The sequence below is a fragment of the Heteronotia binoei genome, chromosome 16 (genome assembly GCF_032191835.1).
Source record: "Heteronotia binoei isolate CCM8104 ecotype False Entrance Well chromosome 16, APGP_CSIRO_Hbin_v1, whole genome shotgun sequence".
NCBI lineage: Eukaryota > Metazoa > Chordata > Lepidosauria > Squamata > Gekkonidae > Heteronotia > Heteronotia binoei.
The window spans coordinates 31,224,277-31,296,365 of NC_083238.1; the positions used below are offsets into that span (position 1 = coordinate 31,224,277).

Here is a 72,089-nt window from a genome sequence, read left to right on the forward strand (position 1 = left end):
AGATGAGACAGCAGTGGGCAATTTGGGAGCCTTCTCTCCAAAATGAGGTAAGCAGTTGTGGTGAACCACAGAAGATTATTGTGTGTGTCACCAACCCTTAATGAACTATCACCTGGGAGTAGAGAATCAGCCATAGTGACAGAGTCATTTGTTATTCCAAAAGCCAACCAGTGATTTTCAGGGATCTTCCTTTCAGGACAGATAAATTGACCTGCTGGATCAATCGAATCTTCATGGTCAAGGAGGAAATCTCTATCCAGATCATTGTTATTATCAAATCCAATATTCTGGGATTTCTGTTATATTTGCTTCCTTGGTAGACCCTGGATCCTCTACCATAATTCTAGCAGATTTTTCATGCACAGCGTGATCACTCCCTTTAGGGGGCATCACAGAAACCAATGGGTCATCAATGAGACCAATGGAACACAAATGAGATCCAAGCTTATATAGTTGATATGGTCTCCTTAAGATCAACAAACTCCAAGGAAACATTCTTTTGTTCCATCATATGGAGGGGGGTGGAAATACCTTCTCTCTCTTTCTACTGTTAATTTATCCAAAGGTCTCTTAGCAGAACAAGAGGCCTGGTTTCTGTCAGCCATGTGAAAAGCAGAGCAAGCCAAGCCAGGTATTACATCAGTGACCTCAGAAGTGGTGGAAGTCCTGTTAACACCAATTGAGCCAGAGTTCTTAACTGAAGAGTATTTTCCCCAAGCAGTTTGCAGATGGGTTGCAATTAAGGGGTAGGGGACTAAATCGCTAAAAACTCTGACAGGACAAATTTGAAAAATAGCAAGAAAGCCTCTCATCCTGAAAAGCGTAAGAGGATAATGCTTGAATGTTAACCAGATTCTTATACAAGCAGGTGAACTTGGGAGTCAATCTGCATCAGTTAGATCAATATAGTGAGCATGTGTTCATAAAAGCTTCCTCAGAGAATACTTGATTGCTTTTTGTGACTTCCACTTGCCATCATTTATTCTAATAGAGGCAATTTGTAGCATAACTTGATTTGTAAAAACCCATTCACAATTTCTGTTATCAGCAGACCTTGGAAGTTAAGTTGTTATGGAGCTCTTCTTCCAGCTAGCCTTGCTTTTCTTATCAGGTATGCAGCTCTTTGTTGACTCAGCATCATCAAGCCCTCGATCTAGCTTAAATATTTCTCAACAAAAGCATCAAAGGAATTCTTAAACTGGTCTTTTTATTTGGTGATATTAGACAGTTGTTCAAAGATTGAAATAACTTTCTGAGCAGTCAAGAGACACTTATTTCCAATGAACTCCATGGGATTATCTTGCAATTGTTGTAAATTAGAGTGATAATCTGAAGGAGTGTTTCCAACATCATTATCAAGCAAGCCCTCCTGGCAGTTATCCGAGTCCAAGTCAAACACTGGTGCTGATGAGGAATCACCATTAGGAGACTCCCCCAAACCAAGAATCTATTTGAAGTAGGAATAGCTGGAACAACATGATTATCACTTACAATCTTCAGCAAGTTGAGTAGATCATCAATTCTGAATTGTTTAGAAGACTTTGCACCTAGATAAAGCAGGAGTCAAGTCGCACCTTTAAGACCAACCAATTTTTATTTAGAACGTAAGCTTTCGTGTGCTCTTAAGCATACTTCATCAGACGAGGAATCCAGCACAGTGAGCAAAGCCATACATAGCTGAGCAGAGCCATACATAGCTGGTATGGAGTGGCCTAGAATGCAATGTGGTACAGATTTAAGAACCAATGACAGTGAAGTAAAATTATCTGGTAGGCAGTGGTTTAGAATGAAAAATGGTACAATGACAGAATAGTAAAATTAACAAATTGAGCAAACCTTTGATCTGAATAACATGAGCATGTGAAAGTAACAAAACAGCAGTATGCAATAAAATTAACAAATTGAGCAAACCTTTGATGTGAGTAGCATGAGCATGCGAAAGCAACAGAACAGTAGTATGTCCAAATGTGAGATTGTCTGTCAATGGCAATGGGAGATGGGTTCAATATATGTAATGGAATAAGCAACCAAAGTCCCTGTTTGAGTGTGTCAATATAGCTAAAAGAGAAATACATTAGATAGTGATGTATTGGATATATTGGACAAGAACACCACTATCCAATGTATTTCTCTTTTAGCTGTATTGACACACTCAAACAGGGACTTTGGTTGCTTATCCCATTACATATATTGAACCCATTTCCCATTGACATTGACAGACAATCTCACATTTTGACATACTACTGTTTTGTTGCTTTCACATGCTCATGCTACTCAGATCAAAGGTTTGCTCAATTTGTTAATTTTACTATTCTTCATTGCACCATTTTATATTCTAAACCACTGCCTACCAGATAATTTTATTCACTGTCATTGGTTCTTAAATCTGTACCATGTTGCATTCTGGGCCACTGCCTACCAGCTATGTATGGCTCTGCTCAGCTATGTATGGCTTTGCTCACTGTGCTGGATTCCTCGTCTGATGAAGTGTGCTTAAGAGCACACGAAAGCTTACGTTCTATATAAAAATTGGTTGGTCTTAAAGGTGCAATTTGACTCCTGCTTTGTTCGACTGCTTCAGACCAACACAGCTGCCCACTTGGATCTATTTGCACCTGAATGTCCAAGCTTGACCTGCAGTGTTTTTAGGTGCATGTCAGAGTTAGGTTCTTTAAGGGAACAAAACTGCTGAGTAATGATTATGTAACTAAGCTATACAGGGGTGATGAATGTCACGAGAGTAACAGGTGCAGCTTGTTTAGCAATCAGTGATGGGGATTGGATAGCTGCACTATAATAGTAGAAGCCTTACTCTCAGCTAGTGTGGCTGATGATAAGGAGGAGAAGGACGGTGCGTGAGAGAAGGAGAAACATCTTGACTGTTATACTGTTATTCTGGAGGACTGGATAAGACTGGCTATTTATGTAATGTATGGACTGGATTCTTGACTTCTCTAACTGGAAACTGATTTGGTACTGTATCTTGGAAGGACTGCTTTATGTGTATGAACCATTGGACTGCCTGTGACTGCCTCTAACGTATTTACCCAAATATAACTGTTGACTGGCTGTTTGGAGTTTGTCTTTCTATCACAGCTTCTGGAGTTGCACTCTTCAGTTTACTCATACAGGTGAACTTCCCACGCACACACTGTCAGTGCACAGCTGGTAAACAAGAAGCACTTTAAAAGAAAGTCTTCAAGGACTCAAGCACTCATTAAAAGAGCCACTATTCTCCAGATAACTGACCTTAAACTGCAAACAAATGAAATTAAATAAAACAAAAATGGCAATGGCAATGACAGCCGCTGCTAGGCAGACACCATCTTCCCATCTAAATGTTCTAGAAAAATGGCTGTGAGAAACCAGCATTTTGAGAACATTTGTTCTTGCTCAGCACCACAAGCTCTGCTGGCTAATGCTGATCAGTCTGATGAGTCCAGGATACAAAAGGCCATGTCACTGGATTGATGGTGGGTGCAGTATGGGAAAGAGAGAAATCAGCAGAGTGAGCCACCCTCCCTGACTTCTTAATGCAAGACGGGTCTTGGTAAATGTACATTCCTATAGGAAACAATAGTGACGATATCATGGAAATATATCAAGTTGGAAATAGGCACACATGAATAATTAAACAGTCAAATATATCTGACAAGAACAACCACTGAAAAATCAAGACTTTCTGCTTACTAATTTTGCTTACTAAGAGATCATCTAATTGCCAATTAAGCAGATGTGGTGGACCACAGAAGATAAGTGCGTGTCACCAACAATTAACAAACTATCACCTGGAAGTAGAGAATCAGCCATTGTAACAGAGGTCTTTTGTGCCATTGTGACAGTCCTTTGTTATTCCAAAAACCAACCAGTGATTTTCCTTTCAGGACAGATCAATTTACCTGCCAGATCAATCAGATCTTTATGGTCAAGGAGGAAATCAATATCAAGATATTTATTTATTATTTTAGATTTCTATCCTGCCCTTAAAATGGGCTCCATGCGGGTCACATCATCAGACCCATTATAATCAGACCCATGTCTTCCTCGGTTCTCGATGCAATATCAATACAAAAATGACGGGGGGGGGGGGGAAGGGAAATCCTGCTATGATACACAGTCCTCTCTTTCCAAGTGTCTTGTCCAGAAGCCATAAATGAGATGTAGGTCACATCCTGAGATTCATTTGTGCCTGGAAGGAATAGATCACATCTGCACAGCCAGGTTTCTCTTGTACTGATTCTTCATTGTTTATAATTACATCAGCTGCTCCTGCCTAGCACCGTCTATTTTGTGCTGCTGCCCGTGGTTTGTCCATTGCCTTGGACTGGTTTTCATGTGCATTCATACTAAAGTCCTTCAAGAACTTATAGACTGTGTTGATCACCATCTGGTTTAGTCTAGGTTTTATATTGTAATTATATTTTAACTGTTAATTGTATTGCATATTTTTGATGTAACCTCATCATCATGGCTTTTTTGAACAGAAACATACAGTTCCAGCTGGCTTGTCATCAGGGGTGTGGCCTAATATGCAAATGAGTTCCTGCTGGGCTTTTTCTACAAAAAAAAGCCATGATGATTATGGTGATGACGACGTAGTAAATGGGCATGAACTGAATTCCCCTCCTCCCACCACTTCCTGTAGTGTAAGTTAGACTAACATCTGGAAGACCCAGGTTCAAATTCCCACCCCTGCCATGGAAGTTCATAGAGTGACCTTGGGACAGTCCCTCTATCTCAGGCTAAGCTACCTCACAGGCTTGTGGCTGTCTGGATAAGATGGAGGAGGGATGCTGCTGCTGCTTTGGGTTCTGCTTTGGGCAGAATAGAGACATATAAATACCTAAATAAAAAAAAAATAAGGATGTTCAATGAGCGTTCTCTGGGTATGTGAACATCTGATGCTGCACATGAGCATCTGACATCCAGTGGATTGTGAAGCAGCGTCAACATTTCATGACTTTTGAGTCTGAAACTTTGCTTTCTCTGGTTTTTCTTTTCTTAAACCCCCACCCCTGCATTTTATCAGCTATTTTCAGATACTGATGAAGGTGTAAGCCAAAATGCCCTCAAAACTGAGGTTGGGGAATTGTCAGGTGGGCACCTGGCTTAATCAGGATCTTTTTACCTATGTATACAGGATCCACATCCAGAAATTAATGCTTAAAATATTAGGGACTCTAATTAAGTAAAACAATTAAAATTTATTCCAGAAAAATATAGGCTTACATACAAGACAAGTAATTCACAAAACACACATACAGTCCTAAGAAAAATAGAGAGAAATATAGAGACAACACATGGGTAGACAAACAGGGTGATAATTACCGATCGTAGTCTTCAAGGAAGGCTCCAATGGCTATGAAAGAGGACAGGGGAAATGGGACCCTCAACTGTGGCCAGAATCGGGGATGGATCTAGACAGCGGAACTGGGGTACTGCTAGATGCACACATGTGAGGAGCTGTATTACAGGTTATATAGACTACCTTGAGCCCTTAGGGGATGGGAGGTACAGGGGTGGATGACAGGTGGTCAGCTGGTACATGACTTCAGAAAAGGGGAGGCTCTGCAGTGACCATAAGGGCTGGACTAGTGCAGTAGCCAATAGCCGGTTAGTTGGCAACCCCTGATTGGACGCTCATAGCTAGCCAATGAGCGGACTTGGCCTTAGTTACCTGATTGGCTGTCCAGGTAACAATGGGCCAAGGGGGAAGCTCCAGGATGACTGTTGGGGAAAAGAATGGGGGAAATTACTGGGTGGAGGTGTGCTTACGACTATTAAACCTATCTAAAAAGGTGACAATAGATGGCCAAATTGCTACCAAAGGTAACACCCAGTTTACACAAAGGAACTTGGCTCTGGCTGAAGATGGTCTTCCTCTTCTTCAGTCTTCTCTTGGCACCAGTCTTTGTGTTGAGTTCCATTAGACAAAGGCTTAGGCGGTCTGGCAGGATCCACACCTAAGATAAGCTTGATGGCTCTTATGCAGAAGCTGAAGCAGCTGTTGGATACGCGAGTCTCTTGTTTTGCTGTAATGGAGTCAGGAAAACAAGATGGATTCTGGTGGTGTTAGCCTTTGGTTCATGGAAACAGGCTGGAAACTGTTTGCCTGTACAGTTCATGGTGGCGTGGCTTCTTCCACTGCAGTGGCCAAGACTGGGCATGCAAGGAGCAGCTGGAAGCTCATCTGTAGTTCTGGCTAACACCCATCCAGAGATGTAGAATGCTGCTGCAAAGCTGAGAATTATGGTATCCACATAAGCCTTAGAAACCATGGGCAAAGTCCACTTTTTAGAGCAGATGTGTGCGAGTCAAAACTCCAGGCACCCTGGCAACCATTCTGGTGATCACGATGTCCATGTGTATGAAGAGTAGGGGGCTTTTTCTTACAATTGGGGAAGTGACATGTGTACCTCAGAGTACAGCATATTCTCTCTTTTTGTCACTTACTCGCTGGCAATAGAAAATAAGATTCTAAGTGTGTGCCTCTGACTCATTCTTCGACTTGTCTCAATCTGAAGAGGAAGCCATCAATGAAAAGGCAAGCTTTAAAAATGGAAACTATAGTGTACACTTTCTGAAAACTGTGTATGTGGCAAATAACCTACAGATGCGGCTGCCTCAACCACCTTCCTAAAACTGGTTAAAAACAGCACAACCAAACATCAAATGAGAGCAAGTCACAAGAAGCACATTAACACCAGTGCTCAGGGACTCATTGGTTTTCAGGAATTGTTACTGGTGATGATCTACAAAGCCCTGATGCTTTGTGCCTTATGTATTATTCTATTATGGGCTTTCAGACTGATCAAGGACAACTTCTAAAGCTTATTCTCTAGATGTCAATTCAGGTATGCAGAGAAGCAATCTCAGTGATTGCTCCTCATCTCAAGCATTTGCTCTGGAGACTGGCCAAAGCCCAAATCTAGATGACTTCCAGAAGAAGTTCAAGATCTTGGGGGGGGGGGGGGGGAGGGGTTCCCTCAAACTGCCTTTTTGAAGACCAGGAAAAAAGGAAGGAGGGAACAAATAATTTTAACTGGGGTTGCAATTAACATACTGGTTTGGATCCAGCAGTAATTTCTGCTGATATAAGAGATTTCCAGCAGCAGAATCAGACTTTCTTATCTCCTCTGCTTCATAGAAGCTCTCTGAAACGCTAAGAGGCAGAGACCCTAAGGATGAATATGTGTGCCTGTGAACACGAGGAAGGGCAGGGCTTTTCCCCCTGGGGGAACATGGCGGAATGGAGTTCCGGACATAGTTGCGCTAGGGGGAGCAATGGAGGATGAGGACACCTCCTTCTGAGGCCCATAGAATTGGACCTCATGGTCCAATCTCTTTGAAAATTGGGAAGGTTTTTGAGGAAAGGCACCAGCAGCAATGCTGAAAATTTGGTGCAACTATCTCAAAAAACAGCACCCCCCTGAGCCCCCCAGATTGATTCTCCATTATAGTCTATGGGACCATTGACTATAATGGTCCCAATAGGCTACAATTGAGCCGGGGGGGGGGGGGACGCTAATTTTTTTCCTCACACCCCTGTTATGCTTTTCTGTTATGATTTGTAAGCTGCCTTGTAGGGGAAAGTGGGATGGAGCTATATATATATATACCGTATATATATATATATATATATATATATTTGTTTGTTTGTTTGAATAAATAAGTAGTTTGGGCAGGTGGATATTTAAGCAACTTCTTAGTTTCTTAGGTTAGGCAGGATTCTGACAGTGATTGTTCCTCTTCTGTTATAATTTACCTGTAATGCTGGTTATCATATTTCCCTTAAAAGCAACAACAAAGTAGACTGCATGAGTCTGCCCACTCGAAGTGCTGGTATGTTTTTTAAGGCTCAGCATAGGGCAGATCTGCCAATACAGTGGACTAGGGTGGGTAGGAGACCTGTTCTCTAGAGGCCAGGTCTACCAATATAGTGGGAAAAGGTGGATAGACCTGTTTGTTGGAGGCCAGGTCTGCCAATATAGTGGAAAGCTGTGGGTAGACTTGTTTTCCAGATGCCAGGTCCACCAATATAGTGGAAAGAGGTGAGTGAAATTTGACATGATTCTGTTTTCTCTTATATTTAAATTATTCTTAAAACATAGTTTAAATATAATTTTAAATAATTTATTCTGAGATTCTTACAAGGTTATGGAAGTAATCTAAAAGACAAATTTACACAATAGTCAAATGTAGACTTACTTACTACTTTAATGCTATTAGTTTTTTCACTCGTTGGGTAGAATCTCTGCTCACAACACTTTGGCGTTTACAGGGAACACTGGTTCTCGAACCTCTTTGTGGAAACAAAATTCTCAAAAAATGTTTAAAATTACATGAGGAGCACCTGTGTGTGTCTCCTTCATCTCCCGCTTGAGAGTTCCAGCACCCTTTTTTTCCAGAAAAAAAGCCCTAGGGAAGAGTGTGCAGTGGGAAGTGGGAATCAGCAGAAATTGCTCTGTGCCCAGTTGGCAGAAATCTCCCATTGCATCCAATCCATTGCTATCCACCCAAAGGCAGTCTACAATAAATGTGTTTAAAGGAATGCATGAACAACTGCCTTTTTTTTTGTAGTGTCAACATACTTACTCAACAAAGATTTGCAAACTAAGCAGCTCATTTAATACTAAATAAATCATAACACTGAGCGCAGTCATATTTCAGCAAGATAAAAGAAATATGAAATTGGAGTGGATGATATTACCTGTCACTGTCTTCCCCCAGCATTCCCCAACCCTCTGCTCCTCATGCATAGTCTGTTTCAGATTGTAAACTTGTAGGCAAGGTTTTATTTTTTGTTATCACACCTAATCATTTTTAGTGCTTCATAATTAACATCTTTATTATTAAATGCACTCAGTGGTTAGCCAATTATACAGCCTTGCTGTTGCTTGTAGGATTATGTCCCCCTTGATGAGAAGAGCCAATATTTTGAGAGAGAGAGAGAGATTGCAAGGTGACATATTTGCAGTGCAATCCTATGTTGAGTTACTCCAGTTTAAGTTCACTGAGTGGATTGCCCTACTCACTGCTGCTTTGATTTATAACAGGAGAGTGAAGAATGAGATTGTATTTGGCAAACACACAGATTCAGTCAGGAATCCTGTCTTTCAGCCTTTAACAGTCAGCTCCGATGCATGTTTACTCAATCCCATTTACATTCCACTGGGATTCAATCTATGAGGAACTTGGTGGCAGTGATTTCTAAGTAAACATGCATAGAACTGGGCTGGATGTTTCTGAAGAGAGAAAACAGCAAGCTTTCAGAACAGAACAAGATTATGCTTTATAATCCAGCCTTTTATCACAGAACCAATATCCAAGATACAAACACAATGTGAAAATTGTCTACCTACTCTGATATTTGTGTAATGTATCTTCCATTGCATCCATATTTACACATGTTTGTGTGTGATTTGATTTCTTTTCCTCAGGACTTTTTTTGTAGCAGGAACTCCTTTGTATATTAGGCCACACACTCCTGATGTAGCCAATCCTCCAAGAGCTTACAGGGCTCCTAGTACAGGGCCTACTGTAAATTCCAGGAGGATTGGCTACATCAGGGGTGTGTGGCCTAAAATGCAAAGGAGTTCCTGCTACAAAAAAAAAGCCCTGCAAAGATGGTGTTGGCCCCAGATTGCATGGAAATTGCACCTGTTGTGATTTAATTGAGTCATCCTGCTTGGAGGCCTTCAGTTAGCCAGTGATGAACACACACATGCATACACAAGTCTTCAGTATTTCTGTGCAAAAGCATCATTGAAAACAACAAAATTTGAGTCCAATAGCATCTTTAAGCCCGACAAAGTTTTATTCGAGATATAAGATTTTGTGTGCATGCACACTTCTTCAGATACAGTGAAACAAAACTTCAAAACAAAAGCTTTCACCCAAAATTAAACTTTGTTGGTCTTAAAGGTACCACTGGATTCAAAACTTTGTTCTGCTGTTTCAGATCAACACAACTACCCAGCTGAATCTATCATCTTTGAAAACAGGCAGCAATGCCTAGGAAGGAAACAGCTCTCAGCAAAGTGCTTTTGTGCCTTATGGGGATGGAACGGAGCCAAAACTTATTCACATGGGAAGGGGAAAAGAAGATTTAGCGTCAGGTTTGCATAAACTATTTATCTAGATTTACATGTAACTTTACATGTAGAGTTATTGAAAACAAGCAGAGAGAGCTTGAGAACTGGAAGGAGAAGCTTTTCAGCTGTAGTGCAAAAATATTTATTTCTTGAAAAGTTTCAGATCACCTTTTATCCTATGGCTCCTTTGGTTGTAATTTTTTTTTTAAATATCTAAAATTTATAAGGAGTAGCAGAAAGTTTAAAACCCTTAAAAGCCAGCTCGGCAAGAACATGAATTGCAAAATCAACATAAACCAACACAAAATGTTATATTTTAAAGTAAAGTGATATAAAAAATGTGTCTGTGATCTTCCTAAATAGTGTTTCCAGTCCCCACCTCCATCCTCTGGCTGGGGGTGGGGGTAGGGCTGCCAGATCCAGCTTGGGAACCTCCTGGAGATTTGGGGATTGAGCCTGGGGAGGACAGGTACCTCAGTGGGGGTACAATGCCATAGAGTCCACCCTCCAAAGCATTCATTTTCTGCAAGGGAACTGAGTTCTGTAGTCCAGAGATGGGCTGTAATTCCAGGGGATCCCCAGGTCCTGCCTGGAGGTTGGTAGTGGCAACCTGTAGAATTTTTGTCCTTTGCTGACAAGACACAGTTCATAAATTCTTTGAACCTTGATGACTGAGGGAAACCTGGAATGAGTGCACACACTGTTAATTAAGATTGTCGGCATCCTGAAGATCTCCCAGAATTACAACTCATCCCCAGACTGCAAATACCAGTTCCCACGGAGAAATGGCTGCTCTGGAGGATAGACATTATGGCATTATACATAGCTGAGGTCCCTTCCCTCCCAAAATTTGCTCTCCCCAAAATCCATCCCGTTTTTCAGGAAAATTCCAACCCAAAGGTGGCAACTCTACTAACATAAGTAGATCCAACAGCAACACATCCTATGAAAGTTCTGCCAATTCCCTAAAAGGCAAGAATATTTTTGTGTTAAAACTGCCCAGTGTGGGCAGATGGGGAGAGCTGTACTTTTTGACTGAGAACTTTTAAAGAACTATTTTTCCTCATAAAGAGAATTACTTCTGGTCACAGGAAGAGCAAAGAACGAACAGCTTTAAAAGGTAGTTTGGGAGCAGGCTTCCCAGCCTCTCCATGGAGATGGGGTTCTCCCCGATTTCAGGGGCCCTAACCCGCCACCAGCTCCACTGGAGGGGGGGACCCTGCCCCTGAAGAGCACCGGCATGTCGCAACATGCCCAGCGTGATTATATCACCTAGAAGTGATGCTATCATGCCAGGCACTGCCAGGCTGGGGGAGATGCTGGATCACTTAGGAAAAAACTCTATGATGACCATAGAGGATTCCCCCACCCGGAGTCAGGTAGGACCTGGCAACCCTATTTAGGAGGAGGAAAGGGAGGTATGGTATTCCTTCCTCTCCTTACTGAGAATGAAATAATTCCTGTCCACTTTTATGCAGACTCCACACTAGATTAAATTCTGCACAACAGTCTGCTGCCATTTGGTGTTGAGACAGTCTCTATTTGCATGAATTGTCTCAGACCGGAGAGGAAACCTAATTAGTTCAGGGGCTTAAGGATCTTGTGTGCCCAAATTAAGAACAGTTTGAAAAAAAAAAGCCAACTATTTGGTTTCTGATACTGCAAAGTTAGGGGCCACCAGACAATACATTTTAAAAAAAGTAATTTTCATAACACAGTACAACCAGCCACTGTAGGAAGTGGTTATCAAAGAAAGCAAGGGTGTTTTCAAGAAGGGTTAGACACATTTGCAGGCCAGAAACCAATGAGTCAGCAAAGACTGACAGGCTAAAAACCCTTCCCTCAGCAATTTATTGGTTTAATTTGACATGTATTAAATTTCGTTACCTAGTTGTTAGCTGCCTTGAGTAAGGTTGCCAACTCCGCACAGGGAAATTCCTGGAAATTTGGGAGGAGCAGGGGTAGGCCTCAGATGGATTAAGAAGACATAGGGTGCGCCCCCTGAACTTGCCATTTTATCCTGCAGAACTGGCCTCTGAAGTCATGAGATCAGCTGTAATTTGAAGAGAGCTTCAGACCCCACCTGGAGCATAGCAAACTCAGTTGCAGGTCCAGACCTGGCAGGCAAAAGACAGGCTTATCAATATTTTAAATAACTAAATGGACATTTATAGAATGCATTAGAATTCCAGTTTGCACCAGCATGGTAAATTTACCTAAAGCTTTACAAGAGCCCTGTGGTGCAGAGTGTTAAAGCTGCAGTACTGCAGTCCTAAGCTCTGCTTACGACCTGAGTTCGATCCCTGGCGGAACCTGGGTTTTCAGGTAGCCGACTCGAGGTTGACTCAACCTTCCATCCTTCCGAGGTCAGTAAAATGAGTACCCAGCTTGCTGGGGGGAAAGTGTAGATGACTGGGGAAGGTAGTGGCAAACCACCCCGCAAAAAGTCTTCCGTGAAAACGTGAAAGCAACGTCACCCCAGAGTTGGAAATGACTGGTGTTTGCACAGGGAACCTTTCCTTTCCTTACAACATCCTAGTAGCTTTTAGAACTTACTTGGGGCGCATTAACTTCAGAGAAACCCTGAGCGAAAATAAACAGGAGCCTTGTGGCATTTTGAAAAATAGTAAAAATTAATTCTACCATAAAGTTTTGCAGACTGGAACCCACTTCTTTCAATGAAATGAGTGTTGCACTGGAAGAAATGCTGTATCTTATTTATTCTTACTACAGCCAATGTTAATGCATCTTTTAAAATCAAGTGTAATCAAATACAGACTTCATTTCCATGGAGAAGGTAGGGAAATTACTTTCAGAATGCTGGCCTGGTAATTTAGAAATTTTGTAAAACTATGCAAGGAAAATAGTTGCGCAACATATTTGGAAGCATTTCCCCCCCCCCCCATCCACAACCTGTTAAAACTCTCAGTTTTTACGCACTATGATCACAGGTAGCAGAACTTCCACAACACACCTTCGGAATAGAGGCAGACATGTGGCAGAACATACAGCATTGTAGATAATACTATTTTAGCCACCATGGTTGTGGAATCTCTGCATACCAACATCCCACATAAAGATAGATTGCAAGCCATAAGGAATATGTTTTCTGACAACCCCACAGCTCACTTTGCCACCAAACTGTGCCACTTTGTTCTCACCCATAATTACTTCAGATTTGGTGACAATTTATTCCTTCAGATTAATGGTACAGCCATGGGCACCTGCATGGCTCCACAGTACACTAACATCTTTATGGCTGACTTGGAGCAATGCTTCCTAAACTCCCACCCACTTATACTTCTGTTATACCTGTGATACATTTTTATTGTCTGGACACATGGTAAAGCAGCCCTGGACATATTCCACCAGGCATTCAACAACTTTCACCCCACCATAAACCTGACAATGAACCAATCTATGCAAGAAATACATTTTCTGGACACTACTGCAAAAACATACAGCGGATGTATAGACACCATCTTATACTGGAAACTTACTGACGGACAAACATACCTACATGTTTCCAGCTACCATCCTAAACATACCGAACGATCCATTGTATACAGCCATGCTACACTGCAACTGCATCTGCTCCAATCCTACAGGATTCTCCAAACCTTTTTGGAACTAAAGTATCCACCTGATGAAGTCAGGAAACAGATGAAGCCAGAATGGCACCCGGAGGAAACCTGTTGCAAAACAGGTCCAAAAGAGACAATAACAAAACACCACCAATAGTCACATACAGCTCTCAACTCAGAACAATACTACACATCATCAGCAATTTATGACATCTACTGGATTATAACAGTTCTCTTTCACAAATTCAGGGGAGTATGTCAGACATTGGAGAACATCAATGTGCTTTTATACTGAACCGCAAGCGATAAGGGGGGGGGGGAGTGTTACTTCTGACACTAGAGTGTGAGAACGTAGGATTGTTTATGAATGCTTTGGTGTGAGGCCTTAAAACCCATGTATTTATCAATACCTGCTATCAGTTCCAATGACTGCCTGTCCAGAGCTTTGAGATATCAAATAAACGCTACTACTTTGCAACAAATGATGGTGCATTTCCTTTGAACCTCCAACGTCTGACAGAGTAAGCCTTTTCTTGAGCACAGACAGCCTCCCAATCTAAAACAAACTTCTCACTCACAATGCAACATTTAATTTGAATATGGACACTGGTACCACAGCTTGCAGTAAACACAGGTGCAAACTTTGCTGCTACATACACCCAACAACACAAGGATTGATTCCTATAAAATAAATTTAACTTATAATGGTAAGTTATATTATAGAAAAATAATATATAAATAATAAGAGCCAAGAGATTTGTAATAATAATTATTATAAAGAAAATTTATTTTTATTTTCAGGGAATGATTGAAATTGGTTGGAAAGCACCACAAGATTAATACTGGAATTTCACAAATGCTAAGGTATCAAAAATAGTTATAAATAATTGTATTAATTATTTGTATAGAATATGATGCATGTAGTAATTTAATATTTTTAATTAGTCACAGTAAAAATATTCAGGAGTAATTTCCATGAACATTAAGGTCCAGAATAATTCATTTAAGGTCAGCCTGTTGAATAAATATAATAAAATTAAAGGCTTTCATTTTTGAAAATTTTTGCTAATAAATATATCTTTGTTATACATTGTAGCTCAGTCCACTGTTGAAGATGTTATAAAATTGAAATGGAGATAATAAATCCTGGGGTCTTCATCTGGAACGGAACTTGAGCTGAGCCACTGCGTGGCATCTTTATTCATAATTGCCTAGTGTCGGGTTGTTGTTTAAATTTCATCTTTACCATCACTCCAGTATTTTTTGGTTTTAAGTTATTATAACACTCAGAACAATGGAATCCCCAGGACTTAACAGGGATATTGGTTTCTTATCTCATTACATACGTTAACCTCATTCAGCCCTTCCTTCTGTATTCTCAGCAATCCCCCAGAAGGGACATAAAAGGTAAAGGTGGTCCTCTGTGCAAGCACCAGTCATTTCCAACTCTGGAGTGATGTTGCTTTCACAACGTTTTCACGGCAGACTTTTTATGGGATGGTTTGCCATTGCCTTCCCGAGTCATCTACACTTCCCCCCAGCAAGCTGAGTACTCATTTTACCAACCTCGGAAGGATGGAAGGCTGTCAAGCTGGCTACCTGAAGCCAGCTTCCGCTGGGATCGAACTCAAGTTGTGAGCAGAGCTTAGGAATGCAGTACTGTAGCTCTTCCACTCTGCATAGCCAACCGCCCCACTTCAAAGAAGAAGATGCCGTAAGGTTGCCTCCGTGCTTGAGAGGTGATGACAGGGCATAATGGCAGGATCTCAATTACTCTCAGAATTAAGCAATTAAAGATACCTCTGCCCATAAACCTCCAATTCTGGCATATGTATTTCCTTCACTATGCCCCCTGCCCCAAATAAATCCAAACAAATGGTGACCATTTGTTATTCCTAAACTTATTGCTTCTATTTGGTCCTTGACTCTGATAAACATCATCATTCTATTCTGTGCCAATTTATGCTCACTCTCTACCTATATGAGATACATTTAATTGTATCTGAAGACGCTTACACTTGAACTGACCTTGAATAAAACTCTGTAGGTCTGAAAGCTGCCACTGGACTCAAACTTTTGTTTCACATAGCCTTATTGCACGCTACACCGAAGAACACAGCATTGTGGGAGTTGTAGTCTTAAGCTTACCAGACGCTTCCGGGAGGTATGGCAGTAAAGACTACGCTTCCCACCGAGCATTGCGAGGCCGTGAATGAACGACGCGAATCGGGCGGCGGGGGAGGCCTGTTCCGTGGCTTTAGTTTTAATCCGCTGCCGCCCTCTGAGGTTTGGTCCAGGCGCTGTCAATATGTCGGAGACCAGAAGCTGAGGCAAGAAGAGGTGCGGCTCCCCTTGTTTTCCTATGGCGGGCATCCCGGCCTCCCTCCTCCTTTGCAAGAACGGAGAGAAGTTTTATATATTTTTAATTTTTTTGCCTTTTCCTGATACCCTCTCGCCAAGTGGCTCGAAATGTTCTTGCAAGCCCCCCGATTCTGTATCGCGTGCATCCCATCTCTGCCGTGCAGCCTGATCCTAGGCATGTTTATTTTGCAATAGGTCCCGCTGCAATCCCTAGTGCAAAGGGCCGCTTTGAGGGTTCAAAACCTCGTGTGTTCACCGTGGCTTGAAAACTGGAGGAGGGTACTTGGGACTAATGTTCCCTTAAGCTGCAGAGTCTTGTGAGCAAAAATTCTACTTTGTGAGCTACTAACATTAAAGTTGTGAGCTACTGCATAAATTATTGTGCTCTGGGGTCATCCTTCCTGAGCTAAGACAAAAATGTGAGCTGGAGGCTAAAAATATGTGAGCTAGCTCATGCTATCTCAGTTTAGAGGGAACACTGCTTGGGACGACAGTTTAAGGTGCAGCGGAGTGGCTGGTAGCATAAAAAGCATGTCCGTTGTAATAAAATCCTCATGGCTCAGTGGTAGAGAGAGTTGCCAGTCTCCAGGCGGTGGCTTGAGAGCTCCCGAAATTACTGCTGGTCTCCAAATTACAGAGTTCAGTTTTCCTAGAGACAACGGCTGCTTTGGAAGGTGGACTATATGGAATTGTGTACCCCTCCGAGATCTGCCTTCTGCAGACTCTAAGCCCAAAATCTCCAGGAATTTCCCAACCCAGAGCTGACAACCCCAGTGGTAGGAGCATCTGCTTGGAATGCAGATGGTCCCAGGTTCAGTCCCTGGCATCTGCAGTTTAAAAGGATCTAGAAGGTAGGCGATATGAACGAGTTCTGCCACAGAGTTGCTGCTGGTCAGAGCAGACAAGATTGACCAAGGTCTAACTTGATATAAGGCAACTTCATGTGTTTGGCAGGTGATTCTGAGCCATCTCTCTGAAGTCATCTGTGTAGCAGTTGGATCGCTCTTTTTAAACAGAAAACACCAAGTATACCTACTATTACTTTGGGTTGTTGGAATTGATTTTCAAATTGGGAACTGGGAAACTGAAAGACCACATTCTCTCTCTTCTCTTTAGCCTTCTGCTGCTTCCTGAATGAGACATAAACAAGGTGGAAGCCCAGTGCTCCACAAAATATGTTGTCCAACTCATCTACCTCCTCTTCTACCACATCAAGAGTCTCCTCTACTGACACGTTTAAACTTCACAATATCTGTTGCCTGCTGATCAGAAGATCGCTGGGGTTTTACGCAAAAGATGCTGGTGTTGTCTATAGGAAAAACATGGGGATCCTGAGGAAGTTAATTTGCCAGGTATCATGCAGGCTTCTGAAGGTTTCCAATATTCAGAGTGAAAATTTAAAACAAAATCAACATGTAACTAAACAGATCTGTATTTTCCCATTTTCAGTGACCTACATATGGATTTGATGCCATTGTATACACAGCTATGTAGGAACCCTGCATTGTGTGAAGCAGCCCTAAGGGAATCTCTTCTGGGATTAATAAACTGGAGCTGTGTGGCATTTTAAAAAATTAACTTGATTTATAAAGTCTAGCATAAACATCTGTGGATTAGAAACTATTTCCTCAGATCCCTGTGAAGTTCATGGAATCCCATGCTAGAAAAAAAAATAAGATGCCACAAGACTTCTGTTTATTTTTACTGAAATGGATTAATTTTGCTCTGGAATTGTTTTCTGGGATTGTTTATACTGATGGTTTAAGATACTCTCTTAATATGTATGTTGGCTCTTTCATGGGTTACTAAAGTTTGTATATGATATGTAAATGCCATCTGTTGGAGAAAGCAATCTGACTGTTGTTTCCATTATCCTAGGATAAATTTTTAAGTGCTTAATCATAACTCCCTGGTCTTGCCAGGAGTCTGAACTCAATTCAGCTTGTTGAATATTTAAACAAATCAAAAATGGGAGTTGAGGGTGAACTGATGATGTAAACAAGCTCTGAGAATTTAAAAAAAAAAGGAAGATTGTTAAGCTAACCTTTCTGTCTAGAACAGTGTTTCCCATTTGCAGGGTCGTGACCCGGTACTGGTCCACAGAAGCTTCACTACCGGGTCACAAGAAAAGCCAAAGCTAGCCCCGCCCCCAGCAAAGCATGAACTCTGCTCTACTTCCTTCCTTCCCTCGTCTCTCTGGTGCAGAGAAAAACTAGCCTTGAAGACTGATACAGGCTGCAAAGCTTGAGCTCTGTTTGGCTTCCTTCCTTCCCCCGTCTCTGTGTTGTGCAGAGAGGAGCTAGGCTGCCTCTCCTTCCTTCTCCCTCCCTACCAGTGTTTGAAAGAAAAGCTGAAGTCCATTGGCACTTTAGACCCATGAAGTGTTCTTCAGGGTATGAGCTTTCATGTGCCTTGCAGTATGTTCTTTTGGGGAGATTTCCCCGGGAGGCCTGAGCAGCGAAGAAGGGGGGGATGTTTCATTTAGCTGGGAGGGGTGGGGAGTGGGCATTTCAGCAGCTATTTTTTAACCAAATGACCCCTTGGCAGAATTGTTGCTGGCTGGGGTCATCAAATGGTGAGCAAGGCTTTTTTTTCTTTGTCCCCCCCTTCTTTCTTTCTTTCCCTGCAAATGATGCCCTGTCTGTATTCTTGGTGCTGGGGGAGGGGCAGGGGGGAAGCAACAGTGGGAGGGCTTCTAGTGCCCTGGCCCCACTGGTGGACATTCTGGTGCTTTTTGGGCATTGTATGAGAGAACTTTGGACTGGATGGTCCACTGGCCTGATCCAACATGGCTTCTCTTATGTTCTTACATTCTTTCTTTCCATGTCTTTCTTTTCCTTTCCTTGCATTTCATTCTTTCCCTTTCTCTTTCTTTCTTTCCTTCCATTTTTACTGGATGAAACTTTTCAGCAGGACTGGAAGTGATGGTACTATGAACCTTGCACCATTTTGGTCCTACTTTTAACAGCTGTCTGACACCAAAATTAAACTCCTCCTGTAGATATTAAAAAGGATGAAAGAAGTTTACTGGCTAAATATCTGCACAACAGGTTGCTTTTAAAGGCATGGGAAACACAGCCAGTAAAAAACTACAAGCCCCTCATAAATATCCTTTTTGGGATAACTGCAGAAAAGCTTGTGTGAACTTCATATAACTTGAAATTAATTCATTAATTGCAGTATAATTCTCTGCTACCTTTAACAGCAATTTCCCAGTGTTTCAGCCAAAGAAAAGTATGAAAAATAACTATCAAAAGATTTTCTTGAAACCAAGCAAGCTTGGTTGTAACTTGAGGCAGGGTTCCAGTAGTAGTAGCTGAAGGAAGGGCTTACTAAATGTGTCAGCATATTTTGAGGTAGAACAACTGCCAGGGCCCAGTGTGGGTGGTACACAGTACTAGCATTCCTGATGGCAATGGTAACAGCACTCCCAACTGCATACACTGGCCAGTGCTGTTGAGGAAGGGGTGTGTAGGTGGCGCAGGCAACTGAACATGGGCATTAGGAGTGCTTACAAACTGGAGAAGAACACACAAACAGAAAGGTGCATGCAGTTGTGGGGGTGGAAAGAGAGGACTCTGGGAATGTATGAGAAAGTTGCAGACAGCTCACTTTTCACCCCCATTTTGACTCAGCATGAGTTTCAGAGAGATTTTTCTGAAAATGAATTTACTTCAGAAGAAGAGGCAGGTTTGGGGGAGTGCCCTGAAAATGAAATCACAGGAAAAGGTGGAGTTTTGGTTCAGTGTGCCCCAGAAGTGACATCACTTGGCCCTTGACCTTGAAGTGATACCACAGGAAATGACATGATTCCTGTCTCCCAGCTCCGCTCCCAAAGTCTCCTGGCTCCACCCCCAAATTTTAGTGGGCCACGAAGGAGAAATGTAAAAATAACTGGGCCATGGGAAAGAAAAGTTTGGGAAACCCTGGTCTAGAAGAAGAAAAGGTGTGCAACTTTGTAATATCACTTAGAAAATACTACTTGTAATTATTGAACCTCTTTTCCTTCTTTTATTTATTATAATTGAAATGTTGCATTTAAATCTCAAGTTCCGAGTGTACAGTATTTGCATGTAATAGTAGCCAACATGTAGAAACGAATTAATATAAACAGGTGAAGGGCATATGAATGATTTCACTAAACACATCTGTATTTTCCCATTGGTCAAAAGGGATTTTTTTTTAAATTTAAAAGTCCTGTTTTCCTGGTTTTTATGATATAGTAAAAAGTTGTTAGCTCAGTTTTTTTTAAAAAATGTTTTCTCGGAATTACTGTAATGTTATTTATCTTCACTACAACATGATTAGCTTGTACAGCCATTTTTAAAATGTCCTAAACCAGATATGCTTTTGTAGAACATTGTGATTTATTTCAGGAAAGTACAACATTCAAGAATGTTTGGACAACACATTCCACATCTCCAATTGCTTATCAGAATGGAAAGATTTATTTTGACAATTATCGGTGCTGTGTGAGCAGGTAATTTTTTAAAAGAATACTTTCTCTTTATTTGCTTTTTGAATTGCTTGTTCTACCAGATCTTGTGAGCCAGAGTTTGACATTTCCTGTGCAATCCCATATAAATGAAACTGTCTCATGCATGCATATTTGTAGAATGGAGGCTTATAGAAATTTCCAGGGAGCTCTGGACCATTTTCAAAGGCTGCAGCACTGGGATGTTTTCATCTAGAAACAATGGAGGGGGGTTCTAATTATAAAATTATGAATGGCTTGTAGAAAGACTAAATTTTGCCCTTTGTTATAACCCTGGGATTCAATATCAGTAAGGAAATATTCTTCATGCCATCCATAATTAATTTCGGCATTGTGTGATACAGTTTTGGCTGCCAGTTAGGTGACATTAAAAACATTTAGAGAAATTTAATAGAGAATGTGCCTCTAGTTGACTACTAGCCATGACAGCTAAATAGAGCCTCCACATTCAGGGATTATAGGCCTTTGAACCACTGGTGCTGGAGACAAAAGTTTGGGAAGGGCTATTACATTATGCCGTACTTGAAGTTGCATTCTCAACTAGATGGGCCCTTAGTCTGATCCCTCTTCTTAGGTTCTTAATATCTGTTGCCTCATGACCATTCCATTCTTTTTAAATTGTCTTCCAAAAATGTAACTTTCAAGCACCATTCTGGAATTAACATTACAACATTTGGAAAGCTGAAAGCCTACAACAAATAATAGTACCTCATTTCTTAGCAGATTTATCTTCAATCAGATGTGCCTTGTATTTCTGCCTTGACAGGGGCTAGCGACTTACTTTAAAAAAAAAGCAAATAAACAAGCTGGGAATTCAGGGAACTCAACAGACACTTTATTACAATGATGTTTATTTGCCAATTTAAAAACAAACATCCCTCCTAGTGGCTGAAGGGAACTGGCCACTTTGGGGGGGCTGGGGCAGGGGAAACGGAGGAAGACATGTCGTGTGGAATCTCCATTAGCACTGCTCTGTATTTTAGGGAACCCACACAAAACACCACAGATGCTTGAGACAGATTGTGGACAGAGTTGGCAAAATTGATGGGCCACAGCTGGAGAGGTTTTGTGGGTGGTGGCCTGGGTGGTGGCAAAAGAGGCACAAGAAGGAAAAGACAGAGGCTGAAAGGATAAGACACTGGGCCACAGCATTGAGGGGCAGCCCTGAATGCCGGTTGTGGGAGGAATTGGCCATGATTGATAATAGTACTTGGAAAGACCTTTTGAGTAATGGAAAGTGATACACTCTAATCCCTTTTTTCCTCAGTGTCACACCTGAGCCAAGGATAATTTATCAAATGCCAGCATGCTCTAAATCAGAAAAAATAGAGGATGCTTTATTATTGGAATGTCCTATGGTAAGGTTCTTTTTTTGTGATAAGGTTCTGTTGTTGTTGTTTTTTTAAAAAAAAAGCCACTCTGCTTTGTAAGGACAGGACTCTTTTCTGTCCTAATTTAAAACCTTTTAATTACAAGTCCCACAAATGAAATAATTATTGGGTAACACCGTTAGAGACTAAAATAGACAGCATCTGGTCTGTCACCGTGGCGACCTACCTTCCTCACAGGACTGTGGAGTCTGAATAGTGATATATATTATCTTCTAGCAAACGAATGCTCATTTGCAAAGCACAGTCTGATATATGCTCTGAGAGTCCAAAAGAGCAGCCATGCTGGCTAGCTGCTGCTGCTTATTCTAACACATTACCATTGTCTTTTACATTTCTGCAGGAATAGGAAAATGCCCATTGCTATGGTGACTGCTGCATTGTGCCGGAGGTCTTGTACTTGTGTGTGTGGATATAAAGGTGCCTCTGTGTTGTTTGGGTACACTGACATGCTGCACTACCTTGTCAACATAAGGTTCTGGAGCGAAGGTTTTCTCATAAACACACGAAACTGCCTTATACCCTTTGTCCATCAGAGTCAGTATTGTCTGCTTAGACTGGCAGTAGCTCTCCAAGGTCTCGGACAGAGGTCTGCTGCCAGATCTTTTTACTGGAGATAGTGGAGATTGAACTGCTCAGATGCTCTACTACTGAGCCACAGTGTCTCAGGTGTAGTGCTTACAGCATCCATTTATTTGTATGGATGAAAATAGAAGGAACATGTAGTTGGATATTGGCATGAGTCTCTCCTGATGACTCTGGCTATTTCAAGCCTAGCCTTCTCCTTGCCCCTTCATTTGCATAACCCTATCCTGGGATGTGTTTCTCGTTCACACTAAAGTGTGACAACACTGAGTGGGGTTTCCCCCCATCTGTGGTATGGGGGCATCCATGTTTCAGTATCTTTTGACGAGTACAAGGGACAGTTTGGCATTTTCTTGGTTCGTTTAGATTTGTGTCCTGCCCTATCCGGAAGACAAGGATGGAGAGAAAAAAATCATTTTGCAATTGTTGTATGTGGTTAAAATTGTGCTTCTGATATGCCGAATACTTTATGGGTCCTTGGTCACAATTAGGATTGTTATAATCTCCTCCTTTGTTGCTTCTAAAACAGCAGGATTTTTTTCCCTGCAGTATTAGTTAACATAAGAACATAAGAGAAGCCATGTTGGATCAGGCCAATGGCCCATCCAGTCCAACACTCTGTGTCACATAAGAACATAAGAAAAGCCATGTTGGATCAGACCAACGGCCCATCCAGTCCAACACTCTGTGTCACACAGTGGCAAAAAAATTTATACACACACACACACACACTGTGGCTAATAGCCACTGATGGACCTGTGCTCCATATTTTTATCTAAACCCCTCTTGAAGGTGGCTATACTTGTGGCCACCACCACCTCCTGTGGCAGTGAATTCCACATGTTAATCACCCTTTGGGTAAAGAAGTACTTCTTTGGGTGAAGAAGTCATAATGCTTTTTGGTTTGGATCCCACCAGCTTTTTCACCCAATTCCCCTCCATATTATAGTCCCCGTCCTACATGGCTTTTGTCCATGATTTTTAGCATAGGGGTTTTTAAAGTGGTACACAGGGAACCCCTGCCTCCTTTTTTCACCAGAGAAGAAGCTGCTTGGATCCAACAACTTATAAAGCATCTTTGAAAAGATGATACAGTTAGTCTGCATGTGCTTTACTGTCACCCTGAAATGCTGTATACATTTTTACCATCTCTTATTTATTCATGTGATTAAAGGTGACTTCTTTTAAAACAGGGTGGAGTGCTGCCCAGCCCGTCAGACTGCAAACCTTCCTTAGCAGTTCTGACAGCTGGTAACTGGCTTTTTCGTCTCTCTGCAAATACTGGAGAAATAGTTGAAAGAGTGTATCTTGCTTCCCACTGCAAATTCAGGTAATAAAGGTAGGCTTACTATGAAACCACTTGGGTTAGTTTGCAGTTGGGAGAGTGGCATACTTAACAACCCTGAGCCTGTTTTGGCAGGGAGGGTGGGATATAAATAGAAATAAATAAATAAACCCAGTCTTGTGGCATGTTGACTGGAAAATAACACTTTTTCTGCTGTATGGAACTTGCATCTGACTAGACATACATATGGCTCAGATCCGCATTCCAACCTACAAGTACTTCCCATCGGACTCACTAGGCTGTTCTTCCAAATATTGCAAGAGATTAATTTGCGACAGGTGTAAAATTTGAGACAGATGGTGGCCTTTACTTGCTGTCAGCTTTTCCATAGAAATAGCAAAGGTATTGAGTCTTTGACAGCTGAAAAGAGTAAAAGTCCAGTAGCAAAATTTAAAGATTAACAACATTTGTGGTAGGGTATGAGCTTTCGTGAGTCACTGCTCACTTCTTCGGATACAGCTAGAGTGTGACCCATCTTGGGTCTTTGAGGAAGACTAACAAGGCGTTTCCAAGTTTTCCTTTACTTTCGCTACAGCATTTTCTAATGCCACAATGAATATGTTTCAAGTTACAATTAATATCTTTTTGTTCATAGAACAGCTCTGTCTTTTTGCTGTTATTCAGGATGGGTATCTTAACAGTGCAATCCTAAACAGCTCTACTCTTCTAAATTGTAATGGGCTTGAAAGGATGTAACTCTGTTTAGGATGTCACTGTCAGTCAGAGAAAGCGAATGACCTGGCGAGTCTTGATTCTGCAATACAGTAGGGTCTGGGAGACCAGGGTTCAAATCACTATGCTGCTTGTTGGGGGGATCATAGGCTGAGTACTGTCTCAGCCTAACCTACCTCACAGGGTTGTTGTGAAGATAAAGTTAGGAAGGGAGAGACAGTTAGATGTAGTGGTTATGTGTGTGGACTCTTATCTAGGAGAACAGGGTTTGTTTCCCCACTGCTCCACATGCACTTGCTGATGTGACCTGCCCCTGGGGCTGCCCCTGTGCCGAACCCGGAAGTTGCAGCTAGTGCAGAACGCCGCCACTCGGCGGTTATTAGGGCTCCCTAGACGGGAGCACATTCAGCCGGGCCTCCGGGGACTGCACTGGCTGCCAATAATATACCGAGTCCGGTACAAGGTGCTGGTTATTACCTTTAAAGCCCTATATGGCCTAGGACCTGCCTACCTTAGGGACCGTCTCTTCCCATATGCCCCCCAGAGAGTGCTGCGATCTGGCTCTAGAAATCTGCTTGTAATCCCTGGGCCAAAGGAGGCCCGGTTGAAGTCAATTAGGGACAGGGCCTTCTCAATCACAGCCCCTTGCTGGTGGAACCAGTTACCGGAAGAGGTCAGGGCCCTGCGGGACATTGGACAGTTCCGCAGGGCCTGTAAGACAGTCCTCTTCCGGTTGGCTTATAACTGACCAGCATTGAAACATTGAAATATTCTGACGGAAGACTATAGGAAAGCACACTGAGACTGATTGATGTATTGGTATTGATATATTAGTTTGTTTTAATTATGTAAATTATTATAGTATTTTAATTCTTGAATTTTATTGTTAGAATTTTTATGTTGTGAGCCGCCCTGAGCCCGCTTTGGTGGGGTAGGGCGGGATATAAATGAAATGAAATGAAATGAAATGACCTTGAATCAGTCACAAGTTCTCACAGAGCCTTTCCTCTCGAGCAGTTTCTGTCAGAGCTCTCTCAGCTCCACCTACCTCATAGGGTGTCTATTGTGGGGAGGGGAAGGGAAAGGAGATAGTAAGTCACTCTGAGACTCCTTCAGGTAGTGAAGGGGGGGTATAAATCCAATCTCCTCCTTCTCCTCTTCTTCCTCTTCATCCTCCTTTGAGTTCCATGGAGGAATAGTGGAATAAAGTGTGCTAGTAGCACAATAACCGTATTTAGTTAAGTTTTTTTAGAATTAGGCAATTGTTAGGGTTTTTTAATGCTATGTTTTTTGTTTTTCATTTATTTAATTTATTCTGGTAAATGTACTTTTTATCCCTAACAGATATCTGAGCTGGGACACTCCTCAAGATATCATGGTTGTGAAATCGGCTCAATGTAAGGTCCCGGCAGCTGCTCGGCAGGTATGTTGACTTGAAAATGTTTATGTTCAAATATTCAGAAACCGTTTTGTAAGCTTCCATCTTGGCATAGAGTAAAGTGGGTCTGGGGAAATGTTTGTCCTTGATTTTTGCTATGAGGATATCGGTATAATATACATTATTACTTTATGAACCTTTTTTTTTATCAATGTATGGTGCACACTCTCCCCAGAGTGGCTGTTCTGGTGTAGCATTTTTGTTTATTTAATGCCTGTTTGTCCTGCTAAAATAGAACCTCCAAGGTGTGTTACAGGTTCAATAAAAGAGGCTAAAGCCAAAATAAAAGAAAACAAAAAAAGCCATACGACAGCTTAGAATTAAAAAAAAAAACACAAATGAGTGAGGCAAGTTTATCTTGGAGAAAATTCTATCCTTGGGGCACCATACCTAAAAAGGTTCTCTCCTGAGTGGTCATCTAAACTCTGATGTCTGGGTGCTCCAGAGAAAGGCTTCAGATGAAGGTCTTAATTGACTTAGAAACCTATATGGGAGTAATTTCTTTCAAATATCCTGATCCCCATCCGCAGGGCCTTTTTGGATCCAAAACAGCTTTTTCCATTGTGCCTGGAAATGAAATGAAAGCAAGTGAAGATCTATAATGCTAGGGTAAAGGTTCTCTAAGTTGCATCCTAGTTACCAGGTTGACTGCCATCTTCTGTAGGAGTGGTTTCAAAGCAGTTTTCAAAGATGGCCCCATATATTCTATCCTGGATGGTTCAGAATCGTGAGTGATGGTGGCAAAGCCATCTGTTTCTGGAAGAGGATGTGGCATCACTTCTTTGTCAAGGCTGGAAATGGTAGTCTGGTAGCCCAATCTAATAAAAAAAATTCCAGTGACACCTTAAAAACTAACAACATTTATTTCACGAGACTTCAGGATGCTACTGGACTTCTGTTTCATTGTGCTACAGCAGTCTAACACAGCTACCTCTCTGTAATAGCCCAAGTCTAGCCCCCTTCCCCTTCCCACTGGCAGCTTGCAGATCTCTTGATGCTCTGTCAAGACCATTTGGGGATATTACCCCAATCTCTTTATCTTAGTTTCTGTCAAGTTTATATTTTCTAAGATTAAGCTTCTCTCACAAAAAGTAGAGACTTTCTTAGTGGAAGGGGGGAGAGTGTGTATCTGTGCGTGAATGTCAGGAAATTAGAAAAAATATATTCATGGGTGGGTGAATTCATGGCTTTTAAAATATTTAAGAAAAGGCAAGAGAGAATTCCCACGTATATTTTCTAATGTCATACAAGCTGACATATGAGAACTATTTTCAGTGTGTTTCTTCCTAGGCAGGCTTCCAGCAGTCTGTGCTCTTCTTTCTTGCTGTATTCAGAGTTCTGCCACTTTCGTTTATCGGAATGCTAGAAGTTGACAAAAAAGTAAGTTTACTGTGGATGTTGGTGATCTCTTGTCTAGTGTTACTTGAACAGCACAATCCCATTAAGAAATTAAATCAAAAGAGTTTCCGGCTCAACATTAGGAAGAACTTCCTGACCATTAGAGTGGTTCCTCAGTGGAGCAGGCTTCCTCAGGAGGTGCTGGGCTCTCCTTCCTTGGAGGTTTTTAAACAGAGGCTAGATGGCCATCTGACAGCAAAGAGGATCCTGTGAATTTAGGGGGAAGTATTTGTGAGTTTCATGCATTGTGCAGGGGGTTGGACTAGATGACTCTGGAGGTCTCTTCCAACTCTGTGATTCTAAGATGCTTTTCATACACTTCAAGGAGTCTCGTCTTCCTTTCCCTATAGTACATTCTCCCTACACCCAGGTGATGTCAGGATTTGCTACTTAAGTTATATTTTTCCTAAAATTATAGTTGCTATTTCATACAACATAGCCAGTTTTTCAAGTGTTTATGAATAGGATTGTGGTCTTGTACAGATACATGACTGTGAAAGTACATTTTCTATGTGTATTCAGGTATATCATGTAACTAAAGACTCTATGTAAACTCTATGTACTCTGGGGGTGGGGGGGCGGAGAGCATTCCTGTGTGCATGTGTAAAGTGACATTAAGTCGCAGCCAACCTATGACCAACCCATAGGGTTTTTGAGGCAAGAGCCAGTTTGGTGTAGTGGTTAAACGCTCTGACTCTAATCTGCAAGAATCTGGTTTGATTCCCCGCTTCTCCACATGTACCTGCTGAGTGACCTTGGGTTAGTCACAGTTCTTGAAAGAGCTGCCTTCTAAAGAGCAGTACTCTCAGAGCTCTTTCAGCCCCACATACCTCACAGGATGTCTGTTGTGGAGAGAGGAAGGGAAAGGAGATTGTAAGCTTCTCTGAGACTCTGAGTGAAAGGTGGGGTATAAATTCAATCTCTTCTTCTCTTCTAATAGAGGTGGTTTGCCATTGCCTTTCTCTGCATAGTAACTCTGGAATTCTTTGGTGGTCTCCCATCCAATTACTAACCTTCTTAGCAGGCTAGCCCGGGCAAGCCCAATCTCATCAGATATTGGAAGCTAAGCAGGGCTGACCCTGGCAAGTACTTGGAAGGGAGACCAAAGGAATACCAGGGCCAGGATGCAGAAATGTCTCTGAAACTGTCCAAGCCCCCAGTAGAGGCCACCAGAACTTCCAGGCATGCAAACATACACACACACACTAAAAAACAGGAAAAAAATGTGGAAACCTGGGCTCTGTTGGGCAAGGATTGCCCCAGAGTCAGGGAATGGAAGTGGCCACCAAACCCCAGGTTCCACAGCTTTCTTTCTTTGTGCCATTTATTCCTGACAGGAAGAAATGACAAATTATAATGCATTGTGAGAGGAAAGTTTAGGCAAAACAACTAGATTTAAGCAGAGAAGTGTATAATTTAATTGAATAATTCTTTGCACTTGGGTTTCCTTGGTGCAAAATTTGGAATTTGAATGACAAATGCACATGTTCCTGCCGACTGTGATAAAAAAAAATTCATACATGCTTGGGTGAGCATTCCAGCAAAACAAAATGGTTCCATAACCATTTATGAATGCGGGTTGGGGGTGGAGTGGAAGCGATCAACAGTGAACAAATGTTTTATCTTTTCTTCTCTGCTCCTGCACTTTTGCAAGTGTTCATAAAATATCCTGTGAAATATTATATCTCTCATGTATATTGTATTCCGTGACTGCATGTTCTTGGTCATGTTTTGGATGGAAACTCCTGCCTGGCATTTGCTTGGGAGAAGTAGTCAGTAGTGTTCTGTCTACTTTTGAAGGAAGCATAGTCTTGTTCTTTCCACCAGATAAAGAGAACGGGAACATTCTGTTCTTTTACTAACATTGATGTTTTTGTCAAGTGCGGGAGACCTCTGCTATTATTTTCTTCTTTCCTCATGAGCTCTTTTTTCCTCCCTCAAACTAGATCTTTGGCAACAGCATAACCGACGCCATCATGTCTCATAGAATGTTGATTGTGATGCACAGCATGGGTCTTGTCAGGCTATATAGCTTTCAGACCATCTCTGAAAAGGTAATGAAGCCTCACTGTCGTTGTTTATTAATAGTTATACTGTAGTATTACAGCATCATCAATATGATGTGCTATTTTACAGAGTAATATAAGGGGGAAATATATAGCCCCCTGCTCTGAGAACTTTGCAGTGACACCTTAAACAGAGTTATGCCCTTCTAAGCCCATTGACTTCAACACATTTAGAATGGCATTACTCTGTTTAGGGCTACATTATTTAACATTCTGCATACCATCTTTCCAGACTTGTTCAAAGTGATTGACAGTAAACAGTGGATTAAAATTACAATAAAATGTAAAAAATCTACAATAAAATCAAGGTTCACAGCCCAGAAACCAACCAGAATATAACCAACTGCGCAGTCACAGCAAAAACTGCTATCAGCTTGCTCTTAACCAAATACTCTTTTAGAAAAAAACTAGTTTTATGAGGTCGTCAGGATGACAGAAGGGAAGGGAGAGCCCCAGAACTCCTCCAGCAAGCTATCCCCCCAAAATAGAGGCCACCACCATAAAGGACTGAGAATCCAAACCTGGTAACAAAATCACTAAGAAGTGCTTATTGTTCAGCCTTTTGGTGAGCAACATCTTGAATTGAGCTCTGAAGAACACATTAAGGAACAAGACAGTAATTAGAAAACAAGCTTATGTCTACATGGACTTCCTTTCCTTAGATGACCATGTACTATCAAAACTTTCTGCAGAACAGCATACGGCACACATACAAAGAGTATTAATTGGCTTTAGCTTTCTTTTCTTTTTTTAGTTTATGACACAACCAGTGGATTTGGGACATGAATGCAACTGGAATGGCAAAGCTGGGATTGTGGGGAAATATCCTTTTGGCGTTCCTTGTAACATTAAAATAACAGGTATTTATAATGCGTTTTTGTTTCCTGACTTTGGCCAATGGGGTTGCGCATCACAGAATAGTTTGGTGCTGCCAGCAACATTGGTTTTTGTGTTTTCTTATAAAGGACCAGTTGCTCTATTCCTTGAAACTGGTATCTTGGCTCATTCAAGAATTTATTCCTTGAAACTGTTATCTTGGCTCATTCCTGTGGCTTGGGGTCAGGCCACAATATTAAAAACCTTATCCAATAAAACATTGATTAAAAAACAAACTAAATCAGTCATATGCTATGACTTTTTCAGGAGTTTTGTTCAAAACTTGTTCCTTGTTACAAGGCAGGGCAATGTTTTCGTGTTCAAAATTGATGTTTTATCCACTGTAGTTTCTAAAGTTTGCTGACTTGAGGTTTAAGTTGAAATTACTTTGAGATACTAATGCTAGAACAGAGGTATAGCTAAGAATGTAAGAGCCCTGCTGGATCAGACCAGTGATCTGTTTAGTCCAGCATCCTGCCCCACACAATGGTCAACCAGTTCCATCAGAGGGCCAACAGCAGGGCATAGAGGCCGAGGCCTTCCCTTGATGTTGCGTCCCGGTGTTAGGATTCAGAGGTTGATTGCCTCTGAAATGGAGGTTCCCTTTAGTCAGCATGGTTAGTAGCCACTGGTAGACCATGAATCTATCTAGCCCCCTTTTAAAGTTGTCTGTGCCTGTGGCCATCACTTCATCCTCTGGCATACAACAAACATGTATCGGTTTTATATCAATTTACCTGTCATGGCTTCCCACAAAGAACCATGGGTACCCTATTGATAATTCCATTATTACTCTTTAGCCACAGGTTTCTCTGGGAAAAGTTAATGATTTTTGAACTGGATTCAACCTGTAGCACAGATATTCCCCAATGTCCTCCAAGAGTGATGGTTGTTTATATTAAGGTCTAGTTTTTTTGTCATTTGTAATATCTCCCAATATAGCTGAAAGGAAAACTTGCTTTTACCATTTATAAAATCAAGACTTTGTGTGTGTATGTAAAGTTAGTTTGGAGGTATGACTTTGTGATCAAACTATCAGGCAGGGGATTAAAAAAAATTAATACAGCATTTAATACTGCTTCACTCAGCATGATCCATATTTTAAAAAAGATTTACTCAAGAACAAATGGAATTATAAATCCATTAGCTATATATAACTCTGCTTAAAGGTGCTACTGGACTCCTATTTTGTTCTGTGATAAACAGTGTTCTTAATATTCAATGTTATTCAGATACTCCAGATCTGCTTTTTGAGGTGTCTTCCCTGGAGAACACATTTCTGGTTGGAGGATACCCTTGGCATTACATCATCACCCCTAACAAGAAAAGCCAAAGAGGAATCTTCCATGTTCGTTCATTGAAAAACCATGCTTTGGTAATATCTTCAAACAGCAATCCTTCTCGCATTGTTCCATTTTTGCATGCGTCCGCCTTCTCAAAAATTATGAAAGAACCAAACATTTTCCTTTTTTACACCTGTATTTCCCTGATAGTTGCTTTCACTAGAAGAGAAGAAGCCAAACACTATTCAGAGAGCATCTTTGTAATGGTAAAAACATTAGATGTGAATATGAGGCACATAAACAATAGAGAAGATCCCAAGGGGCTAGTAAGATATAAGTCTCGTATTAGATTGAAATATAAGCAATACTGTCCTGTCAAAGCAAAACTAATTATATTGCTTTAACAACTTAAAATGCATCATTTATAAATTACTTAGCATATAAAACACAATACTTGACTTATTTATGGAATATAGAAGTTATAAATGCCTTAGTTCTATACAAGCAGAATTACAAATATACCCAATACTTAAACGAAAACTGCAAGTAGATGCACCCAATGCTATTTTAGCACAAGTCCAGATCACGTGATGTGATGGTATCGCTTTACTCTGCTCTGGTAAGACCTCACCTGGAGTATTGTGTTCAGTTTTGGGCACCACATTTTAAGAAGGATATAGACAAGCTGGAACGGGTCCAGAGGAGGGCGACGAAGATGGTGAGGGGTCTGGAAACCAAGTCCTATGAGGAAAGGTTGAAGGAGCTGGGGATGTTTAGCCTGGAGAGGAGGCAGCTGAGAGGTGATATGATCACCATCTTCAAGTACGTGAAGGGCTGTCATATAGAGGATGGTGTGGAGTTGTTTTCTGTGGCCCCGGAAGGTAGGGCCAGGTAGGGTTGAAATTAAATCAAAAGAGTTTCCGGCTCAACATTAGGAAGAACTTCCTGACTGTTAGAGTGATTCTTCAGGGAGGTGGTGGGTTCTCCTTCCTTGGAGGTTTTTAAACAGAGGCTAGATGGCCATCTGACAGCAATGAAGATCCTGTGAATTTAGGGGGAAGTATTTGTGAGTTTCCTGCATTGTGCAGGGGGTTGGACTAGATGACCCTAGAGGTCCCTTCCAACTCTATGATTCTTTGAATATGTTCACAAACAACCCAATTGCATTATGGTAAAGTTCACATAGTCAGGCAGAAGGGGGAGGAGGAGGAGGAGGAGATTGGATTTATACCTCACCCTTCACTCAAAGTCTCAGAGTGGCTTACACTCTCCTTCCCTTCCCCTCTCCACAACAGAAACACTATGAGGTAGGTGGGGCTGAGAGAGCTCTCTGAGAACTGCTCTTGAAAGAACAGCTTGGAGAGAATTTGTGACTGACCCAAGGTCCCACAGCAGGCTTTGTGTGAAGGAGTGGGGAATCAAACCCAGTTCTCCCAGATTAGAGACTGTGTACTTAACCTCTACACCAAACTGGTAGGGAAAGGCATGTGCTTTTGTGACTTTGTGATTAAAATGAATATTGCAGAGTGGTATTCCCTGTGACTATATTACAATTTAGTTCTTGGTCTTAGTTAATTAGCATAATATTGGACAAGGCACTAAATAGTATTATGTAAACTCATGCAGCATAGTGGATTTGAGCCAGGGAGATCTACATTAAAATCTCTCCTTAGTCATGAAGTTCACTGGATGGCCTTGAAAAATTCAATATCATCAGCCTAAACTGCTGAGGCTTGCTGTGAGGATAAAGCATACCACTCCCCAACATATCACCCAAAGCTCTTTGGGAAAAGATCATGATACAAATGGGATAAAGAACCTTTCTCTGTGTTCATGATTGGAATTTTCTCAATTTTTGAACTTGCTGTTCCATTTTGTTAGGCGAAGAATGGCATACAGGACATGCAGTGCTGCTCACTGGAACCTGATTGGATATCTTTCCACCCAGACAATTCTGGAAGAATACTTCATGTGGGACCAAATTTGATTAAGTAAGCATTTCATTGCCAAAGTGATGGAGCAGTTTCCTCAGGTTCAGAGGGGAATGGCTCCCTGGGCTACAGATGACTTTTCAAAATCATGAAGGATAGGTCCATAATAGGTATTAGCCATCACGGTGAAACGGAACTTCCAGAGGCAATATATCTCTGACTGGCAGATTCTGGAGGCTATGCCTTGAGCTGTAGCTTTTAAGCTCTGCTTATGGGCTTCCCAGAAGCATCCAGATGGCCAGTACAGGAAGAAAAATGCTTATATCCATGGACTAACAGGGCTCTTACGCTCTAATATCCAGTCCCATAGGTGTGAAAGACATAGAAATATTTTCCTTTGCAGGGGGGAAGAAAACATTGATTATTCCATTTGGCTCTAGTGTTTACCATCCCTGTTGCATCAACTCATCTCAAGTTTAAATCAAGATTGCATATGCTATGATAATTTCAAAATTGATTTCTACACTGTCAGAGCTTGAGTGCTGAGCAGGCATTTTTACATGCTTCCAGTTGGCCTAATATCAGAAATACAAATACTTACTTATTTATTTTTCATTGCAGGACTTACGGTCCTATTTACTGCTTTCCTGAATTTTTATTTCAGATGTAGGATGTAATCCACAAGCCAGCCAAGCTGAATTGACTGTATAGGCCTCCTTGCAGTTCAGATGCCACTAAGCCAACAGATTTGCTTTTGCTTTTGTTTATTTCTATCCAGCTTTCCACCCCCCACACACACACAGTTGGAACTCAAAGCAAGTTAGAAGATTGTTCTCCCCTCCTCTGTTCTCTCACAACAACACTGTGAGGCAGGCTGAGAGTTCATGATGGGCCCAGGGTCACCCAGCAAACTTCCATAGTAGAAGTGGGGATTCAAACTCATGTCACCTGCACCCAGAGTGCTAGTCCACTGCTGTATCCACTGCACCACAGTGGCTCCTCAGTGTATAACACTGCCTCTAGTTGACTGACTTGGTAGAGTGGTTGAATCAGAACCAGAACAGGTCCAGGCCCAATGTATTGTGAATCATGTCCTTTGCTACTGCCAGTGCACAGCTTTCTGAGTCTTTTTTTTTTTTGGGGGGGGGGGTTGATTCTTAGAGTCAGTGGTAAGCTCTAAAAATAAGTTGAGTGAAAGAGTCCAATGCAGGATAGATTCTGGTGCCACCACCCATTGACAAGTTGCTAAAAATGTGCTTACTAAAAGCATGGTGTAACCTGATTCCATTGTGCAGAAAATCCCTTCAAGAATAACTCATTCCTTTGGCAATAGAACTGTATAGTAAATGCAGTATTAATGCTTGACAGGAGAAAATGTCAGGCCTTCTTGTGACTGTGACTCTGTTTCTTTATTTTCCCTCCCCCTCAACAGAATTTTGAAACTCAAGGAAACAGACAGTGTCACAGAACAGCAGGAAGTCAAAGAAGACTTCATCATTGAAGCCCACAGGGAAAATGATGTGAGAATATAACCAGAAAACTGCATAAAAACAGTACTGGGTTTTTTAAAAAATATTTGTACTTTCACTATATTGTAGGATGTTGATCCAGACTCAAACTGAGAACATCTAAAGATAGGCAGATTCCTGTCACTTAAAGGCTGGTTCACACATGCAGTTGGGCCACTCAGGGATTTCTATATCTTAGCAGTTTATCACTGATTAAACACCACAGAACTTTAGCTTATTGCCCAGTGTCTGTTCAAACACCGTGGCTTGGATCCAACAAAACACAAATGGGAGAGTTCACGAAAGGGAACAAAAACAGGTGAATTTTCCCACAGATTTCCCCTTTTTGGTGCAGCTTCATTTAGCATCCTTCCTGGGGGTTCTGCAGTCCCTCAGAAATGAGTTCTTAATGCAGTGGAAAGGGGAAGGGAGCAAAGATCCCTTCAGCAAACAGAGCAGAGTTTAATTGGATCTGTTTTTCAAGGGAGATAGTTTGAGATTCATCAGAGGAGGTATATGAGTATATGACTCAACTGTGGTGATAGCAGTAGATGGACTTAGGGCTTTGCCTAGGCTATGAGCTGTCTGGCTTTATGTTGCTTTTCAGCCACCTGAAATAACTTGCTTAAAAGCAGGCCCAAAACACTTAGGTCAGTGTTGAAAAGCCCTAGAAGCTCATGATGAAATAACAATTATTATTTATGCTTGAAGACCTGATGTTTTGCAGAGTCATGGATCAGCTCACAAACACACACATGAGCTTCACAGATACATAGATTACACTGAGAAGGTGGTGATGCTACTTGAGAAATTCCTTCTTGATGAGAATGTATGTTCTAAACACATCCACAAGGGGTTTCATTCCTTTCACCAGCTGCATAGCAACAGCAAGTGTGTCGGGACCTGCATCCACATAAATCCCACTGTGCTGTGACTCCCTGCAACTCCTCTTTCCACCCACTGGCCTGTGACATGTCCCCACGGTGCTGGACCCCCTTTTCCCCTCCCTTTCCCTGTGTTGTGTTGAGTTCTGCTGTGTTGTGGTGACTCAGCAGGGAAAGAAAGGGTGGAAAGCCCTTTAAAAAGAATAAAACATTCAGGCTCTTTTAATGTACAAAGTGGTGATACATTTTGAGTTTGGAGCAAAATTTGCTTTTTTTGCAAGAATGTCACTGTTTTGCAGTAAAGTTTTAAAGTGCATAGTTAAAGTATTCAGGTACAGGGTTCTTTTGTTGTTATTGTTTTTAAAGCAACAGTATTGGGTGGGTCATTTCCAGTAGTTATAAATACTACATAACCCTGGTTATCCTGACATAGATAACCCAGGCTAGCGCAGTCTTGTCAGATCTTGGAAGTTAAACAGAATCGGCCCTGGATGGTATATGGATGGGAGACCTCCAGGGTTGTGACACAGACGATGGAAAACCACTTCTGAATGTCTCTTTTGCCTTGGAAACCCTGAGGAGGTGCCATATGTCAGCTGTGAATTAATGGCAATTTCCACCACTACCACCACAACCCTGGTTTGTTTCTCTCTGCCTGTTGTTTGTTTGCTTGTTTCCATGGGAGGAATGGATGGAATTTGTGATAATTTGAAGGGAGGAAAAACTGGTTGTAAATCTGCAGACTCAAAGTGAGGAGACATGTTATTTGATCTACCCTTGAGCGCATGGTATTATAGTACGCCGTTTGACTGTGTCCTTGGTTAGAATGAACTGTCTGTTTTTAATAAATTTGGTACATTCTATAGCTTTGGGAGAAAAAAATATATAGTTAATAAAGAGAGGATGAGAAATGGCTGAATGGTGCTCCTGAGTTAATATTGAATAAACAAGGGAATCTCAGACTCAGAATGTTATAAAGAATTTTCAACTCAAGAGAGCATGCAATAATTTCTCAGGCTATAAATACCCAGCATAGCCGAAAAGCTACATCTCTAGTGTACAGTAGCTGGTAGTCTGTACTGTTGCTGGAATAGCACAGAACAGACTGCTTTATTCTGTCAGATGCTTTAAGTATTAGGGGGGAGGGTGCTTAAAAATATTAATTTTATTTACTTCACTTATACCACAGGGGTGACCCAAAGTCAATTAGATTGTTTCATCCTTACAACAACACTATGAATCAGCCTAGTTCCCGTAAAATCATAGGTGACTGTGTGGGTCACCTCAGTTGACAGAAATGGCCTGTCGCAAGGGCTTCCATGGCAGAGTAGGGGTTCCAGCTTTGATCTTCCAGCTCCTGGTCTGGCACTCTTAACCACAAGACTCTGTTAAACCGCTAGACTGGCTCCGTTGACGGATCTATATCTGTATTTTCTAACTGTCTTTTCCGAAGCATTTCAATCATTTAAAACCATTACCTAATTTGTCCTTTAGCAACAACAATGCTATAAACCCGTTTGGCATCCATGTTTAGCTAAAAAAACAAAATGAATCCTTTTATTGGCGTTACCATTTGTTATCATGGTCTGATTTTATTCCTGTATCCTTGTTGTTGTTTTTTGCTCTCAAGGTTAACAACTCTGTAACAGTAACATCTTCTGGCCGAGTAGTAAAGAAGCGTATTAATTTACTGGATGATGATCCGGAACGAGAGGTAACTGACATTCTAAAACTGTTGAATGCCAGCCAATGGAACTACTCTGGGGTTTTTTTTGTTGGCTTGTTTTGTTTTAATGTGCCAGGCATGTACATTAGGAGAAATTTTACTTGTTCATGCCTCTAATAACTTCCTAATGTAAACAGCCAAAAACATAGTTTTACACATAGTTTTACATGCATGAGTCAGCAGTGTGATGCGGTAGCTAAAAAGGCAAATCTGATTTTGGATTGTATTAACAGAAGTATAGTGTCCAGATCACACACAGTGATGATATCGCTTTACTCTGCTCTGGTTAAACCTCACCTAGAGTATTGTGTTCAGTTTGGGGCACCACAATTTAAGAATGGTATAGACAAGCTGGAATGTGTCCAGAAGAGGTCAACAAAGATGGTGCCTGGGTCTGGAGCCCACGTCCTATGAGGAAAGGCTGAAGGAGCTGGATATGTTTACTCTGGAGAGGAGACAACTGAGAGGTGATATGATCACCATCTTCAAGTACTTGAAGGGCTGTCATATAGAGGATGGTGCGGAGTTGTTTTCTGTTGCCCCAGAAGGTTGGATCAGAACCAACAGGTTGAAATTAGAAGAGTTTTCTACTAAAGACAGTTAAGAGTTGTTCCTCAGTGGAACAGGCTTCCTCGGAAGGTGGTAGGCTCTCCGTCTTTAGGGGGGTTTTAAACAAAGGCTTGATGGCCATCTGACAGCAATGCTAATTCTTTGAACCTAGGCAGATCATGAGAAGAAGGGCAGGACGGGTTACATCAGTGCTTAGTTCTGGTGGCCCTTTCTTACATGCCCAGGGAGATGCTGTTTGCCACTTTGGGGTTCAGCAATCCCTCTGGGGCCCTTTCTGAATCAGGCAAAATATACTGTCAGGTAATGACCGTGAAAGTCAGGCAGCTTCAGTGGAGAGGAGGAAGAAAGCACAGCTGTCAGCTCTTCCTGCTGGTGGATTCATAGGATCCAGGCCCTTCTCTGATAGCATTGCAAGCTGGGCAGCTACCGTGAGGAGGAGGAAGTGACCACAGTTGCTCTTCTCTTCCTGTTCTGGGAGCATCAGGGCTCTTTTTGAGCAGGAACACACAGGAATGCAGTTCTGGCTGGCTTGACATCAGAGGGTGTGGCCTAATATGCAAATGAGTTCCTGCTGGGCTTTTTCTACAAAAAAAAGCCCTGTGGGAGCAGAACTTTACAACTGCAAGAGGAAGAAAGGGTGAGTCTTCCCCTTTCCCCCTTCCCGTTACATCTGTTCAATGAGTGTTGCAGTTAGTACATGCAAGTCCTTTGACCCCAGCAAGAAACTCCCAGGGTTCAGAAAGGGCTCCAGTGGGGAAGGGAAGGTGGGAAATATCCTGAACCAACAGCTTTTGCTGTTGGTGGGTTCTCAGGATCTAAGCCCTTCTCTGAGCTTGGCCTGGAATGCAAGAGTCAGGGATCCATTACACACATAGGCAAAAAAAGAGCAAATCTCTTTGTTAGCTAATCAATTCCTGATTCCAGAAATGTAAACTTTTTTTCTGAACATGCAGCTGTTACATGCACAAGTTTTTTTAAAAAAAAAAATAGCATAAGCAGTATTGCCAGGAGTGCTGGGCTAATGAAATTTCAGTCATTGAGGATGGGCGTGTCTGAAATACCATGAAAGGAGATACAGGAAATCTTAGCCGACTGGTAAAAATGTTGGCTATGTAAATATCCAATTTAACCACCCACTACATTGCCTGCTACTTATTATTTGGGAGCATGCTGTTCATGACAAGACGGTAAACAACACTGGAAAGACACTACAGATCTGAGCATCATAAACCATCCATCCGCTGCCCCTCCCCCCCTACATCATTAGTAACTATTTTTGGAAACCCGTTTCTTCACCCTCCATCAGGAACTGTAGCTGAAATGACACAGCCACAGGAATTCTAATTCCTCAGCTTCTGGAAACCATTTTCAGTCTAGTTTCCATGGAAATGAATATTGTCTGGGCGAATACATGGCACTGGTTCCTCTGTGGCCTTTAAAACATACAGTTTATTTATATTCCGTTACCAATAGGTAGATAGATGGGTAGATTTTTTTAAAAGAGAGGCTGCGCAATCACAGAAGCAGGCAAAGTTTTATCCGTAGTACACCTGCCGTTTTGATTGTACGGCTGGAAAAAACTCAGTTGGATTACCTGTTTGTTAAAAATATTTTCTTGAATTGACTTGAAAGGTGGAGGAGAAGAGGACTAATTCAAAAGTTTGTTTAACAGTCAATAAAATATACTGGATATTAAGAGCTAATGTTAATTAAGTTATGGACTATTTTCCTACATTATTTACACCCCCCGCTCCCCACATGCACATGCACCATCTTATGCACACTAACACCTCTAATTGTTGTCTAATTATTCTTCCTTCCTTAACTGCATATATTATCTGCAACATCTCTTATCTTACGCCACAATCAGCTTTCTCATTCTCTCAGTATAGGTACCTATAGAAAGAGAGAATACGCAAGAAATCCTAAGCAAAATAACAATACTCTAAATTCACTAAAATTAATGGGCTTAGACTGGAGTAGCTCTGCAAAGGATTGCAATGTAAAATCTTACTGAATTCTATCAAGTTAGCAAAGACATGTTGCAAGCGGTCTCCTGAGCAAGATTCGAGTCAAGTAGTATCTTAAAGACTGACAAGATTATCTGACAAGGGAAACTCTGACTCTCAAAAGCTTATAGCCCTCCGCCACCACCATGTTGTTGGTTTTTAAGATCCTACCGGACTCAATTCATGCTCATCTACTGCAGACTAGTCACCCTGAGCCTGCTTCAGCGGGGAGGGCGGGATATAAATCAAATAAATAAAGAAGAAGAAGATATTGGATTTATATCCCGCCCTCTACTCCAAAGAGTCTCAGAGCAGCTCACAATCTCCTTTACCTTCTTCCCCCACAACAGACACCCTGTGAGGTGGTGGGGCTGGAGAGGGCTCTCACAGCAGCTGCCCTTTCAAGGACAACCTCTGCCAGAGCTATGGCTGACCCAAAGCCATGCTAGCAGGTGCAAGTGGAGGAGTGGGGAATCAAACCCGGTTCTCCCAGATAAGAGTCCACATACTTAACCACTACACCAAACTGGCTACACCAAAACTAACATGGCTACCAGTGTTTCCTCTAAGCTAAGTTAATGTGAGATAGCTCACAGTTTTTTAGCCTCTGACTCATACATCTTTGTCTTAGCTCAGGAAAAATGGCCCCAGAACAAACTAATTTATGCAGTAGCTCACAACTTTATTGCCAGTAGTTCATGAAGTAGAATTTTTGCTGACAAGTCTCCACAGCTTAGAGGGAGTATTGATGGCTGCCCACCTGAAAGCAGTCACCTATAGCTAACAATGTACATTCTGCAGAGAATGTTCGCCTGCTCTTCTAAATAAAGGGAGCCAATGTCTGCCTACATTTCTGCCTTCACACAGACCTAAGCACTGGGGCACCTTTCAAGAATTGCCGTTTGAATGTTCCATATTGCCTATTAAATTCACCGTCTATGCACCGTCAGAATAGCTGGGATATATAAACTACCTCAGGGTTCTGAGGAATACAGTTCCACTCTTTTCCCACTGTTAACGTACAGAACATGTTTGTTTTCTGTTCATGGAGTATAGTAATGCTATTTATTATTGTGTTTATATATCAATGTTTTTAATTTGCCAGTAGAAAAATATATATTCTAATAGTAAATGTGTGGCCCAATCTGCAGATATCTAAATCCACAAATGAGGGAAACACTGACACAGAAACAGATTTTCCTGCAAACTTGGGAGACAGCCCAGGTTTGCAGAAAAATCTGAAAACATTGATTAAATACATTGGAAACAGGTTAAGTCCAACCAAATTTCAAGACCGTTCTGCAACTGCTGGGCCTGTAATGGCTCCGGGCCTCCTTGCTGCCAGGCCCACCTCCCTGCCCTCCCCAAACATTGCTGCTGGATTCCCTGCTTCCTGTTGGTGCTGCTTCCTCAGCCCTGCAAATTCCTTGTGGGTCCGTCTTGTAATTTATACCTTTCATAATTTTGTAATTCTTGTTGGAAAGTTATGACAAGAATAATAAGAATAGTAGCAGTCAAACTACTATTCTGTATTTCCTTCAGCCTTCTTCTCATGGTTTTTTTTCCCCCCAAATAAGGCATATTATAAAACTGCCTTGTGTACAACGTTATCCTAAGATTCTGATTAAACACTTACTGTTTATGAACAGATAATGGTGGCAGCTGAAAACCTGGCTCTAGGTGATGTTATGAATGGCCTGCAAACGAAAGCACTGTTATAAATCACAAACCTTTACCTTCCTCGCCTCTTGAGTTCTTCTGCACTGTGGCAAGGAAGCATTTAAACACCTAGCTAAAAAATGTTCACTTGCTCAGTAATGGGATTTAATTTCTTTTTTACTAAGACTTTCAAAATTGTAGACTATGAAGATGAACTGGATTTACTGTCTGTCGTGGCAGTTACTCAGATAGGCAGTGATGGAGCAGCTCATCTGGACTTCCATTGCAATGAGTACGGGACGCGACTCAAGCGCGTTCTTTTTGCGGAGCCTTGGGATGTGGTGAGTATTTTGTCTTTTGCTTATGTATCTCATTGTGCCATTGTATGTGTCATTCACATTCTAAATAGAGAGGTCCAAAAGAAATTCCTTTTGCAAAAACCTCTAAAGGTGCCTGCAAGGATCGTGCTCTGCCGCAACAGCTTTGTACATTGGAGCAGGGTCTTCCATGTGTGTCAGTCAGCAAATGGGCAAAACCAACAACTGCCTGTGCACATAAGAACATAAGAGAAGCCATGTTAGATCAGGCCAATGGCCCATCCAGTCCAACATTCTGTGTCACACAGCGGCCAAATATATATATATATATATATATATATATATATATATATACACACACACACATACACACTGTGGCTAGCCACTGATGGACCTCTGCTCCATATTTTTATCTAACCCCCTCTTGAAGGTGGCCATGCTTGTGGCTGCCACCACCTCCTGTGGCAGTGAATTCCACATGTTAATCACCCTTTGGGTGAAGAAGTACTTCCTTTTATCCGTTTTAACCTGTCTGCTCAGCAATTTCATGCCTTCTCTATTGCGGCCCCCACCACATGGAACAGCCTGCCCAAGGAGGTCAGGAAGGCTCTTGCTCTGATAGTTTACTGCAAACAATGCAAAACTGAACTATTCAAGAGAAGAAGAAGAAGACTGCAGATTTATACCCCGCCCTTCCCTCTGAATCAGAGACTCAGAGTGGCTTACAATCTCCTATATCTTCTCCCCCCACAACAGACACCCTGTGGGGCTGAGACGGCTCTCGCAGCAGCTTTCAAGGACAACCTCTGCAAGAGCTATGGCTAACCCAAGGCCATTCCAGCAGGTGCAAGTGGAGGAGTGGGGAATCAAACCCGGTTCTCCCAGATAAGAGTCCTCACACTTAACCACTACACCAGACTGGCTCTCCTCCTCAGGAGGAGTTGCGGTGTACTAAATTCAGGTGGGCAGCCGTGTTGGTCTGAAGCAATAGAAGAAAGTTTGAGTCCAGTGACACCTTTAAGACCAACAAAATTTAATTCTGGGTATAAGTTTTCTTGTGCATGCCCACTTCTTCAGATATATTGAAACAGTTTTCTTCAAGCCTTCCATCTAGGTGGGGGAGGTTAGTTGCCAGGAAGAGCTAGTTAGAGACAAGATACATAAGCGAGTGGGTGATAAATATAGCTGAGGTTGCATTAAAGCAGTTGGTAAGACCTGTGAATGGCAGCAAATTTGCATACAAATATAAGAGCTGACAAACAGCTGTGAGAACTAGAATCCTGCTGTGGAATTCTGCATCACTGGTGTCATGTCAATCACTTCAGTTCTGTTTTGACTTCTGGTTGGTTCTATGATCCTAATCCTTTTGCACTGATTATTGAATGCCCCATCCTGTTGTTGATTGCATTGATTCACTCTGTGTAATCCACCTTGAGTTCAAGTGAGAAAGGCAGGCTATAAGTAATGTAAACAAATAGTACCTCAGGCTACCCAGATCAAAGGTTTGCTCATTGGATCTTAAATTGGATCTTAAATTTGTCATTGGATCTTAAATTTGTACCATTTTGCATTCTAAACCACTGCCTACCAGCTGTATGTAGCTCTGCTCACTGTACCTGATTCCTCGTCTGATGAAGTGTGCTTAAAGCACACGAAAGCTTACATTCTTAACATGTGATTAACATGTGGAATTCACTGCCACAGGAGGTGGTGGCTGCTACAAGCATAGCCAGCTTTAAGAGGGGATTGGATAAAAATATGGAGCAGAGGTCCATCAGTGGCTATTAGCCACAGAGTGTGTGTGTGTATATATATTTATGTATATGTGTGTGTGTGTATATTGGCCACACACACATATATTGGCCACTGTGTGACACAGAGTGTTGAACTGGATGGGCCATTGGCCTGATCCAACATGGCTTCTCTTATGTTCTGAATAAAACTTTGTTGGTCTTAAAGTTGTGACTTGATTCCTAATTTGTTCTTAGGCTAGCACAGTCAGAGCTGGGGGCATTTTCAGCCACATTGCCAATCCTCCTGGCACTTGCTTGCCAAAGAGAGAAAGACAACAGCCATGGAGCTCAAATTTGTAGACCCTTGTTCTTTGGTTTACATAGAAAGAACATCAGCCTCTGCAAACCTCTTCAGCCCTCTTCATTCCCCAGTCCTATATTTGCACCACAGTACCTGAAGCATTCAGATGTGTTCATGAAGAACTTTTTATGATAAAGAGGATTGAATCTGGCAGCCTGCAGACATGAGGATTGCATATCTTTTTCACATTCCCCCTGCCCCAACAGCCCTTTCTTATCCCAGGGAAGTGTATTCTCCCGATTGTGGCACCCACATGGACTAAAAAGCCTTGCAGGTCAGGAGGTTCAGCGTGGAGGGGGAAATGGGCAAAAACATTTCCTTCTGCCTCTTCCAGCAGCAGAGTTCTGTTCTGTAGCAGCTTTCCAACTCACGTGCATATTAGCCTACCATTTGGTGTAATGGCTAAGAGCAGCAGACTCTAATCTGGAGAACCAGGTTTGATTCCCCACTCCACAGTTCTTTCAGAGCTCTTCTTTCAAGAGCAGTTCTCTCAGAGCTCTCTCAGCTTCACCTACCTCCCAGGTTGTCTTTTTTTGGGAAGAGAAAGGGAAGGAGATTGTAAACTGTTCTGAGACTCCGAGTGAAGGGTAGGGTAGAAATCAAAATCTTCTTCTTTGTTCTTCTACATGGAGGTTGCAGCTCTCCCTTTCTCCTGAAGTTGGGCAGAATTGTTGGGAAAGGGTAATGCATTACATATTGTGGGAAGACTAGTTTCAGTCCCATGATGGCAAGAACTTGTTTATTTCATGGGAGACCCCCTTGAGGCTTCAGGGCAGCTCTGGGATTGGTGACCTGAAGGTTGACATCTTGATATTTTTATTATGAGTATGCTGAGAGGGGGTGGGGGTGAAGGTTTCTGCAGCCAAGCTGACAGACTTCTAGTGTCTGTCTGTCTGTCCTTCAGCACAGGGAACAAACAGTAATTTGTCCACAATACCTGGTCGCACACGTTGCAGTCACATCAGGACAACATTCCATAGAGCAGTTTGTGACCAGAGATGTATTTTGTTGTTACTCAAAGCAAGTACCGTACTTAAGGTTATAATCTGCAAGGAGAGGTCATGTCTGTGGTTTTATTTTTCACCACAAAGTGCCTGCATATCCTACCTGTACCTCTCCCTTCCCTTACCTAGCAGAAACGAAAATTACTATTTACTTTGTTCTCTCCCTTCAGACTTACAGCCATGAAGTTTACATCGACAGAAACGTGGTGCTGCACATAGAACAAAAGCCCAACAGGATCTTCAGCTGTTACGTTTACCAAATGGTCTGTGGTAGTTCAAGAGAGAGCGAAGACATCAGGAAGCATAAAAGGGAGCGACGTTTTTGTAAAAAAATGGGAAGGACTTTTGAATGTTTTTAAAGACCCCCTGTTGTTTTAGAGGCTTTGCTACAGACAGCATCCAAAAAGCCGTAAACCACACTGGGCTAGTTAATAACTGTTATTCCAACTCCACCTGAATCCCTTAAGATAAGAGAATTTTTTTTTAAACCATCTTACTGCAATTTATTACTTACATGTAATGACATTATTACTGCCCATGACAATACACACAAAAAAAGGAGATATGTGAAAAGACCCCTTTTCCTGCACTAGTTTCTGTTGACAGAAGGATGTACAAGCTATTCAGGTAGCTCAGGCCCTGTCTGGAATCCGAAGAGATTCCTTTCATGGGTGGAAGGCTCTTCTGTTTACACAAGGAGAGGGGTCCTTGATCTCCTAGTCCAGCAACAGCTCTCTTCCCCCCTCCATTTCACATCCCACACAGTTTCAGAAGAAGTCCCCTATTCCTCCACAGTAGCTCTTTGGGTGCTATGCGAGGGGCAGACCTGGATGATTAAGGAAGCCTCTTGTCAGATTTTGGAAGCTAAGAAGGGTTGGCCCTGGATAATATTTGGGTGGGAGACCACCCAAGGACACTACATAGAGGTAGGAAGGGCTTTTTTTTGTAGCAGGAACTGCTTTGCATATTAGGCCACACACCCCTCATGTGGCCAGTCCTCCTGGAGCTTACAGTAGGCCCTGTATTAAGAGCCCAGGAAGCTCTTAGAGGATTGGCTACATCAAGACTGTGTGGCCTAATATGCCAAGGAGTTCCTGCTACAAAAAAAGCCCTGGAGGTAGGCAATGACAAACCACCTCTGAACGTCTTTTGTCTTAAACAGCCCACTTGCTGTAAGTCAGTTGTGATTTGACATTTTTCACCATGGGGGGCGGGGGGGAGCAACAGCAAGGAAGAGGCAGGATATCTTCATTGCACAAGCAGAGCTGTACAGTTCTTGGGCTCTGACCCTGTATTTATTTATGTATCTTAAAGTATTGAAATGTATCTCTCACCTTTTATGTAAATAGAAGAATTCAAAAGCATAAACAGTCATTTTACATAAACCAGCCATTCCCAGACTCTGGCAACCTATATATTTTTCATTCAGGACTCAAAATCCTTCTTTCCTCCCTCACTAGGAAACCTCTTTTCCATTTAAGTGTGGTAAGCCACATATGCCCCTTCTCCTGCATCCTCAGTGCAATGAAGATTCAGGTCAGGTATCAGCTGATTCCATGGGGCCACCACCCAAAGGCCCTGACCCAAGTTTTAACCAGGTAGGCATGGTAAGCTACTTCTTATTGGTTAATAACTTCTAGCTAGAAGTCAGCAGACTCATGTGGGCAAAAGGCTGTCTTCCACGCACATTTCTTCTGTGTCATTTGTTGCAAATGATCCCCACTCGGTTTACTAGCCCTCGTGCCTGTGGGGAGACCTGCAGGAGTTTGAGTGAGATGCATTGCAGGTAACCAGAGTAGGTCATATTGAATGAATTAAACATAACTTGAATTGTTTTGGAGTAGCTTTTTATATAGGATAATATATTTCTGTATCTGAAACTATTCCTAGGAAGGCTGCAATCCTAAACTGCAGAATGTATTTCTGAGTAAACATGCTAAGGAAGCAGTTTCTAGCCCACTATTGGTAACATACAACCTTTGTGGTGGGGAACAGGAAAATAAAAAAAAATTAGTCAATTACTCTTTCAATGACTGTATTGTGAATAATTATTTCACTAGAAATGATTTCATAAAATTAGGCAAAATGGAAAGAATATACCCTTTTAAATTGTCTCATAGTAAAGCAACAAAAGTTTAGATTGCATAACATTCTTTGTACTTTTGTAGACGTTTGTAACTTTATACTTTTCCTAACCTTAATTTATGTGGTATAGAATAAATAGAATAAATACAGTATGCAAAGCTTTTATTCATAGAATAATTTGCACTGAGTTTGGCTACTGTTTCATGTTTGTTTACCAGATGATACACAGAGTCCAAAAGAGCTGTGGGCCTCTAAGCAGAGAACTTGCAGCCAGCATTAGATGTACACAAATGGGTAATAAAATAGTAAGGATGATGCAGGGGACAATTAGGCCAAGGACTAGATGATCAGGCCAAGATGGTTCTGAAAACATTTTCTTGAAGGGAATGGGTTTGGAGAAGGAGAGATTTAAAATATTGTGTAGGGACAAACTCCATGCATGTATGGATGAGCACATTTTGAATGGAAGAATTTAAAATTGTCACTCTGGCCTACTTCCATTCCTTATTTTGTTCACAGTTCAGTTTCTTTGTCCCTGTCTAACAGCATATGGATGCCTGAATTCCTGCTTTGGCAACAGGGGAATAGCATTAATATCCAGAGCCACCTCTGTGCATTCTCACTCTTGTTGGATTCCCATTCCCAATGTACCTCTTCTGTTAGCAAGAAGCATTGATGGTCTCATTCCTGAACTTGTAAAATATTTGCATTTGCATTGGGTTTACAGAATTATTTGCACATGCTAATAGCGCTGCTCTTTACGCGAAGAGAATAAATTGCTGAGCTGTCCTTTATAAATAATGTTTCTTACTTGCCTCGTTTCAGCCTGAGCATGCAGAACTGCTTGGCCTGACAGCTCAAGAGCTGGAGAACTTAAAAACTGTCATCCAGACTTGGGCCAGAAAAGCAAAAATCAGTGCCTGCTCTTAAGCTGATCTAATTTATTTAACAGTAACAGTTTCACAGGACAATATTTCAATTCTGAATTATTTAAATCCATGCAAACGTTATTTGCTGATCATTGCCATTGGAGAAATACTTTGGCTAATGGATAGAGAGAAGACAAGATTATCATATGTGCAAAAAGTGAGAGCTGGGTGTTCATTTATGGTGATAACTGGGAATATGAGTGATAAAATGTTGATGCCTGACACTCAAGTCAACACACTGCAGAAGGTTTAAAATTTAAGAATACCTGGAATGACTCCTGCATGGACTCATAACAAGGTTGTCATAAGTATCACTGGTGGTTTCCGGAATGCGTGGAATTGTTAGGTATAAAATTGGTTTTTATTTCATTTTTTAGAATCAAATGTCACTAGGCATTCTTTCTATAGTAGTTGATCCTTAAAGAAAGAAAGTATCCAGGGATTTTTTTTAAAATGCCCAGTGCATCTCACAAAATTTGTCAGTCTTTAATTATTTATCTTTAATAATTTACTTAATTTATGTATCTAATCAGGGCTCTTTTTTGTAGCAGGAACTCCTTTGCTTATTAGGCCCACACCCCGATGTAGCCGATCCTCCAAGAGCTTACAGGGCTCTTCATACAGGGTCTACTGATTGGCTACATCAGGGGCTTGTGGCCTAATATGCAAAGGAATTCCTGCTACAAAAAAAGCCCTGTATCTAATAATTTTTGTACTTGCCTTACATTGTCCTGGTAAGGTGTCCTTTTTATTACTAAGACGCATTTTTGTTGAAAGACCAAATTACGAGACTCAGACTGAAGGATGCTTATGCCGCTTACGAAGCCTTCCCTTAACATAGCTTTTTGTTTTCTTGCGGCAGGTGCTATTCGGTGAATATGTGTCAGCCAACCGCAATAATTTGGCTCAGGTGTTTGTTGCTGTAACAGTTCTCTGTTATGTCTCCGTCTGCAGCTACTTCTCAAACTGCCAGCTTAAGGTGGTCTTTGGAAACATTCAGATGACCGCATGAAGTCACAATGATGGCTCTAGGCAGGGGTCATTTTGCAGAAAAATAGGTGATGGAGCTCATCCAGGGATTGTTATGCAGCTGCAGTACTATTCAGTGGACAAGGAGGTGGAACTCTCAGGAAGGTTCCTGAGAGCTCCCACTGAATCTGAGGCCAGGCTCTAGGGCATTTATTGTTTTCTCCTGCAGTAAGTCGCATCAGACATCTGATACCACATTCAACCTTGAAGTGAAGTTGGATAAAAATACCTTTGGCTCTTTCCTCCATGCTCCCAGTTATTCACACACTTTCTGTCTGGTTCCTTTTTTTAAAAAAAGACCGTAGATGGGTGCTTTGAAATTCAATGAGAAAAGGATGCTCTAGCCCTCATATTAATGAGGCTGCCCTTTTCCTGGGTTATTGCAAGTAGACTTTTCCCAACCCAAGTCCCTTCCAACAGGGCTCCACAGTGATGGAGAAAAAGAATCACTCAAAGGCAATCATGCATGTTTTCTTTGCTGTTCGAAGAGGCTCTGCAAGGAAGGAGGAAACAACTGTATAACAGAGAGGCTGCAAGTCAGTTATCTGCAGACCTCAAAACAAGGGGAGTGATAGGTCAAGTTAAGAGCCTGAATCAGCCTTTACAGAAGCCACAACTAAGTCTTTCTGCTGAGCTGCAGTACGGGGCGACACCCCCTCCCTTTTATTAAGAGGAATGAGAATGTGCTTCCAAAACTAGGTTAGTCCAACCCATAATAACAAACATGACTTCTCAGAGTCTTTGCAAGGGAGTGTGAGCATATGTGCAAGAACTAGTCTTATTTTATTTGCATTTGTTTCTGTGTGTGTATGCCTGTGCCTGGAAGTCATGGCAATCTCTGCTGACTCCTTCTGGGGCATGGAGGATGTTCAGAGAAGTGGCTTGATAGCCTGCCTCTGCCTCCCGACACTGGTATTCCTTGGCGGTCTCCCATCCAAATACTTGCCAGGGTTGGCCATGCTCCTGAGATCTGATTGTTGGAATTTTGAAGATTTATATTGCATGTCTAGACAATGTCTAAGTTCAGTCATTATAGGGTTAAATATGCTTACCAGTTAGTATTGTTTAGCTGACTCAGAAAGGGAGATCTGGCTCACTGCCAATGAGATGAGAGCTGATGGAATGTTAAGGAGAGGGTTGGAAACAATGGTTAAAAAAGAGCAGATGGCAGCTTCGGATCTGTGGGGAGCCGACGGAGTACCAAGCTTGTTAGCAATAGAGTAAGGATGTGGTCTATAGCATTATTTTCATCGTGGTGTCTCCATCCCTTTAGAAATAAAATATATATTTTTCAGTACTAAAGATCTCTCCGTTTCTTTTGCGATCAAGTGGTCCATTGAACTGTCTAGGAAATTTTAAACAATTTCCTTCACAAAATTTCCCAACACTGATGAGATTGGGCTTGCCTGGGCTATTCAGGTCAGAGCAGCTAGTCGTATTTATTTGATATTTATTCCCCACTTCCCCGCCCCCAATGATTACTCAAAGCAGCTTATAGTATCAATTTCTCCTTCATTTTATCCTCTGAGGTAGGTTAGGCTGATAGAGAAAGAGTAACTGGCCCCAGCAACTACACTGATCAAAGTGAATGGATGTCCTCAATCCATATCCATGTACCTATACCAAAAAAGGGGGGGGCAGAGAAATTATAGGAGTCAGAAACCCAACCCACCATCCTTAGGGGCAAGGGAAGTGAGGTCTGCTTTTCTTAGGGTTGCCAACTCTAGTTTGAAAAATTGCTGGAGATTGGGGGAGGGGTGCCTTGAGATGAGGGACCTCAGTGGGTATAATACTATACAGCCCAGCCTCCAAAGCAGCCATTTTCTCTGAGGAAACTGATCCCTGTTGCCTGGAGTTCAGTTGCAATTCTGTGAGATCTCCAGGCCCCACCTGGATGTTGGCAAGCCTATTTTGGGTAACAAATTGTGGGTGCCACTCTTCTAGATTGGGATCGACCAGCATGGCATCTGTATCTAGAGTTGTCTCTGTTCCCACAGACTCTGCTTCTTCAACAAATGTGTGGCAAGTGAGCTTTTCCCAGTCCAAATGTCTCTTAAAACAGGCCTACTTCCTAGTGAGATCTTTTTACCACTGAGATATAAGTGCTCAGTTTAGAAACATACATTTAGCTCAGGGTGCTTTTGAAGGGGGAAAAAATGAGGTAGGGAGAGTTCTGGCAAGTATACAACGATTATAGGGTATGTGCTGCCTTTTCATCTTTCAAGGTGCATTATGATGTATATTTACTTGTAAGAAGATCCATTGTATTCAAGGGCCTGCACAGAATCAAGCCGCAGCTTCTCCTAGGATATGTGAACAGAACAATTCAAAATGGAGAAAAAGAACAAAGAAAATATAAAATGCTTCTTGCAGGAAATTGTCCTAGAGCAGAGAATTAAAATGAACAGATTTTGGAATAATGTATGAAAGAAATATTAAAAAGGTGCCATAGAAAGCTGATTATAAGTCTGGCCAGTGCATTTTGAGCACACAGCTCTTTTTCAATACACAAGACCAAGGTGAAGAAATTACCTTATACAACTGATGTTTTTAGGGATGCCACTCCCCAAGTGGGGGCAGCCGCCTGATCAGCAGAGGAAGCCCTGCCCCCACCAGTGGCCACCCCTCTTCCTGCCCTCCAGAGATATTTAAAGGGCTCTCCAGCTAATCATCAGAGCACATGGCCCATCAATCAGCTGGAGGACCCTTTAAATCTTGCAGGAGGGGAGGGAGAGGGGAGGCTGCTGGCCACACACCTGAACTCCAAGTGGTGAATTCACTGCTTGGAGTTCAGGCACACACAGTCCGCACTTGCAAAAAGCATTTAAAGCAGGGGTGTCAAACATGCGTCCCAGGGGCCAAATCATGCCCTTGGGGAGCTCCTATCAGGCCCCTGAGCAACTGGCCATCATCTGCTTCCTTCTCCCTCTCTTCTGCTTCCTTTTGCATAACAGGTTGCTTTGCAAGGCTTGCTCAATTGCACAGGAGCTACAGAGCAAAGTCTGTGTTCTCCATTTGTGACCAAGAGGCACTGCCTGCTTATACAGGAGCACCCCAATACTCAGAGAAAGAGTGGGGCTCCCAGTGCTAGAAACAAAATGGATCCTGACCAGAAACAGGCCAAGGAAATATTCAATTCAAAATGGAGTAGAACCAGCAGTGAGTTTGTTCTGGTTATCACCTATCCTGGTCTGGCCCTCTCCCCGGCCCAAATGGAATGTAAGAGGACAATGGGGTCTGCTGGTAAGTATGACTCCTAACTTAATCCTCAACTACTGATTAAGTGGCCATCTCCTTGCCTCCTTACTGCATATCTGCTTGTCTTTTGTCTACTCCTGTGGTAATGTCTGACACTATATAAATCCTTTATCTTCTAAGTTTACTCTTCCTCAGGGTATCTTTTGCTAAATTGCCTAAGCAATTAACACATATCCTGACCCATTGTAAGCTATCGGGCAGGCATTACTAAACCAGCCCCACTGTTGTTTTACCTGGAGATCCAGTCAGGTGACCAGGGTCAGCTCTACTCATTGCCTTGAGGTGGGCAACCAAGCAGGTATCCAGAAAAGACACATCACTGCCCACCACAGGCCAGTCCCTTTTCTGGGAGGGCCTCATCCCCTCTAAAGATTATAAACATGAGAGCAAGCCACTCCTCCTTGTTCAGTCTGAGCACATGTAACCAGATTGCCCCCCCCCACATGACTCTAAGTAAGGGGGCCCCTCAGACATGGCACGATGGTAGTGCATATCTACATATTCAAGTTCCAATAGATCTCTGCGTACCTGGACAGGTAGTATAGTCCCTGTTTGTCCTTCACAGGCATTCACAATCCCTCACCCCTTTTGCTCCATAGGTCTTGTATGTGTGGCTATATAGTTTGTGTTTTAATGAATGATTGTAATTGCATACACCTACATTTATTTAAGTAAACATTTTAAATTTCACCTCGGACTGGAGTTTTTCTTTCTGTTCACCTGCACTCCGTATCATTGGTGAAGATTCCAGCTCCTAAGAGCTCTACCCGGATTTTCCTGCTAAATTCCCTACTTAAAAAGGAAACCCAAAGCACTTAGAGTAACACATTGGCTGAGGCTCCTCCCTTGGGGAGGAAGGAGGGAGAGCTTGCTTTGCCATTTCACAGCAGAGCTACTGAGCCAAGCATCTCTTCCTTCTATTGGCTGCAGCTCCTCCCCATCCTCATCTCCTGGGGAAGGAAGGAAAGAGCCAGAGCTTCCTTTACCCAGCTCCCTGGATCCTATGGGAGAGACACAAAGAAAACACCTTTCTCCAGTAAAAGCATTTACTCATCCAAATCTTCTAAAACCAAATTAGAATTATAGATATGATTTGTTGGGAAAAGATAATCAGCTGAAAACCAGAGAAGAATTGGAAAATATGGACATCAAAATGAACTGGTGGTTGAGAATGCAAGTTGAATCTAGGTATGCCAAAGACAAGACGATAGGTTTCAATACAGAACAATATCAATTTGATAAAATATTTTTGTGTCCACAGCAAAAGCTAATCTCCAAATTATATGCATATTTACTTCAGATGAAGACACGACGAAGTTGTAAAAGATTGTATGGTTCAGTGGGCAAAAAACTTTGGTCACAATATCACATTAGAAGAATGGGAGAGACTGTGGAAGTTCAATGTTAAATTAACTAGGTCAGTAACTTTTAAAGAAAATTTGTATAAGATGTTTTATAGATGGTACTTGACTCCACAGAAATTGTGTAAGGTTTATACTAATATGTCTAACAAATGTTGGAAATGTACTAAACAGGTTGGTTCTTTTTATCATATGTGCTGGACATGTGAGACGGTGAAGGGTTACTGGAAGATGGTACTCGAAATACTACAGAAGATTATGAAGACACAGTTTCAATTCAAACCAGAACTATTTTTATTGAATATATTTCCTGAGGACTATTCCAAAGAAATGAGACATTTGTTGGCACATTTCAACACAGCAGCCAGGATTCTCTTGGCACAGAGATGGAAATCTCAGGAAACTCCCAAGAAAATGGTGGGAAAAATTCTGGAAACAGCAGAGCTGGATTTTCTATCCCAGCTGTTGGCTGGGAGATCTAAGGAAGAAGCAAGAAAATACTGGATGAAATTCTATGCCTGGTTAGACACTCAAGACTCTTCTCTGGTGTGAACTTATTTTTCTTTTTTTCCTGTATTTTATATTACAAAATCGCCTCTACTGGAATTGTCAAAAACAATAGCTATCTTAACTAAAAGATTTATAATATAAAATATTAAAATGTTGATTATACTTAGCTTAGAGATAATAATATGGGACAATTTATGTAAAGAAAGTATTGCAGATGGAGGCTTGTATTCTTTGGAAGTATCTTTATACAGAATAAGATTAAAATGTATTGTACTCTCTATCCCCTCTATTCCCTACTCCTACTTTTTCTGAAACTAATAAAACTTTTTAAAATTGGAAAGCACCTTTCAGTGCTAATATTTTAAGCATGTTTTATTTTAAGTTTTTTTAAACCCTTTAATTGCATTTGTCTGTGTCCTTTATAAAGTTTATATTTCTGCTACCTAATCTTAAATAGGGACACACACGGCACGGCCCGAGATGGCTCAGCTCAACAAGGTCTCATTTATGTCAGATCCAGCCCTCACAACAAATGAATTTGACAGCTGATTTAAAGGGTCTTTTTTGTTGTAGTACCCGTTATGTATTTGGACTGTTTGAATCACTGTAGGTTTCGGGGGGTAGAGCCACCTGCTGGAGAGTGAGTTAGGTAGCCAGTTCCAGCCTGTTTGGGGCCTGTTGTAGTTGTTCCTGTTATGTGCACAATAAATAGTTGAACTATAGCAGCTGCCTCTGGTCTCAATACATTTTAGCAGGGCTTTTTTTTTGAGCAAGAACGTGCAGGAACGCAGTTCTGGCTGGGTTGGGCTCAGGGGTGTGGCCTAATATGCAAATGAGCTTCTGCTGGGCTTTTTCTACAAAAAAGCCCTATGCTAAACAATGGTAATGTCAAGGGATGTGGCCTAATATGAAAATGAGTTCCTGCTGGGCTTTTCCTACAAAAAAGGCCCTATATTTTAGTACCCTTGTGAGGGGGGGGGGGGAATAAGTCCGAAACTCCAAAATTTAGTTGTGCACATTTACCTTTGGAAGTCCCCACTCACTCCCAATTTTTCTCATTTAAAAAGCTGAATAAATGGGGGGGGGGGGCAAAGCGTCGCTCAAAGATGGCGGACACATCCTAAGACAGCTCTGACCTTCTCCCCTATTAAGTTGGATATAAATCAAAGCGGACACATCTTTGAGTCCTGGGAATATGAAAAAGGAAACACCAGAAGAGCAGCAAAAACAGTAGCGAAATCGTCAGACGGTAAAATATTTCTTTTCTCCAAACGGCATTTCCAAAACTCTGGGTGATCAAACGTCTTGCAATCCTAACTTGGTAACAGCTCTCCTTGTCTGGCTCTGGAGTGGGACAATGCGCCAAGCACAAGAAAGGATCTACTAGACTTACGTGAAGACTTGTATGCATTCTTTCAAAATTCTATGACACAGCTCTTAGTCCCTGTTAACACAAAGTTGGATACTCTTTCTAATGAATTAAAAGAGACCTCTAAAATCACGGAAAACAATGCCGAACTAGTCCTAACACTTCAGGATGAAGTGAAGGCATTACAGTGTTCTGAGAAATTGGTTACTGAGTGCCTTAACATAATGGAAGCTCGCTGGCGTTCGTTTAACCTAAAAGCCCGTGGCTTTCAGGAAAGGGCGGAGGAAAACGATTCCACTTATAAATTCATTAAAAACTAGATCGAAAAAACTTTTACGACATTTGGTGATGCTGCTATATCAGTGACTAATGCTTACAGACTAGGTCCTGTGGCAGCCAGAGACATTTGGACTCAGTTTAATGCATCAGCAATGCGAGACGCCATTTTGAGAGACGCACAAAGGCGGGAAATTTTATATAATGGCAGCGCATATTATTGTTGCTGGACTTATCACCCGAAGCCCTTGCTAAAAGGCCTCAGTTACAACCTGTTTCTAGCAAACCTCTGGAGAATCACATCAAATTCCGGTGGCGCGTGATCTCAGACATTATAGTGCAACGAAACAGATCAGTATTTCAGGCTTCAGATGGTGTAACGGGGAGGGCATTGTTATCTACTTTAAAGTTAGGACTACGCAGGAGGAAGAAGAAGAGTTGCTTGCGATGGATGAAACAAACAGGGCACAGGACTAAGTTTATAACACAGACGTGATCTGCTGCCAAACCTTTCATTTATTTGGAAAGTTCAACAGTGTTAATGACTAATGGCTTCTAACCCTGTAAATAGTACTTTACGGACCAACGTTGTATAAAAAGAAAAGGCTTTTGTATTGCATAAATATGATAATTTCAGCGTGCACAAATGAATAAGAATGAAACAGTGTATTTTCTGACTGAGATAAAATGACTGTGTGTAGGAATGAGATGTTTGCTAGCATTAGTGTGTAAAAGAGAAAGTAGTTGTAATGGAGTTTTTATAATTGAATAGGTGTATGAATGTAAGTGTATGATAGATGTGATAGATGGTTATATGTGATAGAGATATGTAAGTTGGTCAGAACTTTTAAAGCTTAGTAATTACAGTATGTATGAGGTAGTTTGTATTTTTTAGAAAGGTGGTTGGAATGAATTTGTATGAATGGTATTCTGTGGAAGAGACTGTTTAAAATGTATTAATTCTTTAGTGTTCTGCATAGGAGACAGCAAAAATTGCTAGTAGTCACTGCTATCTACTTCAAAGGTGCACCTGACACAGAAAGGAGAAAAAGCATTGCCCGCACTGGATGTAACAAACAGGATACAAGACGGGCAGCCAAATAAACGTGGCAGCCGGCTGCTCGGGCGTGGGCGGATTTATGGCGCCACTAGTTGGCTTCCAAAGGGGTTTGGGGTGCCAGAGCACGGTGCGGCCAAGCCCCAGCCACCGCCTGTAGATGTGTAAATGGGCTCCCAGTGCAGTGCGAGGGAGGGGACAGGAGGGAGCGCTTCCACAGGGGCGCCAGGGATTGGCTAGCAGTGGCTGGGGAGCCAGCCCATGTGACACTCGCCAGTGGAGAGAGAACTCCAAGGTGATAGGCTGCCCGCGTGCCCCACCCCCCTCACGCACAAACCCAGCCCCATGGTGTGGCTGTGTAATCCTTGGGGAATCATCTGGTCAGCACTTACCGCTAGCTCCATGGAGCAGCCTACCCGCCAAAGGGGCGAAGTGGAGCCTCTGTCAGTGTCCCTCCTGTGGGCTGCATGGCCTGATGGTGTCCCAGAAGCTGCGGAGGCCCCCTGCCAAGACACAGTAGGCCACCCGCTGCAGGCACCCATGCACCAAAGGTGCTGACGACAGTCGCTGCAGCTTGCACTTGTGCCCGCCTGCAGAGAATCGGACACCCATGAGGGGCGCAAGACGGTTTCAAAGTGGCCGTGTGCAGGACTCGCCTCCTCCCCCAGATCCCCTTTGAATAAGGACTTAACGCAATGTGCAAGGATAAGATTTATTAAAGTGCTGGGCTGCAGAGGGGCTGCCGCCCAGCCCCCTCACAGGAGGCTGCCTCGAGCCGCAGTGGGCAGAGGCGGCCAGTCCCATCAGGTGGGCGCGACGTCCAGACGTCGTCCCCGACGGAGTCCGCATGCAGCGTCTCCCCATCTGCCTTGCGGACACTTGCTCTGCCGCCATATGCCAGAAACCTCACCATCGGGAGTTTGCCCCACTGGCTCTTGTGCCAGCAAGCGCCACCACAGCATTCTTGGCCACCAAGCCAAAGAGGAGCACCTTCTCTGCCTCAGTGCAGTTCGGTTGGCGGTGACTCTCGGTCGACGCCAATCTGTCTGCCGCCATTCCTCCCACGGGCGGGGGAATGCAGGGGCTACTGACCACAGCTGGCTGATAGTGGTCGCTCTCATGCTGGGACACATGTCGCACTCCATTCGCTCCAACATGGGGATGCCTGAGACACGGGGTGGGGTGCCCGCCAGCGGGATGGACAGCCAGGGCGCACCCCCACATGCACATGTGCAGTGGCCAGCACACATGTGCAGTGGCTGCAACCACACTGGACAGTCTTGGGGGCTGGGGGCTGCGTGGACTCCTAGCTGGACTTACCTGTCCATACGGGGGGCTCTGGAAGCGAGACCTGTTAGGACTGGGAAGCATAAGTGGTTAAGCAGGCAGCCCAAACTTAGCTCACCTCCCCCCAAGTCCAGCAGCTCTAACTTAACTAACATCCTTCTCTGTGCCATACCCTTCACCAAGTGCATCCCTCCTCATGCTAAATCCGCACGGCATGGCCCTCTGGAGCAAAGTGCTGTGCCGTGCGCCCTGCCCTCCCTGGGGAGTTGTGTGTGGCAGGAAACCTTTGTACGGAGGGGGGGCAATGATTGGGTGCGGGAGGGGGGCCGTGCCCAGCCCGGAGCAGGAGGGGATTGGTGGGGCGATAACGTGGCTCCCAAATGGATTTGTGTGCTGCCGCGCCAGCACCGCCAGCATGTGTTTTCTGCTTCCACTAGTGCCTGTGGGGTACGCCAGCATTTTGTGTGGCACAAGTTTGCGCCTGGCCGGGGGGGGCATTCCTGCACTGAAAGCTCTCTGGGAGCCAACCAGCAATGGCCATGCCCCTTGGTCGGCCCCCTCCTACGCCGAAGTGCTGCCCTGCGCCTCTGCTGCACCCCAAGTGCGGCGCAGCAGCGGAACACTGTGGCGACCGGAGAGTGGCACACACCCCATTTCCACCAGCATGGAGGAGGATCCGCCAGCATAGGTCTCCATACCACCGGCATAGCTGTAAGTCCGCTTCCACAGCGCTTTCAGCTCCCCCCCCTCCCCCGGATTCCACTGTAAGTTTACAACAAAGATGCTTCCTGCCCTCAAGTCATCCATCTGTTTTGATAGTTGAATAGAATTAATGACTAATGGTTACCAAACCTATAAACTGCACCTTCTGAACCGAAACTGCATAAAAAGAAAAGACTTTTGTATTGTATATATCTGATGAATTCAGCATGCATGAATGAGCAGGAATGAAATAATGTATTGTTTGACTGAAATGAAATGCATGAACATATATGAACATATGAAGCTGCCTTATACTGAATCAGACCCTTGGTCCATCAAAGTCAGTATTGTCTTCTCAGACTGGCAGCGGCTCTCCAGGGTCTCAAGCTGAGGTTTTTCACACCTATTTGCCTGGACCCTTTTTTGGAGATGCCAGGGATTGAACCTGGGACCTTCTGCTTCCCAAGCAGATGCTCTACCACTGAGCCACCGTCCCTCCCTCCCCATGTGTGAGTAGGTATGAGATGTCTGCTAGTATTAGTTTGTATAAGAGAAGATATGATTGTAGTGGTACTAGAGTTTTTATAATAGCATAGGTGTATGACTATGATGGATGTATTGGTATGATAAATGTGATAGATGGAGCTATGTGATAGAGCTATGTATGATGGTCAGATCTTTTAAAGATTAGTAATTTTAGTATGTGTGGTAGCTTATTGACAGTTGGTTGGAATGAATTGGTATGTGTGGGAATATGTGAAAGAGTTTGTTCAATATGTATTAATTCTTTATTGTTCTACATAGGAGTAAGTAAAAACAGTTAGAAGTATATGGTTGGTGAACAGATTTATAGATTTGTAAAACTGCGGTTGGTTTAGAAAAAAATGGCATTTCTCTACATTATTATAACTAGTTTTAATAGAATAAGAACTATTATAGTTAAATGCTATATTTTTATGTCTGAAAGTGTATAGCTAAGATCAGAGAGACACTGGTATTGACACCATTGATTAGCAAACGTCACTTATATGAAAATAACAAAGTTTATAACTGTGCTCTCAGGGTTCTTTGGAATACTGTATTTTTGAACACACCTTTTTCCGCTTTTATTTTTAAAAAAAACATTCTAGGGGGGAAGGGGTGCTTTAAAAATATTGCATTGTTATTTAAACTATTCTCCCCAAGTTATTAATACTGTTTGGATTTCTAGCCAGGGGGGCTAGTTATATCCCCCCTGTAATACTCCCTGTAAGGGACGTATTTGTAACTGTTCCTCAGTACAAGAGGAGTGTTTAATTTTGAGTGTTTCAATAGTTGGGTGTTTGAGTGGGGGGTACTTGTTACTATTTGGTGGACCAAGGTGTATTCATAACTATAACTTTTTATCTACATTTTTTTTCCAGACTTCAGAGCAGAGATGTCTACAGCTTTAAAATCTGCACCTGAAATTGTAGAGGTCTCAGTAATCCTATAAAAAACCACAGGATTTCTAACTTGGCCTATAAAGGGAGAATTAATATGCCTGTAGGAATCACACCAAAAAAAGAAAGTTCCGCAATTATTGAAAACTAAATGGTTTTCTCAGCAATTTCAAGCCCCTGGGTCTTCCAAGGCCAGGGGTGTAGCTATCTTAATATCAAAAACGGTACCCTTTGCTCTTAAAAAAGAATTAGCAGATCCCAGAGGAAGGTACCTTTTTCTTCAAGGAGAGCTGGATGGCCAACCAGTAACAATAGCCTCTTTGTATGCACCTAACTCAAACCAAATCGAATTTGCAAAGGAGACCTTCAGACACCTCTTTGATTTCCAAACAGGTGAAGTAATAATAGGATGTGACTTAAATATAGCTATTGACCTGGTTCTAGACCATATGTATAAAATGAATAATACTATAAAACCTTCTAACTCTCTGTTAGCTCTGAAAGATATCATTACCTCTTATAACCTCAACGATGTCTGGAGAACACTGAATCCCACTTCTAAATCTTACACTTTCTATTCAGCAGTACATGACGTATATTCCCGTATCGATTACCTTTTCATTTCACATTCTTTATTAGGTAAAGTCTTTGATGCAGACTTTGGTGATAGAACATTATCTGATCATTCATGGGTTGCATGTAAGTTAAATCTCCAACAACCAGATGGCAAAGGTTTCCACTGGTCCTTTAATCCTTTATTGTTGCAACAAGAGAGCATTTGTGAGGACATTATAAAACAAATTCAAGAATATTTTCAATTTAATTCTGAATGTGGAATTGCCCCTGATATGGTACAGGACTCATTTAAAGCAGTGTTATGAGGCAAGTTAATCTCCATTTCTTCTTACTGCAAGAAAGACAAGCCTTAATTTCAGGTCTTAGGGCTTCCATTAAAAAACTGGAATTGAAACACATGAAATATGGGGGAAATAAATTGCTTAGAAAGCTTAACATAGAAAAGAAAAAAATTGAAGCAATAAAGACCTCAATTATCCAAAACAGAATAAGATTTCTCAAACAGAAATATGTCATAAAAACCCCTAGAGCAGTGAAATAACTTAAACATAGAATGGAGCAGGAAAAAAGTCTATGTTAATACATGCTATACGTTCTCCTACTGGAGAAATTATTAATACATCTAAGGGAGTAACACAAATTTTTCTTTTTTTAATGTTTTAAAAGTTTTATTGGTTTTCTACAAAGTTGAAGGTAAAGGGTAAAAGGGAATAGAAAATTATAGTTACAAGTATATCTTAATCTGCATCTAATATACTTTCTTATAATACATATATTGTCACATATTATTATCTCTTAACTTTAAATCATCAACATTTTGATACATTTATGTTGTAAGTCTTCTTGTTGAAGTGCCTTTTCAAGTTAACATTTTCAACAAAGGCAGTCTTATAGTAAAAGATACAGGTGAAAGGAAATATAAGTTCACACCAAAGAATCTTAAGAGTCTTGAGTATCTAACCAAATATGTAGTTTCAACCAATATTTTCTTGCTTCTTCCTTAGATTGGGATAATTAGTCCAGCTCAGCCATTTCCAGAATTTTCCCCATCAAGTCCATTCTTGTGGGGATCTCCTGAAGTTTCCATCTCTGTGCCAAAAGAATCCTGGCCACTGTGTTAATATGCGCCAACAAATGTCTCGTCTCTTTGGAATAATCCTCAGGATATATATTCAATAAAAGCAGTTCTGGTTTAAATTGGATCTGTGTCTTCAGAATTTTCTGTAATAGTTCCATGAACCAGTTTCCAATAGTCTTTCACCACCTCACATGTCCACCACATATGATAAAAAGATCCCACATGTTTACTACACTTCCAACATTTGTTAGACATGTTAGTATACATCTTACACAATTTCTGTGGAGTTATGTACCATCTATAAAACAACTTATACAGATTTTCTTTAAAGGTTACTGACTTCATTTAATATTGAATTTCCACAGCCTCTGCCATTGTTCTAATGTGATGTTATGTCCTAAATTTTTCGCCCATTGGACCATACAATCTTTTACTACCTCATCTTGCATCTTCATCTGTAATAGGTATGCATATAGCTTAGAGATTAGCTTTTCTTGAGGACCTAAAAAGATTTTATCGAATGGATATTGCTCTGTGTTAAAGTCTATTATCTTATCTTTGGCATACCTGGATCCAACTTGCGTTCTCAACCACCAACTCATTTTAATGTCCATGTTTTCTAGCTCTTCCCTGATTTTCAATTGGTTATCGTTTTTCAGCAGGTCGTCATATCTATAACTCTGATTGGGTTTCAAAAGATTTGGAGGAGTGAATGCTTCCCCCGGAGATACCCATCTTGGAATTTTCTGGTAAATTCTCGGTTTTAACCATGACCATGTATGATACAAAGACTTCCAGAACCAGTAATTCTTAAAATAAGAATGTCCTTCTCATCTTTGATACCATAAATATGCATGCCAGCCCAAATTAAGATCCTGTCCCTCTAGCAACAACTGTCTCTTATCATTCAATAGTACCCAGTCTCTTACACACAGGAGCACAGAAGCTTTATAGTACAGTTGCCAATCTGGGAGGCCCATGCCTGTTCTCAATTTAGAGTCTTGCAGTACCTTTAGTTTGATTCTTGGTTTTTTGCCTTGCCAAATACATTTAGAGACCATCTTATTCAATTCTTGAAAAAAAAGCACTATTTAAGAGTACTGGAATAGTTTGGAATAAAAATAACAGTCTTGGCAAAATGCTCATCTTTATTGAGGCTATTCTTCCCATTAAGGATAAGTTCAAATCATGCCATTTTTCCAGATCTTTTAAAATTTCTTTGAGTAATTTGTCGTAGTTGTCCATTTTTAAACTGCTACATTTATTTGAAATGTGTGCACCTAAGTATTTGATTCTTTTCTCATACAAAAACCCTGATTTTTGTTGAAGAAGTTGTTCTATCATCATATTCTTCGTCAGAAATTTTGTTTTATGATAGTTAATCTTCAGTCCTGCCCAGTGGCCAAATTGATTAATCTTATTTATCAGACAGTCAATTGAGTTTGTTGGCTGCTCTAATATAAAAACCAGATCATCCGCAAAAGCTCTCAATTTGTATTGTTCACCTTTAATCACCGTTCCCTTAATACTTGCATCTTCTCTTATTTGGTTATTCAGTATCTGTAAGCATAAGATAAAAAGGAGTGGTGACAGTGGGCAACCTTGTCTTGTTCCCTTTTGAATATCAATTGCTTCTGTTAGTTTGCCATTCACCATCACCCTTGCCCTTTGCAAGTAATATATTGATTCTATTGTTCTCAAGAAATTCTCACCACATTCCATTCCCTTCAATTGTTGCAACATAAATGGTATCAAAGGCCTTCTCTGCATCCAGACAGATTAATGCCAATTGTTTTTCTGGATGACTCTCATAGTATTCCATTATATTACATACTGTTCTAATATTATCTTTCAAGTATCTTCTAAGGAGAAATCCTGCCTGGTCTTGGTATATTGTGGACTGTAGGACCTTCTTCAGGCGTTATGCCAATATTGCTGCAAAATTTTTGTAGTCCACATTTAAAAGAGAAATTGGCTGATAATTTTTTATATCTTTCAAATCTGCACCCTCTTTTGGAATTAAGGATGTTGTAGCTTCTTGCCATGAAACTGGTATTTGGGCTTCCTCTTGAATTCTTTCAAGAAGACATTTGAATGGCAACAGTAAAGGCTCCTCATAGGCTTTATAGAACTCAGCAGATAGTCCATCTGGACCCGGAGCTTTGCCATTCTTTTGAGATGCTATTGCGTCTCCCACTTCCCTTATCATTATTGGTTCATTTAAAAATTTTTGTTGTTCTTCTATACATTTGTTAAAATTATTTTGGCTAATGTATTCTTTTAAGTCTACCTTGTTTGTCTTCATATAGTTTTTTGTAAAATTGTTCCACAATTTGGCGTATCTCCTGTCTTCGAACTTTCTCTTTGTTATTCTCATCTTTCAAAACCGGTATTATTCTTTTAGCATTCTCTTTTCTCATTCTGTAAGCCAACCACCTTTCAGGTTTATTAGCATGTTCAAAGAAATTTTGTCTTGCAAATCTCAGTTTTTTCCCCGTCTCCTCTATAAGTAATAAATTAAGTTCATGCTGTGTTTCTTTAACCTTATTTTGAAACTCCTGTCTTGTCGGTTCTGCTTTTAAATTATTTTCAGCTTCTCCTGCTTGTGACATTAACTTTTGAAAATTTTCACATATTTCTTTCTTCTTCTTTGCACTATGTCTAATTGCAAGATCCCTAAAATATGCTTTAGCAGTGTCCCAAATTACTTGCATCTTTACATCTTGAGTTATGTTCTGTTTAAAAAAAGATTCCATTTCATCCTTGGATTCTTTAAGAAAGTCTTCATCTTTTAAAATAGAAGTATTTAACCTCCACGTTCTTCTCATTTGTGTGCCTTTGAGTTTTACCATTACAGGACTATGATCTGATATGACTCTTGTTCGGATTTCTGTCTCAACTAAGTTTTTAACCAAATTTGTAGAGAGCCAACACATATAAATTCTTGATCACGTTTGGTGACTGGCAAAGCAATATGTAAAGTCTTTTGAATTTGGGTATCTTGTTCTCCATACATCAACCAGGTCCAGTTCTTCTACTAACTTCAAAAAACTTGTTGGTAGTTGAGGACTTTTAATTTTAGTATATTTATGTGTTTTTATGTCCAATTGTCTGTCAGAAACTGCGTTAAAATCTCCTACTATGCAGTATTCTTCATACTCCAGATTTGACAACCTGAGATGTAAGTCTTGGAAAAATTTCTCTTGGTGATCATTCGGAGCACAAATATTTGCTAATAACATTTTTTTATTGTTCACCATTACTTCCACTAATAGAATTCTTCCATCTTCAGAAGCATACTGTAATTGTGGGTTAAATGTGTCCTTAGCATAAATTGCCAACCCCCTTTTCTTTTTGTTCATATCTGTTGCTGTAAACAAATTGCCAAGTTTCTTATTTTTAAAAAAGTGTTGATCTTTAGCCAAAATATGGGTTCTTGTAAATAAATTATATCCATTTCCAATTATGTCAAATATCTAAAGGTCTTCCTCCTTTTTATAGGAGAATTGAGTCCATTCACATTAATAGAGATTATTGATGCCACTATGGATTTTTCTTATCACTATCTTTTTTTTATCTTTTTTGGTCTGTAATCTTGTCGGATATTTCCATGGTTCATTTGGATCCTCTTCATCAGAGCCTTCTTCTTCCTCTTCGTCTTCCTTATTTCCCCCCCTCTTTTTTCTCCACTCTCTTCAAAAAGTTCTGAGCTTTAAAGACAGAGTTTATCCTATATCTGTTCTCTTTGTAAGTAAAAAGTAGGCGTTCTGGCATTAGCCAAATATAGGGTATTTCTCTTTCTCTCAAGAAGTTTGTCAGGGTTTGACATGCTCTCTTTTGTCTAACTGGCCATGGCACCTCTCTCAGAATTTTCACCATATTTCCTGCTATCGTCACTGGTTTGTCTCTTGCTTGCTTCAAAATATTGTCTCTAGTCTTCTTTCTTGTAAGCTTCAAATGAATTTCGCTAGGCAATTTGTTCCGTCTCGTAAAGCTTGATGATACTCACTTAACTTGATCAAACTCTTCTTCCATCCTTTCAGGTGTCACCTGTAAAATTTCTGCCAAGGCCTCATTTAATATTTTCTGTAAATCTTCAGTTTTTTCTTCTGGTACATTTTGAAACCTCAACATATGGGCTGCTCTATATGTCCAGCTGTAGAAGTCTGCTATTATGAATGTTCTGTTCTTTTTCCAGTTGCTCCACCTTTTGTGTATTGTCCGTCACCTGTGTATCTAGTATCTTTAAGGCTTTATTGGTCTCTGTTGTCTGTTTTCTGTTCTCTTCAAGCTCTTGTTTGATCTCTGCCATCTGCTCTCCTAAGTTATCTACTTTACCAGTCAATTGTGCTATGGCAGTATATAAAGATAAAAAGTCAAGAGTATTCAAACCATGTAAAAAATAAGACCAAAATTAAAGGGTCATATCCATAATATCCACCATCAGGAATTCATAATCCACTTTAAAAGCTTTCACAGCTATTCTTCCATCAGCCAACAATATAGTTGTATTTTATAGTCCAGTATACAAATCCCACAAGAGTTTAAATATCTATTTAAAACTCACATACATTTATTCAGAGCACTTCAGCATAAACTTCTTGTACCAGCTGTCCTTCTCATCCATATATACTTGCAAACAACTTTCCAAAAGCCAAGTCTTTCTCCCAGAAAGAAGTTTAAAATGGATCAATTCAGTTCAGCCATCAAGCCTTTTCTATCTTTAGAAACTGGTGTGATTCATATTTCTCATGCTAAGATTGTAACAGTCACCAGGTTAGGCAGAAAATTTTGGAAGCCTTGGAGGAGAAAGGGAGAGAGCTCCCCCCCACCCCTTTCTCACCCCTTTGCCTCTGTGTTCCGCTTCGCTCCCAGCTCTCCAATTCCCCTGGTTAAAGAAGTAGTGCCTCAAAACTTGATATTAAAAGAGGAAAGAGACTTACAGTCTTCATTATAATAATGCAGCTTATTTGGCTCATGCAGAAGCACTAGGTGAAGAAGAAAGAAGTCCAGCAGTCAACCCCGATGCCATTTAAAAATGGCGATCGGGACAGCGAGGCTCACAGCGAGCCGGGCTCAGGAGACAGCTGCCACTGTCAGCCCCGATCCGTAGCTCAAGCTGTCTGCCTTCTGGGACCCTTCTTGGGTCCCAGAGGGGAGAGACCCCTCAACTGCTCAATTAAGGAGCGGCTCTGGACATGCCGGTCCAAGTCACTCCTTAGGTTGGGTTGCTGAAACTGGAAGTCGCCATAACACAATTTTTCAAGACTTCTATCAAAATCTATGTTACTCCAATCGCCCAAATGATCAAGATATATTAGAATAGCTTAAAAACATAAACTTTGATATCAAGCTCACAGAAGATCATTGTAAACGAATGGATTCCCCAATTGCTCCTATAGAGGTCAAAGATGCTATTATGAGTATAAAAACTAATAAAGCCACTGGCAATGATGTGCTTCCAATGGAGCTCTATAAAAAATTTCTGCCACAGGTTATGCAACCTATTACAGATTTATGCAACACCATAATGCATATAGGCATCATACCTAACTCCTGGTCTGAGGCTAAAATGATACTTCTTCACAAACCGGAAAAGACAAATTAGATCCAGCCTCTTACCGCCCGATCACAATTCTAAATCACGACCTAAAAATCTTTTCGGCACTTATGGCAAGGCGGCTAAATAAAATAATCACTCACTACATACATCAGGACCAAGTGGGCTTCATGCCTAATAGATCAATTTCTGACAATATAAGAAGAGCCTTAAATATAGTTCATTATAGCAAGAAACTATATTTAAGTCCTTGAAAGGGCAGCTGCTGTGAGAGCCCTCTCCAGCCCCACCCACCTCACAGGGTGTCTATTGTGGGGGAGGAAGGTAAAGGAGATTGTGAGCCGCTCTGAGACTATTCAGAGTGGAGGGCGGGATATAAATCCAATATCATCATCATCTTCTTTTTTGTAAACTCTTGGAGGATTGGCTACATCAGGGGTGGGTGGGCTAATATGCAAAGGAGCTCCTGCTAAGATTCCACCCCTGTCTCTTGTACTTGAATTTTGTGCTTCCCATATCCACATAGGCTCTTTATTGTTTACAAATCAAGGGGCTCAGTATAAATGTCAAGTATAAAACATCACTATATAATACTAATTAAACAAAAATGCATGTATTTATTACAAATTGATTTTAAAACAGTTATAGGCCCAAAATGTAGATGACTGGGGAAGGCAATGGCGAGCCACCTCATAAAAAGTCTGTCAAGAAAACAAAATGATGTGACATCACCCTATGAGTCGGTGACGACTTGGTGCTTGGACAAGGGACTATCTTTACCCTTTTTTAATAGGCCCACATATAGCCTCAATAAGAATTCAAATCATGCAATATTCACAATTAGGACATTATGCAACCCTAAAACAGACATGTTTTGGCCTACTGCCTTCAATGGTCAAGCATGTTACACATAGGCTCAGTTATTGGAATAATAATAATATTAGTTAATATAGAACCAAGTGAACATTATGCTGAGAAGGAAGCTAAAAGATAAAAAAAGTAATTATCAAATCAAATACAATATTTGATTATGCTTATAGTTATTAACATGGAAATGTGTTGAAGATTATCTAATTTGAATTATTTCTGATACGTATCTGGCTCAATACTATATAGTCCCGTGGCACAGAGTGGTAAACTGCAGTACTGCAGTCCAAACTCTGCTCATGACCTGGGTTCAAGTAGCAGAAGCTAGGTTCAAGTAGCTGGCTCAAGGTTGACTCAGCCTTCCATCCTTCCAAGGTTGGTAAAATGAGTACCCAGCTTGCTTGGGGGTAAAGTGTAGATTACTGGGGAAGGCAATGGCAAGCCATACCATAAAAAGTCTGCGGTGAAAACATTGTGATGCGACATTACCCCAGAGTCGGAAATGACTGGTGCCTGCACAGGGGACTACCTTTACCTTTTTACTATATAGGCCTCATAAGATATTGCCTTGTGTCCAAATCAAGTACATGCAATCCAAATGGTGTTCCAATTGTGTGTGTGTGTATATATATATATAAACAAATACCTTAATAGCCAGTTTTTATCATTATAAACATTTAAAAATCTTCTTAACTAAATTGCCAAATACAATATAATAGTTACCTTTCTATTTTGGTCCAAGAGAATCAATTTAAACAACAATATGGAGCCAGTGTAACATTATAATATGCAGTGCAAAGTGACAGATGCCCTGTCTCTCATAAACCAGGCTGTAAGATGATGCAATCGAGATGGATGATGCAATCATAGTTGGGGGCTAAAGGGGGGGGGGACTTTGTCTTGTCAATGTACAGCTCCCAATTACAGGAGAAATATGAAGAAGAGAGGAAATTTCAATAACAACAAATATATACTGTAAAAATATGATATTAGACACATAAACAATATGCTTCATTCAGGCTGTGAGGAATCAAAGTATGTAACGTATGGATCCAATAGGTTTCTCTTGCTCTTGAGATGTTGTACAAGCACATGTATTTTTGTATAATTTATATTATATATTGATATTTTATACTTATTAAAATTAATATTGGGCCCCTTAATTTGTATCCAATTATTAGCTTTTGGGGTTCTTAATTCATCTGTTTGGGTTAAGTTTTTGTTCCCCTTCTTTTTTCTTCTATTATCTTTCTTGTTTGCAACCACAGCCCATGGGGAGAAGAGGCTGTAGCCTCCCCACTGCTGTGTTTGCATCTTCAAACTGCCCCATGGATCTGCTGCTGTCTCTGCTATAAAAGAAATCATGTGCTTGTATCTGCTGTATGGATCTGCTGTAAGTGTCACATTTACACAGCTCCTTGTAAGGTTCAGAACAGCAGCTCTGTGGGGCGGTTTGCGGACACAAAAGCAGCATCAGGAGGAGGCTATAGCTGCTTGTCCTCACATGCTGTGCTCACAAAAAGAAAAGGGCTGATGTGTGTCTGGGAGGCACAAAACTCATATTGCATGAGTGACGCAAAGTCCTCATGTTGTTCCCCAACAAAAACTAGGGCTTTGGAGCCTTACGAGGAACAGTCAGCCCCCATAAAGTAATGCTGTTGTTTTTAAGTGTACATGTGTACAGTGAATAGGAGCCTGAACTTGTCCACCTATCATGTAGGTGCATTTTGTTAATTTGAATTAAATTGGATTTTGTACCGTGTCTCAGGTGATCACAGCTAACTAATTATACCAGAGGTTACATTAGCTAACCTGATCTTGTCAGATCTCAGAAGCTAAGCAGTGCTGGGCCTAGCTAGTATTTAGATGGGAGACCTCCAAGGAATACCAGCTGTAATGCCAATGCAGAAAATGGCAAGCTACCCCTGAATGTCTCTTGCCTTGAAAACCCCATGGAAGTACAATAAATCAACTGTGACATGATGGCACTTTCCATCACCACATCTGTCTACTGTAGCATTTTTTAAATTAATTCTTTTATTGGTTTTCAAAAAAAAAATACCAACAAGAACATTAAAATATCTTAGGCAAGACTCAACACAGGAATATGCTGGGATATAGAGTTGGCCAGGACAGGCCCTAGACTGTCTGGCACCCTAGGCAACTTCTGGCACGCACACACACACCCACCGCATTGATAACGTCACTGAGTCACATGGCAGGCACCCTAGGTAATTGCCTAGTTTGCCTAATGGCAGGGCTGGCCCTGGAGTTGGCAATATATCTAGAAAAAAAATTGACTTAAAAATTGGTGATATGGTAGAGATTAAATGAAGTCATAACTTAATATATAACATTAATAGTTTCTATTCTGGATGTAAAGTCTTCCTTCGATGCAAAATAGGGAACTGGGAGCCAAACAGTCATAAATTTCATAGTCTAGTACAGGGGTGGTCAACGGTAGCTCTCCAGATGTTTTTTGCCTACAACTCCCATCAGTCCCAGCCAGCATGGCTGATGGCTGGGGCTGATGGGAGTTGTAGGCAAAAAACATCTGGAGAGCTACCGTTGGCCACCCCTGGTCTAGTATGCTTCCTGATGTGATAGAGAGACTATGGGTGTTTTTACACTGGCAGTTTGCGACTCTGTCTCCACATTGTAAACTCACCTTTTACATTACATGACGTTCTCATAACTGTTTCGCATCGTTGCTTCCCGAGGCATTTACATTTGTTTCAGTGAGATGGGTTTCGACGCTGCCACAAAAGCATTTTTCTCGAGACTAGTTTTGGTCCGGTCTTTCTCTATGGACGTTTCAAACTTGTATTGTAAAAGTTTTCCTGCGTTTTAAAAGACTCCAAAAGCCACCACAAGGTGCAGTAATTTGCATGAGAACTGACAGCACTTGAAATTTTTACATATCATTGCTTGCCTCATCTAGTAATTTAAATTTGTATTGTTTTTGCAGTGTTGACACAATTTCCAAGCAATCGTATACATTTAACTAAGCACCGGTATTCCAGCTGCCCTCTGATCCCTCTGACCCCACCCCCCCAAATTGAAACGCTTAAATGTAAAAGGGAAATAATTAAAGTGGAACAGTGGCAGGCGATTTGAAGACTCTAAAACTCTGGATCAAACTGAATGTAAAAACACCCTATAAATTTATCTAAGATACAAAAATCTTGTACTGCCATAGAATTATCTGACTAAAAGGGGGAGGGGGGGAGAAATTGCGCTTCACAAACAAAGAGCCACAAATGGAATGATTGTCAGTAATAATGTTTTATCCAGAAAACTCTAAGTGGCTGAGGGGCCTCTAAAGAGTTGGAAGAATGACAGTAATATGAAATGGAAATGTGATATTATGTGTTTTTTCAAAAATGGAGTATCTGAGAGGATTTCAGTTAATGGAGAGATGGGAGAGAGGAGGGTTA

At 41.5% G+C, this 72,089-nt stretch overlaps 1 protein-coding gene across 1 annotated transcript; it reads left to right on the forward strand.

Moving 5' to 3' along the window:
* Positions 1-17,131: 17,131 nt before the first annotated feature.
* On the forward strand, positions 17,132-45,766 carry DCAF17 (DDB1 and CUL4 associated factor 17). Its single transcript, XM_060257310.1, has 14 exons — positions 17,132-17,391; positions 20,416-20,519; positions 21,802-21,892; positions 23,701-23,837; positions 25,869-25,947; positions 27,253-27,342; positions 29,307-29,414; positions 30,181-30,286; positions 31,535-31,677; positions 33,467-33,576; positions 34,949-35,036; positions 37,539-37,622; positions 42,058-42,213; positions 45,458-45,766. The coding sequence occupies exons 1-14, from the start codon at positions 17,215-17,217 to the stop codon at positions 45,644-45,646; spliced, it is 1,662 nt and encodes a 553-aa protein (XP_060113293.1). The 5' UTR covers positions 17,132-17,214; the 3' UTR covers positions 45,647-45,766.
* The last annotated feature ends 26,323 nt before the right edge of the window (positions 45,767-72,089 follow it).

What these genes read in the sequence shown, in the direction of transcription:
- DCAF17 (XM_060257310.1), top strand. Translation starts at nt 17,215, where the DNA reads ATGTTGTCCAACTCATCTACCTCCTCTTCTACCACATCAAGAGTCTCC. An exon ending in TATTATTGGAATGTCCTATG is followed by an intron (nt 21,893 to 23,700) that starts GTAAGGTTCTTT and finishes CTTTTAAAACAG; the next exon opens with GGTGGAGTGCTGCCCAGCCC. An exon ending in TGCTAGAAGTTGACAAAAAA is followed by an intron (nt 27,343 to 29,306) that starts GTAAGTTTACTG and finishes CCCTCAAACTAG; the next exon opens with ATCTTTGGCAACAGCATAAC.